Source organism: Platichthys flesus, chromosome 22 (assembly GCF_949316205.1).
Source record: "Platichthys flesus chromosome 22, fPlaFle2.1, whole genome shotgun sequence".
NCBI classification, from domain to species: Eukaryota; Metazoa; Chordata; class Actinopteri; order Pleuronectiformes; family Pleuronectidae; genus Platichthys; species Platichthys flesus.
The window spans coordinates 8,993,159-9,051,549 of NC_084966.1; the positions used below are offsets into that span (position 1 = coordinate 8,993,159).

The 58,391-nt window shown below is 42.2% G+C and overlaps 2 protein-coding genes and 1 long non-coding RNA gene across 3 annotated transcripts; all 3 read right to left on the reverse strand.

The window, feature by feature from the left end:
* Positions 1-4,903: 4,903 nt before the first annotated feature.
* anos1a (anosmin 1a) lies at positions 4,904-27,187 on the reverse strand. The gene is made up of 14 exons (XM_062380902.1): positions 26,960-27,187; positions 22,310-22,357; positions 13,550-13,615; positions 12,741-12,963; positions 11,954-12,138; positions 11,210-11,339; positions 9,695-9,900; positions 8,498-8,624; positions 7,452-7,559; positions 6,784-6,872; positions 6,419-6,590; positions 6,088-6,314; positions 5,283-5,424; positions 4,904-5,044 (listed from the first exon to the last, which is right to left on the reverse strand). The coding sequence occupies exons 1-14, from the start codon at positions 27,137-27,139 to the stop codon at positions 4,992-4,994; spliced, it is 1,956 nt and encodes a 651-aa protein (XP_062236886.1). The 5' UTR covers positions 27,140-27,187; the 3' UTR covers positions 4,904-4,991.
* A 15,614-nt stretch (positions 27,188-42,801) lies between these two features.
* LOC133933794 (uncharacterized) lies at positions 42,802-45,691 on the reverse strand. The gene is made up of 4 exons (XR_009912100.1): positions 45,601-45,691; positions 45,081-45,137; positions 43,666-43,788; positions 42,802-43,154 (listed from the first exon to the last, which is right to left on the reverse strand). It is a non-coding gene; the product is annotated as an uncharacterized LOC133933794 (long non-coding RNA).
* A 3,798-nt stretch (positions 45,692-49,489) lies between these two features.
* LOC133933207 (protein downstream neighbor of son homolog) lies at positions 49,490-55,539 on the reverse strand. The gene is made up of 12 exons (XM_062380150.1): positions 55,012-55,539; positions 54,246-54,320; positions 53,917-54,117; positions 53,602-53,780; positions 52,810-52,885; positions 52,607-52,709; positions 51,674-51,761; positions 51,211-51,363; positions 50,895-51,093; positions 50,729-50,798; positions 50,440-50,567; positions 49,490-50,208 (listed from the first exon to the last, which is right to left on the reverse strand). Exons 1-12 carry the CDS (start codon positions 55,435-55,437, stop codon positions 50,068-50,070), a joined length of 1,839 nt encoding a protein of 612 aa, XP_062236134.1. The 5' UTR covers positions 55,438-55,539; the 3' UTR covers positions 49,490-50,067.
* Positions 55,540-58,391: the final 2,852 nt, after the last annotated feature.

Sequence of the window (58,391 nt, forward strand, 5' to 3'; positions counted from 1 at the left end):
GGCTCCAAGAGTCTGAGACTTTCCCATGGGAAAGTGTCAGACTGTGTGTTCAATAATTTAGTATGGCCTGTGAAGGATGTCATAAAAACTGAAATGGTCCTTGACAGGGAAAAAGGTTTCCCACCCCTTGTTTCGGCAACACTAATGGCCCTATGTGCGTGTGTGAAGCTTTCAACTAAATGCTAATATCTGCATGCTAACTTGTCACGTTAACGTATTTTAAGAGCGAGACGGCATCATGATACCCAGGCCTCACAGTTGGTAGTTATAAAAAAATTAAACTATTGCGGATGATGTTTTGATATTTTCTGACTGCATTTCATGTCTAAATAATGATCTGTTGTCATTTGACTGGGCTGAAAATAACGAGTGAAGTAGACGATACAGCTTGGCAGCTTTTGAAGATATCAGTAAGCAGAGATTTGGGCCAAGTGTGGAGCTGGCCCACGTTTCCACTGGTGAGAGCGTGGTCAAAGAGTCCCCGTCCCCCCCAGCACAGCGGGTGAAAAACATAAACCTTGTAACTGATCAAAGCTGTGGCACGACGTTTCCCAAATCCAAGGGGTTCAGTTGTCATTTGCAGAAATAAAAAGGGTTGTCTTAGTTTGCTACGACTCTCTCTCTCGATGCCAGTTATTGTATCAATCGGAAATATTCCAGAAACTAAAAAGGTTCAATATTTTTGAAAATATAAGTCATTTGAAGGTATGTACATTTCAGAAAAAAGGCTAGTAACTCTGTGGTGTTACGTTGAGAGTGTTGTGTCCAGATGGATTAAGAAACAGATTTAACAGGACGGCAGAGGACGTCGTGGGGGCAGGGCGCATTGTTAAATTGGAAGTTCCATTTCCATTTCAAGGTCTTCTTGTTCATTAGGTGCCAAGAAGTTCCATGAAAACCTCTCCGTCCAGGTTTTGTCCTTGTAAACTGTTCTCACCACTAGAAAATAAGCACATTAGACATTAGCACCGAGGCAGAGGCCTGCATGTCTTATAATCAATAAAATCCTAACAAGCAGATTGAAAAAAAAATTAGTTCAGAACATTACAAGAGCTGAAGCACCGTTTTGGACATTGTTATCATTAATTGTGCTTGTCCACATGATCACAGAATACTAAATGGAAGGAGGCGTGCGGTTTGAGTGTCTCCAGCAGATGTGAGTGATCAGATTAAAGTTCGGTCATAATCAAAAGAATGCACTTCTAGCAAACATATAGACATAAAACATTTCTCAATCGCCCCCCCCCCCCCCCCCCCCCCCCCCACAGCGGGGCGCAGACTCATTCCAACTCCTTCAAATGCACGTTTCACACGGGCCATTTCAAGGAGAAAATAACACGCTGGCTTTGATGTTTAACACATCAAGGGTGCAATTTTTTTTTTCTTTTTCCTTCCCGAACAAGCCCTCTCGTCCGAGGCCAACTTCTCTGAGTGGAAGGGGGGGCACTTTTGAACACGCTGAGCTCACGCCATGCAGGAGTTGTGCAACGTTTGAAAGCCCCGGTGGGATCTTCACCCTCTCTGGTGCACAATCATTTAAGGAGGCAGAAAAATCAAATGCACATTTTCTTGATAAGTGACCCGGAAAGTTACCACAGACAATGTGACACACCCGCGAGTGTCAGAGCACCAGAATTGTTTGCCGATTCATATCTGGTGGCCACATACTGAAATCTGCAAACTGCTATTACTCTTTAAGAAGGGATTTGAAGAGGGAGTAGTAACGCTATCTATATTTAGGTTATGGATTGTATTGGATGGAGTATGTGCTGCACCTGTACATTCAAATATACATCATTTACTGATTCAAAATAAGAAAAAGAGGCTGCTTAGCTCAGTGTGCAGCCTTCAACAAGGCAAACTTCACCATCAAAATGATTTGCATGAATTATTTGTAAATGTTTCATGTCAGGAACTGTCGGAATAAAATTATTAGCAGAGGTGTGGGCGTCCAAATTCCCTCTGACTCATAGGTTCAGCCTTCCCTTGTGAGATTAACAAGTAAAAACAAATCAGCTGGCTACACTAAAATACTTCCTCATCACGAGGCTGTTCGTGTGCACTGCGGCTCATAAATGTGTGTTCTGCAGATGTCAACAATCCTGTCTCTATATCAGTGGTTGGTTTTTCCCACGCAACCATTGTCAACTAGTGCCTAATAGGACCAGCATGTCAGTTTGAGGAGAAAACATAGTAAACTGGAGCATTGTCATTATTTAAAGGTCCAGTGTGCAGGATTGAGGGGAATCTATCATCGGAAATGGTGTGGGATATTGATTATGAGGTTTTCATTTTCGTACAAACACTTGAAATAGGGATAATTGTGTTAGAATATAACTTGTTTTAAATCTACATTAGGAGTAGATCCTGTTCCACCATATTTGCACTGACGTGTTTCTACAGCAGCCCAGGATCTGGAGAAGGCCTTCAACGTTTGTAACACCTGAAGGTCACTCTGGGTATTTGCTTGGTACATGTAACTAAAATACATACAGAACAATTTTCTGTGTAGTGACGCTCCAGCGCTTCTTCATTAGTGAGTCTTCCTCGAACAGTTCAACGACACACTGTCCCCTTTTTCATTGTTTTCATGCTGGATGTTGTGTGCTGAGCTTTTTACAGTATAAACCGTTCATGGTGCAGAGTGACGTTAAAAGACTTTGTACCTGGTTTATCTGCAATTAAGATCAAATTCAATGTTTTTCCTAAAATTGAACTGAATTTGCTTTATTGCTTTTCACGTGTGGGGTTTAAATACAACTTTGCTGAACTGCTGTGAATACAAAACTGCCGCACCTTCAGACCCAAGTTCACAACTGTTCAACATAAAGCTCTGCTCAATGTAACACTATATTTTGAATACTATCTTAAGGATATTATTTAATAAACATCGTTGCAATGATGGAAATCCGCACCAGCTACCCCCGTGAATGTTTGTGTCAGTCTGATATGGTGAAATCAAATCAGTCCCATTTTTATAATGATGTGGTGGCATTGATGTAACTGCGGCTGTTGGCAGTTGCAGACTGCTGCTCTAGTTTATGGGACATAATATAAAAGTAGACATGTTCAACTCTGTCCACAAACTGTTAACAGGCCGCCCCACCTCCCCACAGACCGCTATTTAATACACGTCAAGTGTAAAGCAGATAAGTTGAACGGCTCACGGGATATGTGTTCATTAAATAGGCCGACAGACGTTTATGGAATTAGTAGCTATAGAAATAAAGCTTCACGTATGTTTTTTATTGTATAAATTGAATTTAGCTGAAAACAGTTAATGTATTTATCATTTGTTGATATCAATCTCATTCAAAAAAGAAACTTATATTAGCATTATTTGTTTACGTGATCCAGCTCACCTTCATCTTCTCATTTGACCCTCCGTCCTTGAAACTCCAGCCCACGACAGTTATACATTGTGGATCTCAGGCCCAAGCCGAGATTACTTTACTGTATCAAACTACGTATTCCGCTCAGTAGTTCTCCTCCCTCAGTCACTGTCTGCTTTGTGGTAAACATATTCAGGCCGGCCGGGGGGGGAAAAACTTGAAATGGTTGTAAATCCTCGGTAAACATGTTTACGAGGCTGCAGGCTGAGCCATTCCTTATCCAAATGGACTACCAGCGGAAACCTCCAGCCTCGGCCATGTAGTGCAGTCAGTCATCTGCGCTAGAGGATACTCCATCACGGAGACACACTTCATCTGAGCTCCATTAACACACACACACACACACACACAGGAGGAGAACAACAAGCTTTGTGACTCTGTGAATTTAGTCTGTGCTGCTCAGAATTACTCAAAAACCTCCAATTAAACGTGATACACACACACATACACACATACAAAAAAAGAACATCTAAGTGTGGATATTCACAGGAATGTGGCATGATGCAATCATTGCTGAGCCTTTAGTTTTTCTCACTTGTGTGTGCGTGTAGAGGAGCCCTCGTCCGGATTTCCACATACGGTTAAATCCCTCCATGGGGGGGGTTACAAACCTTCTGTCTGCACACAAACTCAAGAATAATGGAGGAAGAACGAGAGTGCAGAGCTTTGTTTCCTCATGACTTTGCTCCCCAAAGGAATACGGCCAGGTTACACCATCATTATTCATTTTCTCCGAGGACAGAGTTCACGACTGGATACCGAACAGAATTTGCTGATGTGGGAGACGGGGGGGGGGAAAAGGATAGAATAATGCGATATTAAAAAAGGCAAGAGCTCATGTTGACGAGGAATTTATCTTCAGTTTAAAAAAAACATCTTTGTACAGGGTCTCTAGAGGTTTACAAAAGGCTGAGCACACATAAAGTACAGACGCGTTGTGTTTACAGGCGACACTCATCCAGACACAAACACACCACAACTAATAAATACAGACAAACAGTATATACAGCATTTACAGAGCACAAGGGCTGAAACGGGGAATCAGCTGCAGGAAATGTTTTAAGGGGGTTTTTTTTAAAGGAAGGAACCACTCGGTGACACTGACGAGACAATACACATTGTGTTGGCATGCAATTCCATCTACAGGACAGCAGGGGATTGTACCAGACGTTAGGAAAATGGTCGAACCATACCCAGTCCTACAGTGGATAGAAATCTATGGCTATTGAATCAACATGCTATAATGATGTTCATAATAAAATCACTTCAATTTCACATGCTGAGATTCATCTCTCAGACGGGAGGCAATGGGAAATACAGCTTCTCCAACAAGTGGCACGAAATGCTACGGCTGATTCCGGGTGATGCAGTGGGTGAACTGGATTTATCAATCAGGATATCACACTATCTGGGATACCTCTGTAATAAGACCATGGGCGGGGACTGGGAAAGGATTTGAGACTGGTCCAGTCCACTGTAAGACACTGAGGGGAGGGATTCAAACTGCTGCACTTGTCTTCGGTGATCGCCGCTCTGTGGATTTCTAACCATCCTGACGTTGGGAGACTCGGTTCATGCAGGCTGATTGGCTGTCTGGACTCAGTGCCTCTCTATGATTGGCAGTTGGTGGGGATGCTTCCTCAGCCTGGATCCTGAATGATGGCAGACAAGAGACATGAGGTTAGTTGTCAGTTTCTCTTCAAAAATGAAAGTAAGAGACTTTGATGGTGGCATTTAAATCCTTATCCTTGTGTCTTGCCTTTTAAAACACCAACAGGTGCTATCTCGAAGGTCAGAGCAATCAATCTATCTATATGAATGGTCCAAGTGACCAGAGGATGTTGAAGATTCAATTCACTGGCAGGGTTTGTTGCTTTCGTGTTTCCTTACTGTGCTTCGTCGGGTTCTGGTACCCAGGAGTCTGAAAGGTCCGGTTGGTTGCAGGACCTTCACCCTCTCCTGTGATGGCGCGCACCTCCAGCCTGTACAGACTGGCAGGGTGTAGGTCTGACACCACCAGAACGTTACCGTCCTGAACGTGAGGAGAAAAGACGCCCGCAGTGAGTGGAGGAGGAAGAGGAGGAGGAGGAGGAGGAAGAAGACACAGTATCGAATGCTCAAGGTGTGTCGGATCGTAAGGAAGCTGAAGATTAAACAGGATTTCCTTTTTCCAGCCCAGTGGAGACTGAGATTTGTCAACAGGGAAAATACAAATCTGAACCTGCATTATAAATCAAAGAATTAAATAAAGAGAGGAAATTAAAAGAAGTCTCTTTTAGTTCCATGCTCGTCATTAAGTCATGCTTGAATGGAAAGAGACAAACACAAATGAAACTACACAATAACAAACAGATGTCATTAGAAGACAATTCTGAAATGGATGTGAAATTGAAAAACCTGAAAGGTACTGAGATCATTTTCAGTTTCGGTGTAGCTGTTTCGATTAATTTAGTTTTTTTCATTTTCCGTTTGCTATTAAATGAATTTCATGTGACATTAAATTAAATGTTGTCACTTTAAAAGGGCTATTGCATTTTGCCCCAGTGGTCATTTGTGTTTATATTCATATTTGCAATGTTTTTCCAGTTGAAATCATTTTGCATAATAGTGAAAATCACACATCATTTTTTAAACAAGCCAAAAAAAGCCAAAAAATCCAAAAAAATCCAAATATACAGTTTACAGCGGTACTGACCGGGGGTAGGATCTGGGACTGGGAGATGAGGCTGTGAGGCAGCTTGTTGTGGCTGTGGTGGTTAGTGGGGATGAGCTCTGTCCAGGTCACCTGGTAACCAGTCAGCTGCTGGTGGGACAGGACCCTTAACAAATCCCAGCTGAAGATGGCTGTCACGTTGCCTGCCCGGACCTCAAAGGATGCTGTCAGGTTGGCTGCCTTCAGCAGGACCTTCTGAGGGGACGCTGCTGGAGGGGAAACAAAGCACAGCCCCGGGGGTTAAATGGTGAGCAAGGTAAAACCCAAACATCATGTACAGTATCTTCAAAACCAAAATGTCCAATTGTCTCACGTGTTTCTCCGGGGCAGGAGATGGGACTCGGACTCTTGGCCTGAACGGTGGCGCAGGAAGGAGTGAAGAAGCTGATGCTTTCTGCCAGAGGGCGACTCTTCTTGCTGACCGGCTGCAGGAGGACTTTATACTTGCAGGCGAAGAGCAAACCCTGCAGGCTGACAAAGTTGTCCTGGAGAAGACAAAGACAGAACATCTTCATGGCTTGTCCCCAAACTGCCAGAATAACATTACTTATTTAAAAATGTGATCTGCTCTGTCCAGGAAGTCTGTCAGTGCCTTGCAAGTGTATTTCAGACACTTTGCATCATATGCTCGTCATTTTCTAGACCTTCATGTGCACGGTGACAATCTTTCTATGTTACCTGTGAGCTGGTCTTCTCCATGGGTCTGGTCTGGTTGTGTCCACAATACTCTGGTGCCCACTGGATCCTGTAGAACTCAACTGAAGGATCTAGTCACAGAAGAACAAACCGTCCTGTGACAAAAGGTCTAAGGCAAGGAATGGATGTAAAGGAGGAGCATCCAATTTTAACCAGAGTCAGAAAACAAGTCAACAACAATTGACTAATTTCCATACAACCTCAAGCTTATACTAGAAAACGAGTATATCATTAAGTAATATACTGTTATTTTGGTAAAGTATTCGGTTGCACAGTTGCCTCTATTGTACTTCCGTCCATCCTGGGACATGTTGCTCATATAGTTTAGTTATTTAGGCAAAAAAAGACAAATTGTGATGCCTGAATATGGCCGATACAAATAAACTTGATTGCAAATTGACCATTGGTTTTAATGGTTGTGCGTCTCTGTATGCTGACACACTGACGACCAGTCCAATCCCCCTCTCGTCGTTTTATAGTTAAACCACCCAAAAACATTTTCCCCTCACCTCTTGGTCAAATTAGGGAATCTGTGGTGCTACTGCCCTGATCATAACCTAACATTGTCATAGCCATGTCAGAGCTACAATTTGGTTTTCCTGTCAATCCATGTTTTCCATGCATTACTGCCATACTGTGCACACACATACCAGTGCTGCTCTGCCAGTAAACGTGAACCCGGAGTTGTCCGTCCTGGTAGAACGGCGTCCCCACATCCAGAATGTCTCCTGTGGGTTTGCTCGGGGCCGAAGTGGTGGCTACAAAAAAGACAAAATGTATTGTGAGGTTGTGTCCAGATTATTACGACATACTGTGTTAATCCAGATGTGTGTGTCTGTGTGTGTGTGTGTGTGTGTGTGAGGGAGAGAGAGGTATTTTGTACTATACCCTGGTAATGTTAATCAAACACCAAGTCCATATATGCTCTGATTCAGTTATCAGGTCACCCCTCCCAAACCAACTCTGCTTTTTAACTGACAAAATTGTATGTACAGGTTACTACAACTGAGTATTAGAGCCATGTTGACGGAAGCCTTTTAGATTTTTAGGATACAATCTAAATATTACCAGTTAAAAGTTTTATTCTTCTTTTATTCAACAAGGCCTGAATGCTCCCCATTAGTTTTCAATATATGACCTTGCATTGTAACTCTTTATCTTCAGCAGGGCTAAGCAAGACTTCTACTAATTAAAAAGTGGGCACTAACAAATCATTTCCGCCGTTTTACAATGATGCATCAGCCGGAACATTCATGTCTACAGTTGATAAAAACATGTCTTTTCTTTTTTTCTTCTTCTTCATAATGTCAGCCTGTCATTTTGAAAGGCACCATGACATTTTGAATTAAAGCTAAAAGATTATTACGCTCCATCCGCTCTGATAAGTTGAAAGGGCTGAATGACGAGCATGTGTCTATGTAGCGAAGCTCTGAAATATGAAGGATCAAAGAAGTAAACTTTAAAGTCAGAAGAATCAGTCCTTAACCCCCAAAGGTGTTTTTTCTTAAAACTATTCCCATATACGTGTGAGAAAAAAATCAAGAGATCATAGAAATGCATTTAAGAGGAAACATTTGGAGCAGGAGTGCTGCTTTGATTTTAAGGAACTATTTGAACCAAGCGTTCTTGCAAGAGATAGGAAGACATTTTCTTTTCTTTTCAAGCTTGTACAATCAAAACTCGAAAGTCGCCTCACTGCGCTGCGTGCTGAAGTTCAGGACGGCTCGGGGTCCTTTGAGTTGAGTCTGTCCCCAGTAGGACACAGCCTGGACCTCCACCCTGTAGCTCCTGTTAGAGCGCATGCTGTCCAGCTCCACTTGGCTCTGCTCACACACACACACACACACACACACACACACACACACACACACACGGCCATAAGTTCAATTACATTTTATATCTCTTGGAGGTTTTCCACACGCAGAATTTCAGCCACGGTTCTTGACGTCACTTCAAACGTTACATCCTCAGAGGTGAAGCCTCCTGCGCTTCTCGGTCCCATTCTGCTTCTTGTTTAAGGCTTTCTCAACTTCCTGCGATGCGTCCAAACTATGCATAAAAGTGTTTTCACGCATGAAACAAACCGAACCGTGGACGGACTCAGTTTTGATTCACGGCTCATTTCACACCAGTGATTTTGGTTTCGGACTAAAACTGAATCGTCTGAAGGTCCAGATCAAACAAGGATCTTCTCCTTTCTCCTTCCAGTGATTCATGGGAAACACACTGTTGTGGACATACCCCGCAAAGTTTCTCTGCTCAGTCTTGTGGCTTTGACTTGTTTTTGTTATTTTCCACCACGGGTGGGTTGGTACATTACCAGGAGACTGATTTAAGTTGGCTCTGTTTATTAAGTCATTCGTATTGTTAGAAGCGAACTCAAACTCGAATGAACAGAAAGTATTAAGTAAAAAAGGTTAGAAGAGCCAACATTAATTTGCTTTTAAGTCTACTACTTTTCATCAATAGCATTTCAACCAAATTTAGACAAATATATATGAATATAATGCCTTCGCACAGTGAAGATAATAATTTTATCTACTTTTATCTACTACTTTTATCATAGTTTTTGTCATTATCTCTCAGCAAAAATCTGTCTTTACACTGAAAAAAATCACAATAAAGTGGCATTTATTCAGATTTTGTATCTATATATAATATTTATATTTAACAACCTAAGTGCTTTGCGATGATACATATTATTGTGTGGCACTGTACAAATAAAATTGAATTGAATATTGCCACACCCTTGTGAGTAGTTCCACAGTAGATTTTTAGCAGCAGGTCATGTGTAGCTTAATCTATAGGACCTGTCCTTCACACGCTGTTAAAAGACAAAGCAGTAACAAGCATCCTCGGTACATTTCCAAAGCACAGCTCTGTCTGTCCTCACCCCTCTGACTGTCTTCCTCCTCTTGGTTGGGGATGAAGCGGGGGACTGTCCCACTGCAGTCCAGCTCCAGCTGACCTTGTAGTGGTGCACGGGGACGTCCAGGTCGGCAGGCGTGCTCCATTGGAGCCTGGCCGACACCGCCCTGCCGGGGCCGAAGCTCATGTTGGCCACTCTCAGCTCGGTAGGAGCCGGAGGACTGGGGGGGTCTGAGGGGGTCACAGGATATTGCTTACAGATGCTCAGAGTCATGGTGTATGACAAACATGCACGACCCTGAACACATTGCAAAACTGTATAAATACATTTTAATTGATTCATCTTTCTAAAACTCTGATTTCACTTCTCCCCAAAAATGTTTTCAAGGAGTTAGTTCTCCCTCTAGACCAGTCCTTCATTTCACATGAGTTGTATTGTGCTTGTACTTTACATGACAATAATGTGTATTATAAGTTTAATCCTCCTCTAACCTTTTGTACAATATCCTGTCACTTTGAATTGTTTGTGTGCTTGACGTTGTGAGTTTTTTATATACAGTCTTTTTTATTCATCCTACCTGGTTTATTGTACTGAAAAGGTTTTCACAAAACAAAACTAAATTTGCTTTATTACTGTTCACCTCGTTGGCTTATATATAATTTAAATATATTATATATATATATATATATACATATATATATTTAAAAGATTAAGTTAACTGGTGCTATTTTTTCATACATTGCATGTCGGCCATCTCAGAGGTCTGCCCATCCTCAGACCAATGTTAAAAAACTAAAGTTGTTGTGTTGTGTTGTGTTTTTACTTTTAATTCCTAAGCAGGAAGTTAAAATATAAATAAACAGTACGTATATGAAGATATGTTCAACTATGGGCACAGAGTTGCTGTTAAGCCCTGCCCCCATAGCTGCAAGGCACTGTTTGTCTCTTTATTCATATTATATTACTATTGAACTGCATCAAATAGACCCAGTTCAATGTTACCCAGTTCAAAAAAGTCCTCAAAGTCCAGATAAACAGTTTCAGTTTTTCTGATCACTGGTCCCTAATGGTTTACTCCTACACCGAGGGAATTCTTCCAGCTCCATCACCCCTCTCCCTGCCAGATAGTTCTCAGATGCCCTCTCCTCGTCTCTCATTAAAGCTACCCCCTGCTGCTCTGGGCACAGAGGAGCTGCATGGTTACAGTATTCAATTACACTATCGCCAATATTACTGACTTGATTTTCCCTTTACGTAGTTAGAAAAGCAAAAATCAAGGCTCAGCAGTAGTTTAAATGTATAACTCTTGGGGTTAGGGTGGAAGGCAGTAGAGTGGAGTGTAAATGTAAAAAGCTTAAATATCTCTTAACACCACCAGTCTAAAACCACTAAACATTCCTGATTCATATCTTTTAAAATCCGTTCGAAGACCCGTCTCTTTGATTTAGTATTTCTCTTATTCATGTCTGCTTTTGTTTTTTAATGTAATCTTTAATCAAATAACACACACACACACACACACACACACACATGTCTGACCTCTGCTGGAGTGGATGTGCCTGCTGGGTGTGGTGAAACCTCTGGTCCCGTGGGTGTTGACGGCGGCCACTCTGAACTGGTACCAGCGTCCAGGCCTGGTGTCGGTTAGCCTCGCCCCCTGCTCTGTGGTCTATGGGGGAATCAGAAGGAGGTGGTTGAAAGAAAAGATGCAGCAACATAAGACATAGCATTTTATTTTTATTACAAACAAAAAAGCTTTTCTAAATCAAATACAGTTTGTTGCTGAGTTTCAGAAGATGAAAAAGAATAGCCAGGGATGAGAAGTTAAACACCTGTGAGGTTTAAAAAAACAGTGTTTTTATGGTGTTCCTGATAAAGTGCTTGGTGAGTCAAGCACTTTAAGATCAAAATCTTCACGTTCCAAGGTACAAAAGGTATTCCAGTGCTGGGTAATGAGACTGGTGGGACAGGGAGGCCTAGAGAGGACATTACGGGTTTGATGTTGTGTGTGATTCCGTTCACAGGCGAGTGAGATCACCACGCTTCATCAGTGCAGCATCATTACCTTTTACCCTCAATCAAAACTCTCCTTTACAGCAAAAGCTTTAGGGGCTCAGTGCCATCAAACCTAAAAGCACAATTACATGGTAGAGTGCCGCCAGCAGAGAGCATCCAAGGTACCAACATATAGGACCAAAACGTCTTCAACAACAAAACCTGGTGGTCATATGTCAGGACTTACACATCTGATAAAATACCGTATATTGGGCTGAGTGAACTCACCTGGGCAGCCCCCTGCCACGGGGTGGCAGTGTCCTCGCTGGGCTGGATGCCAAAGTTCCACCTCCGCTGCAAGATGTAGACCACCGGCTCCGCTGAGATGTTGAAACGGGACGACCAGCGCACCACCATCTGACCGTCGGAGAGTTCCTCGAAGCCCAGCTCTTTCCTTGGCTTCAGGGGAGCACCTGAGGAACAAACCACACACAATGGGAGCTTGGGATGATGTGTAGGATTGAAGGGTCGAAGGTCAACATGGTCGATACACTCCAGGATCAGGTTAATGTTTGGTAAATGGCCGAAATCAACCTGCTGAGTAAGCAAACCGATATATTATATGTATTTATATCCACAAGTCTTTTCCTGCAGCCATCTCCACGGATTTACAGTTTTCCACAGTGCCACAGTGTGAAAAGGCAAACCCAGCTCTCCCAGCATCTTTCTCCCTGCCTGTCATGTGTCACCATCGGCGAGGCGCGAACTCGCATTGTCTGTTTAGCCTCGGCTCTCTTCGAATCCCTCTTCCGACAATGGGAGTTACTCGCACTGTTTGTTAGCAAGCAAAATGGGAATTACATCATTGATCTGGGTACAGGCCCTCAGGGGAACTTGGGATGACATCTTATTAGGGTTGACAAGAAGTTTCTGACAGTTCAAATTTCACGGTATAGTTATGCAGATTCATCAAAAAATGTAAAACCGTCACTGGCTTTTGTCACTCACCTACCACTGAGCAAAAACAAGATTCGGCTCACTAGATCGATGGCCTTCTGAATAAATAACTGCTAACCTTTGTAGAGGTCTTTGGGGGACTGGCAGGTGTGGCCGCAATCGTTGGAGCAGCATTTCTTCTGAGCCGGGCACTCCTGGTCGCGATCACAGCTCTCCACGCAGGCCGCCGCAAAGCCACTGGCTCTCTCCGGAGGTGGACAGCTGCCCTGCTTTGACGCCAGCACCGACTGGAGGAACTCACAGCTGGTCACGCACTCCCAGTGCTTCTTGGGAAACACCCGCTAGACGTATCGGAGGGAGATGGGTTAGCACCATTGGCTGGGTAACGTACTTAACGTTACAGTAGTATTACCCTGTTGGGCCTTGAACTGTTTCTAATGTTAATTTGCTTCTTGGTTTATGCATTCATATGTATTCAATGAGAAGGATTGAGGAGAAGAAACAATAATAAGTTTTTTCTTACTGACATAATAAAAAAGAACATTTCTGATGGTTTGAATGTTTAAAAAGTCCAGGTCAGAGTAAGTCTATCATATAACATTCATGCATGAGTTGAAATAATATGAAAAATATGTAAATCTGATTGAAATAATATTTTTAAAGATTTCTGATTAAGTATAAAAGATTATTTAATGACAACATCATTCGACAAGACAGACACACAAACATTCTGAGTTCAAACTGGATCCAATAATTGAGGTGTTTGCATAAGACCCCTATCGACTGTAGCCTTCTGTTTACTTTGCCCAAAACAAGCTCAGGCTTAATACATTTTATATGAAATCAATATTTCCACATAATGGCCCCAGGCTGTTTTTCGGTCCATGAACACAGCAGCATAGTGTGTGACTGTGTGTTGCATTGTACCTCGCACAGCTCCCTGCAATTGCTCTTCCTCTTCATCTCCCAGGTATCTTTGCAGGGCTCCAGGCACTGAGGGAGTGACAAGTGACAAGTGTTAATAATGAGCTACAATCGCATTTGAATAAGGAGATTTGGAGGTGAATATGACTTTCTAGTTGATCAAAGGCAAAACAATTCCCTGGCAGCCAGCTTCTCTTCCCTTTGAATGAACTGCGTTGAAAGAGAATTTAATCCAGCTAACATCTTTATTTCAGGTAACAAGAACTCCTCCGACATGCTAGAAGGAATCACTCAGACTGAGAGTTTTGTTTTTAAAGCGTGAAGCACTGACCAGAGCAGGTCCGACCGAAAAAAAGCTTAACCTCTCCCTGCCATCTTCAGATGAAAGCTTGCTTTTGAGATGTATTTTTAAATCAACAACAATAAATATAGATGCAGGAGGAATAGAGCTCGTTTGATCATTTCTGAGCAAATGTTTTTCTTGGTCTGTTGAATTCCTTCCACCTTTCCTTCCGTCCTTATAGTTCCTTATTTGACTTCCTTTTTCCTCCCTTTCCTTCCCTATTTCCTTCCTTCCTTCCCTAATTTTGTTCCCTATTTCATTCCTTGCTTGTTTCTTTATGTCCTTCCCTCCATTCTTTTTTCCCTGTTTGCTTCCTTTCTCATACCTCTGTTCTTCTTCTATTCATTCCTTTCTTTCTTTCCTCTCATGTTCTTTCGTGTTTCCTTATTTCCATCCTTCCTTATTTCCTTTTTTCCTTTCCAACCTTCCTTCCTTCCTTCCCTCCTTCCTTCCTTCCTCCTTCATTCAATATAAGAGGTGTCCTGTTTCCAGCTGTTGTGTATGTGGCTTGAATGTATGTTCTTTTAAGTAAATCATCAAAATCTTGGAAACACTGCCAAGGATGTGACCTTGTCCTCAAAGTAAGCTAAGGCCTAACATGAACTCAGAACTAAGAATTAGGCTTATCCTAAAAGAAAATCACTGACAGTATTCCGGGTTATAAAAAAACATGTATTAGCAACGGTAGGATTTATCAATTCATATTTTGCATTGAATAATTTAGCCTTTAATCTGGTGAATATGATAACAAATGCAATCTGAGCTGGTGTCACAGTTTAAGCATAGACACTTAAACCTAAGGAACGACTGGAAAACGTTGTCCTGCATTCTCAGGCTGTTCTCGAGCCAGCCGACAGTTGACAGCATTGCCCTCTATACCGTAAGCAGAGGCAGCAGAGGGGAACGAGTGTACACTGATTGTAATTTCATGCTGTGGTGAGAAACAGTGGGGGGGGGGGGGAGGGATGTACAGCAGCATCGCAAGGACATGCCAAAATGTCTGAAAGTTAGAGATGCACCCCAAACTCTGATCAAACTTTTGTTTACCGAGGTCTGTGGGGAAGAGGTCGCCGTTTATAGAAGAAAATAGGTCTCGACTTGGGTCAACTATGATCTCGTAATCCTCAGTGTATGCTCATTATGTTAACTTGGAAATATATAATTTGTATTCCCATCATAAAAAAGCCAAACTTCTAGAAACCAAAGCAACACAAGTGTCTGGTTCTTGGTGATCCGTGGGAGTTGTGTTTTCAGAGATCTGTCTGTTAGGGCCTCCCCAGGTAAAGTGGTCCCATGGAGTGGGGCTGCGTAGCAAGCAGACGGAGTCGGCATGGAGTCGGTTGGATAGCTCCTTTCCGGTTCAGGGCAGGTTTCTGCCTCGTGTGCAGGAGTTTAAATATCTTGGGGTCTTTTATGTTTTGTGTCAGGCTGACAGGCAGTTTGCTGCAGTGTCGGCTCGTGCGGACATCGCACTGGACTGTTGTGGTGAAGCGGGAAACGAGGCAGAGAACAAAGCTTTCCATTTACCAGTTGAACTGCATTACAATGCTCACCTGTGGCCGTCAGCGTCGAGCATTGAATTGAAATTGAAAGAATGAGAACACGAATACAAGCAGGCCAAAAATGGATTTGCCCCCTAAAGTGGATGGGCTCAATTTTATATTGTAAGGAGAGAGCAAGGAATAGAGCCTCTGCTCCTTTCAAATTGAAAGGATCCAGTCGGGGCATTTTCTGGGCAGCATCTCTCTGGAGGTTTTCCAGCCACATCTTACAAGTTGGATTCGACCTATAATACGCTGGATAGACTATATTCTGTGTCTTAGGACAGGATACTGGACCCAAACTCTCCGTGCCTGACGGCTGTGCAGTGTTTTATGTGTGTGTGTGTGTGTGTGGTAGATATAACTGTTGACGGAAACTATGAATAAACTGGTAGGAAAAAAGGCCGTCCTTGTAAATATGGCTGCTGTTACACACAAGCTACAGAAGATCCCTAATGAGTTAGCCTCAGGCCGCTAACGTTGCCAGTTTGAGAGCTCTGCATCTCCCTCCTTCATAGACCGACCCCCCCCTCCCCCCAGTCCTTCATGAGCCCAATCAGTCGAGCATTAAAGCATTCATATGGAAAATCCCAAATGTAGGTTCAATTGTCGTAAAACAATGTGACAAGACTCCATCAACTCTGTAAGCCTGCGCCATTATTATTTTGCATTAATTGATATAATAAAAATGAATTAGGCTGATAGTAATAATATTTTATTTAATAGCTCGCTGCGATTATCGTTTAATTAAAATCATGATTCAGTCACACTCAACCGACTCTGACATGAGGAATATAACATGGCACTGAAGCATAACAAATATATTTATATCTTCTTTTTATATTACATTTCTTCCCACATCTGTAGTTTCCTATTTAGTCAGCTATAGCACGGACATTTACTAACATGGGAACATTGGAGCTGTAATCATGTCAATGTGCATCATTCCTGTATTAGATATAGAAACAGATCCAGTGTTGTTTGTCAGTTGTTCTGTGGATGGCAGCTTCTGCCGGATAAATACATCTAATGCGAAATAATCACTATAATATCATGGTAATGTTACATGTTACATAAGTCAATGTGCACTTATGACTCAAAACTGCACAGGAGCAATGGAAATCGGCCAACGGTAAAAGCAGACAATTGTTTCTTATAATGATTATGTAACTCAACCAAATTTCAGGTCATGATGTTGAATCCCCTTCAAAATAAGTGTTAGACGGTCTGTGTTTATATAGAGTCTTTCTAGTTCTGATGTCCACTCAAAGCTTTACACTACAGGGTTTTACCACACACCAATTCACACACACATTCATACAGTGCATCTATGAGCGGCACGGTGATATGTAGCTAAGCTAGTTATTGGGATAAAGTGTGTGAATAAATAAATACAATACATTGGCTATTTATGGGGAAATTATGGCTGTGACTGATCTCAGAATAAAGCAACTCCGCCGAAAGGTATCTACCAGGTGAGAAACGGGAAACATTGTTCAAAGTCACTTCATTAACACGATCTGAGTTAGTGCTTCAAAATAAAAGCACTAATGCTTCTGCTTTGATTCATTTCATTGTAACTTTACTTTACCTGACCTCTTAAAACAGATTTTTGTTTCTCTTTTTCTGTAGAAAGAGCCATGGCAATGCATTATGAATCTAAAATCCCCAAAAATTATAGTGATTAGAAACCTCTTCCCAGTTCTGGATGGTGTTCTAGAATCCAAATACCATTGGTTACAGTAGCTCTATAGTTATCACAAGCTACTGGGGGTACCCGAGGAAACATGTGTGTAGCACATACCTGGGGAAGGGTGTAGTTTCTGCATATTTATCCAACTCACTTTGACTAACAATATATTAATACATACAGTATGTGCAATTTCTATTATAATTAGTAATTATTATTTTCCTGGGTTTTAGTGTTTTTCCTGCACTTGCCTTTTCTAGTTACTACAGAGCCTCAGTCCAATGGTTTGCTCAGTACCACTACAAGGTAAGTGCGAAGAGGGGGAAAACAAAAGTTGCTGCCAAATTGACACAATGCAGTACAGCTATTGCTGCTTTGCAATGAAGAATGTACTGAAGCATGTCTGATATCCCTGTGCCAGGCCTGCCATCTCCCATCTCCCCTCCTCTGTCTCCAGCGGAGGACTTGTCAACTAATCCGAACTGACGCTCCCACTCCAGTGCCATTCCCGTTGGACCTCTTTTACGCCCCATTTCAAGCTTAAATCAAGCGTTCTCTTCCACTATACCACAAATACAGCTGACTGCAGCGAACTTTGTGATGTGGTCGAGAGATCTGAGAAAAAGCTCCTCAGTTCCTCTTTACAGGAAGACAAGAGATGTTATTTTGTCTTCAAATTGAAATTGGTTTCGGGGATCCAAGCTGATCTTTTAGGTCACAGAACATGACTGATGTTTATTTGGCGGCCGCGCGAAGCTCTCCCTTTGTACGCGTGTGTATGTGCGCGCCTGATTTGTTTGTGTGTGCGTTTTGGCAGCAGTCGTGCACCACTCCTCCATGACCAACCAGTGATAATGGGACGAACAACTTCTCTGCTGACCGTGCAAAATGCTGTTCTTGTGGCGCTCTGTTTGATTCACTGCCCAGACAAACCCCTCGGAGAGGAAATAGGCCCCATGTTTGTCTCTTGCTTCCTGTTTCAACAACTTGCATTGTCTTTGAAAGTGCTCCAGACTTTTAAACATCCACAGGCAAGGCCAAGGAAGGAACCACGAGCAAATTATTTTGCAAGTTTTCGGTTTGAAAGTGTGAGTTGGAGGCGAGGAGGAGTGGAAGAAAAGGATGTCTGGCTCTGAGTCAAACATCACAACAAAGCCGCAGGGACTATTGAAGTCCACTAATGACGGCTGAGTGCTACTGAAAGAAGGTCTTCACACCACAGTCAATGCCAACTGTCTAGGTTGTGAGCTACAAGGCCCATGTCAGTGCAAACACACATTTTCAATTCACGGCCCTGATTCTACAGTAGTTCCATCTTGAGTCCCTTTCAAGGGCTCAATTGAAGTGCACTGTGTGGGAGTGTGTTGCTAATCAACACTGGCACTTGCAAATGGCCGTCTGCCTGGAGGAGATAGTGACAGAAGGATTAACAAGCACTCATTACCACCAGGGTCCATGAGGAAGACACAGGGCCAAGCGGTCATGAGCCAAAGTGATGGGATGTCTCACAGCAACAAGCCTCAGCACGCTTCTGATCAGGCCTCTCTGAGCTGTGGAGCTGGAGAGGGACGTATCAACACTGGGACTGCCACATTAGCAATTATCTAGTTCGAACAAAGGGCCCAGGAATATTTCTAAAGATACATTTTGATCTATCGATCTATTCCGTACTTACCGGACTTTATATCGTACATTAATGTCCGTACAACTGTGACCAAAATCCTAAATTTGAACCTCAGGAAAAGTCTCCCTGAATTTCTTTGTGCATATTAGCAAAAAAATAACCATTACGATATAGATGCCTGAAGGCATGCAGTGAACTTTGGTTAATCTCCTGAAATTATCTGGACGTTTCTCCTGCCAACCCTCAAGTGAAAGCTCTCCATAATGTCCGAGTGAGCCCATGGGAGAACACAGGATACCCCGCAAGAGAGTCGGATCATTGATGACATTTCTAACACGCGAAAGATTAAAAACTTGTAGAAGATGCTGACAAAGATGTCAACTTCGAAGGACAACGAGATTCAAGAGCATGAACATAAAAAACTAAAACATACGCCTCCATTGATCCTCCTAATTCCTGCTGCTTGATCCAACACTTCGTTGGTGCTATAGGTTTGTCATGAATGACACATACACCCTAAACAAACCCCAATATGCTGCCTGAAACATTAGCTTTTCGTTACTTAACTGAACTTGTGTTGCTAACCCTGACCCAAAACATCATCCGCAAACCCCTTCAAATTAAAGGTAGGCCAAATTAAGCATGCAAATAACAGTGATTGAGGTGAAGGGACCGTTCATATAAGCACAGTGGTTTTTTTAACTTCCGCAGCATCCAGACGATCATCAGAATCCAAACCCCAATGATCACGTCTCTGAAGAACCACTCAAAACAAACAATGCCTCCGAACAAAGCGAACAGCACGGCTGACGTAGTCGAGCTGCAACTTCCACAAAACGACCTTTGATCAGGACGTCGCGAGCTGAGTCGCAATACTTAAGAGAGCACCTGTCAGCCCCGACACATTTTTCCCACATCTACATTATAAGCTCTGTTGTAGCTTGATGAAAGCGTAAGTGCACAGAGGCCCACGTTGCTCTGCAGTAAATTCATTTAAGTGGAGAAAATTGACTTCACATCACAACGTAAGAGCCTGTCATTTCACAATTAGCCATGGTTAAACAGGGGTGAAATTTGAAGGGGCACGCGTCAAACCCAAAGCTGCTAAAAAGTGCAGTTAGAAATCAGAAAGTGAGTTTAAGGATGCTTCTATCTATATATCTATCTATCTATCCATCCATTCGTCTATTTTATCAGTTCCATCAAATACACATATGATCTGTTCCTTTTACTTAACTTGTTCAGAGCCCTAAAACAAAAACCTGCCTGTTTGAAATGTGGCTGTTTACTTGATCAGTGGTAATGCTACTTGAGAATGATCCCTTATTATTAAAGAGGAGAACAATTCTGTCACTTTTTATTGTTTGTATGTTGGACATTACAGAGCTGTTTATAAAGAGTCTATGGTGAAGAGTGAAGTATGAAAAACTGTGTGTCCAGCCTACCTGGTTTATCTACAATGAGGTTTCTTTTTTTGTAAATTGTTTTTTTACTGAATTGGCTGTTGTTACGTGGCGTGTTTTCTCTCTCTCTCTCTCTCTCTCTCTCTCATTCATCTCCTCCAGGTGGGTGGCACAGCTGAGGCCACTCTGGCATCAGGGTGTGGCCAATTAAGACCCTGAGCAGAGCGTTAGTGTTAGTGTTCCAGTGGGGAGTAGTGTGCAGTGTTAGGTGTTTTTTAATAAATGCTTGTTTCATTTAAAAAACACATCCTAGGCTTCCTGTTTTTTGGCCCGGTTTATTTCCTAATTCTTTGTCCCTCATACCCTAGACATCTTAGGGACGTAACAGCTGTATTACTATTCATGAGTGTAGTTTATAAAAACGTTAGAATGATTTACTTCTGTGGTGTAATTTACAACCTTTCCTCGGTAATTCAGCTCGATGTGAAGCATCGCAGCAACAAAATGTACACTGTGCTTTTATTTTGAAGACAACCTGCTACTGAGGAAGTGACCAAAAGCTCCTGTGGACTCACTGGTGTAGCGAGTAAGACGATGATGAGATGAACGTGTTTCAAGATATACATTCCACAATGAGACAGAAGGACAGACAGCCTTTTGTGGTATGAGTAGATAAACACAACTACTCTGATCTTGTTTGTTTTAACTATGTAAGCACATGAACCACTAGTATGATGTAATATTTCCCTCTGCCTTATTTGTTTTTCACTGATAAGGACACTGCTGTCCTTAGCATGTGATAGGATGAAGCGGCTCCTGGTACCATGAACTAATTCACGCTGCCATGCAAAGGATCTCCTCCCTGTGATCGCTCATTAGCGGGCCAGCGTATTTCCCTTTTGCAAGCTCTTAATAATGCAGCTGGAGAGACGTCTAATGCCCTGGCATGTCACCACAATTACCCATCAGTGGGATCGCATGGTTCCCAAAGTGAGAGGCTGCTAAGGCGTGTTAATATCTGCGTTGCTCGACAAGAAGACCATATTCCTCGTGGGGGCTGTTCAATATAAAAAAAAAAACTCCAGGGGTAAGTAGTCGCACAGCCAGAGTGGAATGGGGACGGGAACTTTATGATATAAACATTATATCGTGCTTTCCAGGCATGTATCCCATCCATTATTGACTGCCTCTTTCGTGAGTGTTGGTGTATTGGCTGGGAGAGGGGCGATGATGTATGGCACGTCCGAGAGTAAAGGGGCCAAGTCTGGCGATGAATGATGGAGCCCGAGAAATGGGTAATAACTACTACAGTGCACCAGCGTGTATCGGTACATACAGGTCTGTACGTGCGCACACACACACACACTAGGCACACTGTCACTGGTTTGCATGTGGGGTGATTTATTGCGGCAAAAGGCACACACAAACACACACACACACACACACACACATAATCTGCCTGCACATAGAGGTAGAGTGATTTATTACACTGGAAATCACCGGTCCAACACAACTTTCAGTCTTTACACTGATCAGCCAAATGAAACATATATAAATGCACAGATGATACGACAGCTATGTAAAAGTGAACACACAATGTCGTGTATAGTGCTACAAAAATGAGAGCTATGGGTAGCCTGGGGTGCCTGAAGTTTTTTTTGTTGCATTTACAACCTCCACCGAGGAAGTTGTGTTGCGCCCCCCTTGTTTGTTGGTCAGCAGGTTTGGATGAGACATGATTCAAGAAAGAACCCGAAATCAGGCGTATTGACAAGACTGACATCAGGCATTCTCGTCAGGCATTAACATGGCGGCAGTGATGCTTTTTAAAAACCGTGTGGATTTAGTGAGATCAGAGGATGCTAACATAAATATATTCCTATCTGAGTAAAAACCAAATCCATCACATTTACCATCTTTAAAGTCGGCTACAGGAAACGACCTCGTCCATCGACTACTGATAGGAAACAGGAAAGAGCGGCCCCCTGCTTTTAAGCCTGATGTTTGGTTGACCCCTCCATCCCCCCCGACCTTGTCCCTCGGTGGACTTCCCACTTATTCCCCCCACCCTCACATGACTTGATCTTTTGCGTCCAATCAACACGAGTCATTGCGTGCTACGGCTGCTGGACAGAAGTGATGCTGCAGTTCAAGTGACCTACCTTCGCACACTGCTTATGATTTTGACACCAGCCCAAGGATCCGTTATTCTAAAGAGATAAATGAAAAGGAGGGAGACAAAAGACAGAAGCACAAATAAATACATTGTCGTAGTTTGATCAAGTGCAGAGAAAATACATTAGTCCTTAATTATAGGTTACCAATGTCAGGGCCCAGAGACCGGCAACATAATTACAGTTCACTCAGGGAACAGCACAGAGCTACAGGGTTCACAGAGGTGCTCTTCCTCTGTATAAAGACAAATGAGTGTTTTTCCTGCACAGTTTGTGAGACTCTGTGTCCTTCATGGCTCCCCCGCTGCGAGCCTGAGGGCACTCCTTGGAAAAAAATAGTGAGCCCAGAACCTGGATCATTAATCGAGTCACATGAGACGGTGGCACAATAGATTTCATTTATTTTGTTTCATTATTTACAGCATGACTAAACTGGCGTCTCATCAGCACTGCTGATTTCTAATCATTTGGATTGTTTGTGTGTGAAATGGACACTCACCAGTGTATTCCTGAAAATATTATCTATTTGTTTTCGCACATAACTGCCATTATTCTATATTATTCAATGTCATAAAATCCCACACACAACCATCACCAACAATTTGTCCAGTTCTTAATACTTGCTGGAAGTGGCTCATATTTCTAGGCCTGTTGGTTCCGGCTGTTGATAAAGAAATGTGACATTGTGTTCGGGTGCAGCAGGATCATGGATGTCGAATTAAATCAGTCAAAATAAACAGCAGAATGTTTGTGTGTGTGTGTGTGTGTGTGCGTGGGGTAATAAAAGAGCATATCATCCGGTGCCACGACTCACTGCTTTGTTTTAATGAAAGCTGAAAGAAAAGGGGAAGGACAAAAAGAACCAAAAAACACCGTAGATCATATTCCGTGAAAACAACTCTCTCTTTACAACACCGACACAAGGCCTGTGTTGAAATCTAAAACATTAACTATAAACAGTATACCTAACCCAAACATACACGTCTGAATATATGCAAAAATCCAATAATAAACAAATCCTTCAATTACTACAATGTTTTAACACTAAAGTTTCAGTGATTTCAGCATTAAAGTAGTTCCTCAGGCACTGGGCTAAATAAGTTGCATTTAAGGTTGAATTATTGATGCTCCTTTTTCTTTTCTGGGATTGATGACAACAAGAACAACTCATCAAGATTAAAGAAACTATCTTCAAATGGGCAGAACCATCCTCCATCATGTACTTACACTGGGGCTGGCATTATTCACCGCTGCGGGTGCTGGTGATTGGACACGAGAGCATGTGGCCTTTCAGACACTGACATTTGCGCCGTCAATAAATAAATAGAGCGTGATGGATGGAGAGCTGAGTTAAATTGTCTCCTCTGGGGCCGGGGATTAGTGGAGGGAAGGTCTCCTCCTCTCGCTCAACTTCCTCAAGTCTGACCGAGCCGCACTCCGGCAAATCACCGCGCGATGCTCCAGTGGAGCCGCTCACACAGAGTTGACCAGGCAGCTCTCTGCAGTGATAACAATTATATCGGGACACTGTGACTGCTCGGGTGCCAATTGGTGTGGGCTCATATTCCTTATTGTAAAAATCCCCAAACACACCACATGGACCTCATTAGGTGAAGACTACCAGTGGATATCACCCTGAAAGGCACTGTGTAATCTAAAGAGCCAAGACTGGTTGACAACCAATTAAATGGGCAACTCCCTCTGTGGCCAAGAAGACTTCATTATACCCCCAGTGCCCTGTGTGGCAGTTGGTGTGTGGCAATCTGATTGCAGACTCATTTGCTAATGATGATGCAAATTATAGGGGAAATAAATCATAATAATTCCACTGATGTCACATTAAGATTTGAACTTTCACGAAAACAAACGAATTTGTGTATCCACGTCTGGAGACCAGTGTTCAGTGTGTGGAGACCAGCAGGGCTATGTGACGGTGGTATACAAATGTGGATAATGGTGCACGCTTTTTTATGATCTCTCCTGAAATACTTGGAGTAGAATCACAGCACTCATGTTAAAAAAAAGTCGATAGTGAATTCGGCTTATCATTTTGTGAAATAGGTGAAAATTACCAGTGGTCGGTTTTGGAACAACGGAAAGAACGATCTGATACTGGAAAGGTGAGCAGGGAGACACTTTACAATGTCATTTAAAAACCAGTACACTTTTGATTAAGGATAGTCACAAATCAGGAGTGGGTAGTGCTCCATTGGAACCAAATGGATTCCTAATTCCAACAACCACAACAAATTACTACACGATGTATTAAAGTGGCCACAGTGTGTATATTGGACTTCATTAATTGGAAGTGGAAACAGTCCGGCCAATAAGAAGTGACTTTAACAAGGTCTTTTATAGCCGAGCTTACTAGAAATGTCGAAGAAAAGGAACCAATTGCTGATTGGCATCACAACAATTATCTGAGAGTTTGGGATTGGGATGAATACAACAGTAAAAATGTGAAATTGTGTGGACCGAAAAACAGCATGTGCTTTTAAACTGAAAGTGCAGAATAGATGGGAACTCTGGCGCCTTTGGAAATGTGGGGTTTCTCCACACTGCTCTGTTACACAATAAATAGTCATAAACCGTGGTCTGTTTCAGGGCCTTTTCCAGCACTGGGTCCCCCGGAATCTGGAAAACACTCACAAAGACAGTCCCAACTTTTTTCTGAGTGGACCAAAGCATAAAAATACAGCCGCAAAGGCCCACAACCAACCTGTCCTGTTGTTTCAGCGGACAGAGAGGGGACAATTGGACATCTACACTGACCCTGCCTCACCCAACACTCAGAGGGTTGGAGGGATGATTCCAGTTATGGTCTGACCCAGACATCCTCCAACCCGACACATCCACATCCATGAGGTCAATGTGAGAGTGGTTCACACTCCAGCAGCCATCGATTTGGCATCTGGCCCCGAACAAAACTCTCTCTGACTCACTTCTCCTGAATGCCGGGCACGGTTAGGCAAAGAATGCAAAGAATGAAGAGCGATATATCAGATGCTCTTGGATCAGAGGTGTAGATTGGGGGTTGAGCCAGTGGTACACCTGTAAAGGGTTAAAAGCATGCAGCTATAATGCAACAGAAAATCCCAGAGGGGTTCATGATTTAGCCGGATTTCTCCTATTTTTCAGGACTGGACCATCATTCTGCGTTGTTATCATTGGTCTAAGTGTGTGCAGGGATGCTGTCACCATCACTCTGAAGCCGGGAGAAAAGAAGCGATGTGTGTGTGTGTCTGTGTGTGTGTTTGCGTGTGCGAAGAGACTGTTACTAGATGATCTGTATGACTAAGATAATCAAGATGACAAGTCGTATTTATAAACATGTAAGGCTTTCTGTCAACTCCTCCAATTTGAAAAAGGACTTTTGCAGCAGCAGTGCAATTTACTCATTATGAATTGAGCTATATATTACATATTCCAATGTTGCATTTTTAAAATATTTTCTTAAAGGTATTTTTAGATTCTGCCTGATAAATTAAAATCTAATTTGAGTCCCTGGCTCTGTAAAGCAGTGACTCACCACATAAATACTATTAGCATCTTGTTAAGTTTGCCAGGACCAAGGATGCAGATCTCAGAAATGAGAAGTTTTGATTCAAGTAATTAGACTCTGTTTATTTTAATTATAGGACTTTTCGTCTTAGTTTTCTAACACTCCAAAGAGTGTAATGACAGTGCACAAATTAAGCAACTAATTCAAAGTTATTCTCAGAATAGTATCTTTTTTTTAAACAGGCTTTCCTTTTGATTAACACTTGTATCACTGTGCTGTGCATTTCTTCCTTCAATGCGCTGCATGGTTTCCACGTTCCACTATAGTGAGCTAATAAAGAAAGATCTTAAAAGGAAAAATCTTCAATTGCCTTAAAAAATTAACAGGATTTTGGGAAGATAACAAGAGGATATAAAGATAGTCGATATATATTTGTTGCTCTACAGTCTACAGTAATACCTTACCATAGCCGTTATTGGCCATCTACATTATTATGTCTTGTCTGAGTCTCTAGTCATTTATTGGATACTCAAATAACTATAAATATGTTTTCATACTGCATAAAACACATTCTTAAGGAAAATTGTCTGCACTTTTACTTGAGTTACGCAAACATGAAGTCACCTGCTTGGTGTCATACCTGTTTGCTAATCTAGTGGCTAAATGGACCCGGATCCTCTTGCACCTCGTTAGTCCTATGAGGCAAATTGTGAGCTGTGAATATAGGCTATACACATACAATGTGATGATTGATGACAATGAAAGTGGACAGAATTACCATTTAAGTGTAACACAATACTACAAGTACCTATGCTGGTCACTTCCTGCCTCAAAGGTCATACTTTTGACCCATATGAACAAAAACAAATATTTGCTGTGCACAAAAGGAAAAGGTACATATCAACATCCAAAACACAAAATATCACTGAAACTGTCTTTATTAAAGATTTGTAGTTAATTAAATCTAAAAAATAAAAATGCTATAGTGAGAGATTTCTTATGTGGCCCTTGTGTTCCTATTGAATGAGTTTCAAGACAATACATATTGGCTAAATTCCTGTCACCCTGCTGCGCGTCATTTCTGAGCGCACGGCAGCTCCAAGCCCCGCGCGCTCCGGTGCCATCCGCGTCCTTACCTGGAGCGATGGAGAGAGCGCGGCGACGCTGTGCAGGCTGAGGCACCGCGACGCACACCTCGCCCTGGACATGCTCTCCGGCCAGGACTCCTCATCCTCCGCCTCGGCGCGCTGCCTTGCGCACACGCCGGAGCCCAGGAGCAAAATAATCCACAGAGACGCGCTGCTGGTGGCCGGCATCCCTCTTCTTCGTGTCCAGGCTGCAGTAAGGGGGGCTGTGGAACAAGGGAATGCAGCGGGGAGTCATCTGATGGAAGTCCAGCTTAACTAGACACTATATAGCCAAGGGAGGAGCTATACGATCTAGGCGTACACAGTTAGGGTCAGGATGCTGAGAGGCTTCGGTTTTGCATCCCAGCATGAAGCTCTCAGTTCACTGGAGCCACAGCCTGTGCCATATATGTCAACTGATGCGAAACACCCAGAATTGAACTGCAAAGACAAATAGGATAGAGTAGTTTGCTCAGTTTCATGACCTCTAGGCACAGTTTGTATATCTTTTGGACACTACAGGCAGAACCTCATTAATCAGTTCAAAAGTGAAGCCGAATTCTTTAATTGGTCATTTTCATCTTGATTTTTTAAGCTTTCTCATGATATCGTGAACATGTTTGTATATTTGTTTGTAAGGTCACAACAGTAAAACCTACAGGAACATGAACATGCTCGTATTTGTGGTGAGCAGTGAAATAAACGGATCAGTTTATAACTGCTTAACGTTGTTTTTATTTTACGGCACCAACACCAAAAACATTTGATACTTTTAGAGTTAATATACCACATGAAATCATGCAGTTGTAGTCTAAAACCACAACAATCTATAGCACTACATCTTAACATTATCTGTGCCACCTTTTATTCCCTAATGGGGGAAGCGGAGGTTTTAGTAGGGACTGCCAGTAAATCGAGATTAGCGGCTTTACCAGAGTTTTGGAATAAAACAAAAGCAAAACTCATCGTGACAAAGCATCTGAGGTAAGTCGTTAATTACGTATGTCGCTCTCTGATGTGAACTTTATGTATTGATGTAGTTCGGCTGCTTGTTCAGTGAATGTTGGTTTTAGAAAAAAAAAAAGGGAAACTGTTGGAATCTGCACGTGGAGTCCTGGTTTGTGTTATCAGCAAAGTTTTATGTTTGTGGGTAGAGTGATCTACAAATCTAGAAATGTGCTAGATCAATAAAGTCCATTTACCATTTGTGAAGTTAAAAAAATTTATTTTATGTGACGATAGTTTTGTGTCAAAAAATGTCATTATTTTATATTTTCCTTATTTTAAGTCAAATCTCCTCCATTTCATTGTCTTTTTTGTGAAAAGAACACTAGAACTGGTGTCAGAAAACCTGGAGTCCGATCAATGAAACCTGACTAGACGTGTGTGTTGGAGCTCCTGTGATTTATAAAACCCACAACATGAAGCATCAACGGATGTGAGCCATGCCTCGCGAAGCAGAGATCCCAGAAGACTTACGATGTGGAGCTGTTGATCTGTCGGAGAGTTTAGAAATTCATCAGTCTGCTGTGAGGCGAACTGTCTGTGCACGGAGACGGTTCAGTTCTGTGGCTGTACTCTCCCCGGGCGCGAGCACCCGTCTGAGTCCGAAGGCACAACAAAGAATGTTCAACGAGATCGAAAAAGAAACCCAGTTCAACCACTAAAGGCTTAAAGGGATCAAGCTAGCTAAGGTCTGTGTTTACGAGTCTACCACACGCGAGTTATCGCCCCAAGCAAATGTCGCTTTGCACCAGAAGTTTGTTGGAGAGCAGCTTGATGATTGGTTTGGGAAAAAAAGAAGCACTCTAGCAATAAATTATGCTTTATTAAGCCCAATGTATCAGATCAGCTGTCATTGTCATAGTACAAATACAATCAAATCAGCAGCCTAAGTATAACTTGCCTGAACATCCTATTAATCTACTACAGACCGAGCTCAGACACACATCCTGAGAATATATCTGAGCTCGAGCATGTCCGAAGCAACAGACTGAGGATTGACCTTTTGGAATATCTTTAAGAATATCCAAATTCTATTATTAAGAATATCCAAGAAACGATTTCCCCATCAGCCCTGCAAATGCTTAATAGACAAAAAAAGACACAACATCTCACCATCGTTTGTGTGTTACTAGTTTCAGCAAATCCCATTTGGTCTACATTCGTGACTTGATGAAGATCAGATCACATTTTGTGACCTAATGATGCAGAAAACCAGGTCATCACATTCAGGGCAGGATGATGGTGCAGCGGTTGGCATTAGTGTGGTTCAGTGTCTGGGCTAAATGGGAAATGGTCTGTTTTATATAGAGTCTGCTGAGAACTTAATCAAACAGTGCAGCACTTTCTCTATCACACTGTCAGGGGCAATTAATGGTTCGGTGTCTTGCCCCATGACACTTTGGTATGTAGAATGGGTAGAACTGGGAATCGGTCCGCTGGCAACCTGTCCAGGATGTACACCCCACCTCAAGCTCAACGGCGACTGAGATTGTCTGAACCTTTTGATTTGTTGTTTGCTCAATTTGGTCAAGACAGCGTGCGAGCATCATGAGCCTTTGCTCCCATTTTTGTTGTTTATCCAAACCCAAGTTAAAGTTTCCATTAGGGAATCCGTAAAAACTTGACAATGAAACCAAAAAGATTCATGTGAATGTATTTAAAACAGTGTGCCACGACTTTAGCTACACTTATTATGTTACAATGCTTCGTAAGCTTTATGGGATATTTAGTTTTTATGTAAGGCCAGATGCTGGAGCTATCTCACACCTCTCGCTGTTATTTTAATGCAGCGGAAACACATTACGTTGGAGAATCCGTGATTTTTACACACAGGTGGAACCTTTTCCCGCAGAGTGAGAGTGCTTTCTCCTCAGTGCAACCAAAGGAGGGGGGGGGGGGGGGGGGGGGGCACAGGGAATCCCAGCTGTAATGTTCACTGGTAGCTACAAAACAACAGCACTTTTTATGGCCTCCCCTATTAAAGTAACCACAAACATATCTCTCATAAGCAGGCCGGGCACCGCTGGTTTCCTTGCCCGGGGAAGGAAGCAAACATGACGTTTTGGAAACTCTGAAGAGATCCACCTCGGGGTTGTCGGTTCCCTCATGCCTGGCACAAGGGGGCCCCGCTTGCGCCGCTGGAGAATCCTGCAGTGTTAACAAGATGCCTATAGTTCCCAGGCGCTCTGCATTTACAAACACACTCCCACTGTGGTGCTCTCTCTCTCTCTCTCTCTCTCTCTCTCTCACTGGTTTTATAGAACTGGGTCTTTATGAGCCTAATGGGCCTTTGCAGCTGAGAGTTCTTACCTCTGATTCATAGAGAGTCAGGTTCATTACCCAGCTATGTGTACAATCTCACAGACTCAAAGGCAATGAGGGTTCCCCGGCCACGACTGAATGTCTTGTGTTTGACCCAGTTGACTGAATCCCCCTCAGCACACCCACCGGAGAGGAAAGAAAAAAATGAAAAATGGAGCCAATGACCCAAATCTCTAAAGTGTTTTCGGTTTTGTTTTGCATCCGCAAGGGGGTATTCCTAAAATAGGGCGTTAATGCAGCGATGCTCTCCAGACCTGTGGGGAGCTGATGCTCTGGTGGTCCACCAGCAACAGGAAGGAGAAAAATCCCTCCGAGCTCCCCGCCGAGAGCTCGACTTGCTGTTTCACAAATAAAAACAACGCACTATGACGATGTAATTGACTCATCCTGTGCTCAGCCGTGTGTGCCAATTTGCTGGGGCTAGTACTCATCCCCCCCGCCCCCGAAATGTCAAATACAGTTCAATTACAGAAGACAACATGGAGTTCCATGAAGGCGGAGGCTTTATAAGACAATGACTTTTGACCCTGACCATGTTGTGTGGACAGATCGATAGAAACTGAGCCCTATGAGCAGCGGACCTCAGATCGACTGGTCCCCCTGCAGGAGAGTTCTGGACCCGACGCGTTGACTCCACCTCTGCGCTGCCATTCAGGAAAACACCAACAGAATGGTGTTACGTCACTCCTGCTCCATACAGGTCTGTGGGGTTCCTGAATGAGGGCGATAACAACCGTGATTGGTCAGTGTACTGAACACTGCCGCTGAGGACACTGACCTTGGCCCACTCTCCACTTGACTACTTGCACTAACACAATACTGCCTTGCTTACAGTGTATACGTGGAAGTTTAATAGTTATGAACAGTGCAATACCATGCAAAGATTATGGGGAATTCAAATATTTCTATATTTCTATATTTCTATAATTCTCTTAGTGAATTATCTGATTTCTTGTGTTATGTGTGAATTACGCTAACCATCCACTTTATAGGTCTATCTATCTATCTATCTATCTATCTATCTATCCATCCATTGACCTATCCATCCATCCATCTATCTATCTATCTATCCATCTATCTATCTATCTATCTATCCATCTATCCATCTATCTATCTATCTATCCATCTATCTATCTATCTATCCATCTATCCATCTATCCATATATCCATCTATCCATCTATCCATCCATCTATCCATCTATCTATATATTCATCTATCTCTCTATCTATCCATCTATCTATCTATCTATCTATCCATCTATCTATCTATCCATCTATCTATCCATCTGCCCAACGGTGACCCACATCTTACGAAAACCCTTTTCAAACCGCCTGCTCACCATGACAACCGCCCTCTACACTCCAATATGAGCAAATCCCATGGTTTATACTATATCCCTTTGTATGGAAAAATAAATTAAATAATACATTCCCCCCAGTTACTGTTAGGAATATAATTAAAGTGCGACACGTGCTCTGGGAGTCAACCAGGGAAATCAAAGATCTACACTTCAGGTATATAAATTGGGACTGCTGTTAACCCCCAAAGTAATAAACTGGCTTCAAATCAGTTTGTCCTTTTATTTGTGATGAGTCTGAATATTTTTGCTTTTATTATTATTGTTTTGCCAGACATGACATGTGAAATAAACAAATCACTCAAACTCCCTTTACTCAAAGTCATTAGACGTTTATTAGGGGGAAAATGTACACAGGCTTCATGGCACCTGCATCAGATATATACAGTATATACTTAAATATAGCATTGGGAAAAGTCCCGGAGTAGCTGGCTAATGAGCTCTTCTGTGCAGCAACATAATCCAGTACTAAGCTCTTTGGATTGTCAGCAAACAACACAATACATGTGTCAAAAAACTAAATTCACAAGCCCTCTGATAGGATGTATGACAAGGAACTTTAGGATGGATCAACCAAATACACACACTCTGAGGGCCGGCCTGGTGGGTGGGATTAGAGAGAACCCCGCCTTTATAAGGACAGGTGTAGGCAATTGCTGCCTCTTTGCCTGACGCCTGGTGGAAAGAGTACTGCTGTGTTTGTGCAGGTTCGGGAGACTGGGAGAAAAAGATGGGGTTTTACTTTCCTGTGTGAAAATCGAATGAGGCTCCTTGTACATTCAGTTCTGTGGCTGTGTGTCCCAACCCAGATTGAAGTATTCTCTGCAGCCCCGTGTGTTTGAGAGGTAGACGATGGATACTTTTGTCCCCCCCCCCCCTCTTTGCAGATAAAGTGCCAGACTGCTGCTTTGCCTCTACCTCTATTGTATTGAAAGTTTCTTTATATATTGAATTATTACCCTGGACCAATGATTTTAGGTAGCCGGATGACCTTGGGGGAGTAGTTGTGGGTTGCACACCACTTTGCATGAGGTGTGATAAGCCTGAAGGACGGTGGTCAATTGAACAGTGTGTTGTTAGTCTTTGCAGTGTAGGTTGCAGTGGCTGTGATCACTACCTATACTTGTCCGCGCTATTTATGTTATGGTATGTGTTGTATCGCTGTGGCCTCAGATATTCCATTATTGTAGCTTTTATAAATAAAAGGGAAATAAAAGTTACTGGCTTTACTTAGTCTTATCTTTTTCTTTCGCAGGTCCTTGATTCATGTCCTCCCATTTTTAAATAAACCTTTAACTGTGAACTGAATGCACGTCTCCTGCTCTTCTTGAACCCCCAAAATTTGATTTCTCAGGCTCCCATGACATGACCCCTTCTGGTAGGAAAAAGACTCCCAGTAACCTCAGCTACCAGTGTAGAACGCAACATAGGTAATGGGGCTAGATATGTGGCCCCAAAGAATATCTGAATTTATAGCTATCTAAAAATATAAAAAAAACTCCACAGGAATCCCACTCTGTTCCAGATTTCCCATGAAGTTTTCTTTTCCATTGTTTCTGCCCACGTTTGTTTGTGTGCGTGTCTTCCTCTCTGCATGCGTGCTGGTGGAATCCCAGTTTTCAGTGTGGGGTCCTCCAGGCTTCACGCAGACAGCTGTGTGGTATTTCCACACTGCTCTCGGGCACTTGTTACTGAAGGGAAGCCCTACTCAATGGGGTGCACCTCGTAAAGGAGGAGGTTGGTGATTTTTCCTGTGGTTTTACTGAGTATGTGCTGGGGAGGGGGGAGTCCACCTTCTGGGGTTTCTCTCTATACTCCATGGAAGTTTGTACACAGTGCAATGATGTGGTTTTCTGTTACTAGGGTTGCTCATGACTAAATACATGAGGACAAGTATTACCTTCACCAATGAGGTTATATTTCCATTGGTATTTGTTTGTTTGTTTGTATTTAGCTGGCACAATCACACAAAACTGGTGGAAAGTTTGTATCTGGTTGCAGAAAAATTCAGGGAAGAACCATCTTTTCACCTTCTTTTACTTATTATATTGAATTATTTAAATAATCTCTCAACAAATAACGCAGAGATCTTTATGACAAATGTCGGGAATTTGTCGAGAGATAATATCTACAGAAAATTTGGTGTGGTCCTGATAATGATCCGGATTATCGAACTAGATTTGTAATGGATGATCTTTCAGGTACTGTAAGATAACAGCAAATCCAATTACAGCCATTAGGAGAATATCAGAATTGATATTTTATTATTTAATATTGACATTACTTTTTACATGGATCTCATCTCAACATGCGATATGGTGATAAAGTGGATTGTGGTCTCTGAGTGCCCCTGTAGTTTACCCTGACATGATTGGAAAGTTTAAGGTTGAACAGAGTTGTTCTGGTCAACAACAAACAGCTGTTTCATTCACGCCTTTAAACGCCAAACAGTAAAAACTGCACTTTAAATTTGCGATGCGGTAAAATGCCCAATTTCGGTAAAAAATGCTTCCGGGGTTTTCCACTTATACTTTCACGTCTGTTACCGGTCGCAGGGGCAGCAAACAAAGCAGCACGTTCCAGATGTGCGTCTCCTCCAGCTACTCTCTCCGTCTGCTCCCGGTGGATCGTGAGACATTCGCAGGCCAGATGGGATTTATGTTCTCCCTCCAGATCTGCCCCGGGGTCCCCCCCACCCACCCCCTCTGGACATGCTCGGTGTACCTACACAGAGAGTCCTGATCTCATGCTTGAATGACCGCAACGGGCTCCTATCAATCCAGAGGAGAAACCGGTCTATTCCCGAAATAGGCTCCTTAGTGTGTCCCTCAAGATGAGGCCCGTCAAAGAGGATTCATTGTGGCTACTTGTAGTTGTAATGTTCATATTGTGTCAGTCAGTAACAACGTCCCATGTGGATGGACAGGGTCCCAAGGAAACTCAGCTGGCTTAACAAGCGTGAGCATTCAATGACAGGATTTATAAACTTTATTACCGTTGAGTTCAATTTATTAATATATTTATTTGTATAGCGCGAAGTAATAATATTAATAATCTCTACATGTTAAGGTTTATATTAGCAGAAACAGACTCAATGTTGGCAGCCATCTGCCTCGACCGGCTGGGGCAAGCGGAGAAAAGATGTGGAAAAGATATAATTGTTTTTACTATCATTATTAATTATTGAGTTTAATATTTTTTACAGCCATTATATTCATTCACATATCTGTGTTGACATATTTATGTAAAGTGTGTTGTTGTTTATAGCTGTCAGCAGTAAAGCTCCATTTTAAAGTCATGTATCTGTGGCAAGACAAAGTGATATCAACTATCCACCCCTTTATATATAATTGTAAAAGCGAATAAAGTTTTCTAAAATGATACATTGTTATAAAAATTTGATCTAATTAGGCTGTTTCTTGGTGGTCTAGAACCTGCATGTGTTCAGTTAAACATTTGTGTTTCCATGCACGCCCATGTGTTGACAACTTTAATATGCTTGAATACACAGTAGGATCTGTCTTTGTAAAACATTTAGACAGCATAGAGCATTTCCCTTAATTAACTGTGGCTGACACCAGATCTGGTTTAACACACGATATCCTTACGATGCTAAAGTGATCTTACAAGCGACAAAAAGAAGCATCAGCCGTGCAGGCAGGGAGCTGCAGCCCGCACAAAGGAGAACACATCTCTCTCTGTTCCCGCTGATCTTCGCTTGAGACTGAAATATTGGTTTCTGGTCCACAGAAAATCCACAGGTGAAAATGACTTGGCTTGACTAAATGATAAGCCACCAAACTTGTCACTCAAATTAATTGAGAAGATAAACATACACCAACAAATGTCACTTAGTTTCATTGCTTTGTCTTTTTTAATAATTCACTTAAAAAAAAACACTCCCACACATACACACTGGCAGTGGTGGCCCAAGTGGATGTTCACCCATCTTCACAGCGCTCTACTGCCACCTAGTGTCACAAAGCAGTACAGATCCTCAACAGTTTAAATTTGACCTGACATTGTGGACAAACGGTTTGATAAACAGTAGAAATGGATCCTCCCACATCACCATGGGCCCACGCTGAGGTGAAGGGGCTCAGTTGCAGAGGTCGGTGGTGCAGCAAGTGGCGAACACGCCCGGTGTTTTGATGTAACCCTGACACACTGCCATGTTCATGCACGAGCGGAATGAACTGCCTGGAATGATATCACAAAGGTATTTAAAACCAGATACCATTATGGTTCATATACACTTTCAGCATAATATCTTGAAGGGACGAAATCCAAAGACAAATTACAGAGCAGCAGCATTTTATGGGACTTTGGGGACCCAGCCCCCCCCTGTACATACGCAATGCCGAACCACATCATGAGGATCTTCAAACCATTCTAGTTGAAATAAGTATTACATTTAAGGTGCAAATCCCCACCACAATCCCAGGCTTATCATTGTAGACACATCTTGCCATTGTAGTCTTTCTCTAAACTTCTAAAATGCTTTTGGCAGAAAGTGAGTTGCATGGAAACATGCTAGGGTTTTTTGGGGGGTGAACTATCCCTTAAATTCAGATATATATACAGAGTGATTTTAAATCTATTTAACTTTTGAAAAAAAAAATCCTGCCAGTGGCATACTCACTTATTGGGGCCGTCAATATGACGGCAGCACACGCGTCCATGCTCCATGAACAGGTCTGAGTGCTGGTAGAGGTGCAGAGATTAGTTCCCTTGGAGAAACAGTAGTTACACTTCAGAGCCTCAGCTGGAAACAACAACAACAACAACAACAAACACACACACACACACACGTTTATGAGCATTTGCAAACAAAAAAATAAGCAAATCTTAAGTTAATTTATAAAAACCTGTAGATTTGACTATTTGGAGTAGGTTTCTTTTTCCAATGTATTTAACCATATCTTTAATTCAAGGTTGTTAAAAAGGCTCCATTCAAACTATAAAATCCTGTAGATATTGGAATTTTTGTTACTGTACTCATAAGAAAAATAAGATCCCAGTGACTTTTACTGTGACATGATTGCTGGTTTGAGTATTTCTGAAAGGGATGAAACTAATTACTTTATCCTCAGAATGGAGGCAACATAATTCTCCATGTGACAAAGTACCAGTCTCCAACTGGTTTCATGAACATGACGGTGACCTTCTGCGACCTCGGCAGTCACCAGATGTGAATCCAGAAGCTTCGTGATGTGGTTGCTCGTGTGACGTCATGTCAACATGGAGCTGAACATCAGAGGAAAGTATCTTGAAAGTATAGCTGAACACTTTTTTTATCAGGGTATGGCATGAATTCAATTGCACTTTTTTGATAATAATCTGGTCAGTTAAGTAGCAGAGGGGGTTGTTAATCGGTTTCAGCTGCATTGGTGTTGATGGAATTAACAACAGGTTGCACTTGAGGGGCAACAATGAGACAACCCCCAAAATGGTGGTTTTGCATGTGGAGGCCATTTCAAGTTTCTCCCTCTTGATCACTTCGACTGGTTTTCCAATAGTGTTGGCTTAAGCTAGAGATTTCTTAACCCTACAGAAGTTGCAAAGATTGTCCAACTCCTCCAGGATGGCACATCCATGCGTGCCGCTGCAAGGAGATATGATGTGTCTCCCAGCATAATCTCCAAAACATGGAGGAGATTCCAGGAGACAGGCAGTTACTCTAGGAGAGCTGGACAGGGCCTTAGAAGGTCCTCAACCCATCAGCAGGACGGGATATCTGCTGCTTTGTGCAAGGAGGAACAGGTTGAGCACTGCCCGAGCCCTACTCAATGACCTCCAGCAGGCCACTGGTGTGAATGTCTCTGCCCAAACAGTCAGAAACAGACTTCATGAGGGTGGCCTCAGGGCGCGACGTCCTGTAGTGTGCCCTGTGCTCACTGCCCAGCACCGTGGAGCTCAATTAGCATTTGCTATAGAACCCTGAGCACCTGTGATAGACGTGAAAGGGTCTGGAGAAGCCAAGGAGAACGCTATGCTGCCTGCAACATCGTTCAGCATGACCGGTTTGGTGGTGGGTCAGTGATGGTCTGGGGAGGCATATCCATGGAGGGACGCACAGACCTCTACAGGCTAGAGAATGGCAGTCTTACTGCCATTAGGTATCGGGATGAAATCCTTGAACCCATGGTCAGACCCTACGCTGGTGCAGTAGGTCCTGGGTTCCTCCTGATGCACGATAATGCCTCATGTGGCAAGGGTATGCAGGCAGTACCTGGAGGATAAAGAAATTGATGCAATTGAATGGCCCTCACGATCACCTGACCTAAACCCGATAGGACACCTCTGGGACATTATGTTTTCGGTCCATCAGAAGCCGCCAGGTTGCTCCTCAGACTTTACAGGAGCTCACTGATGCCCTTGGACAGATCTGGGAGGACAATCCTCAAGACACCATCCGTTGTCTCATTAGCAGCACGCCGCAACGATGTCAACATGCATACAAGAACGTGGGGGCCAAACAAGATATTGAGAAGCATTTTGGGTTGCAGAAATTTAATTTTGCCAAAATGGAGAAGCCTGCCACATCACTTTTTCACAATGATTTTCGGGGTGTCTATAAAATTGAGCCCTCTGTAGGCTGAAAACTTTTATTTCCATCAAAGATGTGGCATCCTTTTGTTCCTAGGACATTTAACTGTCCATATCAGTATAAATATCCAACATACTTTTTTTCACAATGAGATCCGATGTGTCCTCAAAGTGTTCCTCAAATTTTTTTGAGCAGTGTATTAGTTACACCTGTTTAGGAAATAATGAACTTGGTTTTTAAGCCAATTTGAAACAATATACAGCAACATACTAGTGTACCTTATAGTTTCTATTTATATGGTTGTTGTGTTTTATGTGTCTTTTATGCAAATGTCTCTTTATGTAACATGTTTCTGTCTTGACGAATAGTCTACACATGAAGGAATAAGAAATACCTTGATAGAGAGTCAGCAAGAGGAGGAACGCACACACGGCAGCTTTCATTTTCAAATCTGAAAGTCAAAGAACAGACAGATGAAGGAAAACGTCTTTGTGATGGTGACAGTTTGAGATCAACACTTTTGACAGACTTGCAGTATCAGGGTCAGTTACTTTACTTGTTTCTATTGTAGTTTTTAAAGGCACTGGTTCTGTGTTTACTCCGGATACGCTTCATCTTTTATTTTTGACTGAATAATATATAATAGTGTACAGAGAATAACACTATTGTATATTGTGTCAGTGTATTATTGGAGCAAGCTGGCACAAAAACTCTTATTTTATTTTATCTCATCTTATCTTAACCCTTTTGGTGTCAGCATTCAACCTGTGAAAACATCTCTACATAAACAGAAAGACGCCTGAAGATTAATATAACTGTAAAAACTACAAAAACAACATTCCCAAGGACAGTTAATAAAACAGCATTACATCACAGAAGCAGTACAGAGATGGGTTGTTACCTTGTTCCTCAGATGCTCAGTCTTTAGTGGTTGGTCCCTGTGTTCTACAGAGGTGTTCTGGTTTTACACCCTCCTCTTCCTTCTCTTAACTCAAGGGGAACCACAAGAACCTCCTGTGATTGGTCAGGACTTGCAGCGAGGGTACCTGATATCACATGACTGAGCCTTTGCCAATCTGAGGAGTAAACAAGCCTGATTTACTCTGTCAAGCTGTGTCTTGTATGTAGTGATAAAAAGGACAGTTTTCACACAGTGTCAATTTGTGGAAGTGAAAGCTGACACACCGCTAATCACAGTCATATCTGCCTGTCAGTCAAATCAACGGCCCAACTGCTGTAACATCTGATGCATGAGATGAAAACTCAAATGTTCAAAACTCAAAATGTGTAAATTACAACGTACGTATATGACCTATATTCTATAGAGTGTTATGAAATAAACTTTGTGCAGACACATCCCTCTCCACCTTAGTCACTCTGTTCTACCTGGCAGCCACCGAATGTTTTTTTTGTTTTCATCTCTCCCTTCAAATGGGTCTTTGTATGACTTGTAGTTGTAAACATCTGGGGTTCTCAAAAGAAGCCAAGAGGACGGTTGTGTCACAGCCATTCTCGTCTCATTGCACTGGTTTTGAAATGTAGTTACAAATTTTCAAATCACTGAATTATACCATATCTCCCAAAGTACCCCTCCTCCTTATCTCCGTTCTGCAAAACCGTTTTTGTTAGTATGTTTATTTTTACCAGATGTTTGTTATTGCTTTATTTGATCCATCGTCACTGCATGCATGTTCCGTTTTTATGTCTGTGATGTTTTTGATTTTTTACCTCCTTTCAAAAATCTTAGAATCTGCTCCTAGATCTCAACAAACTTGATTTCTAGTCAATGTCCTCCTGTCCTCTGAAAGAAAAACAGTTGTTAGGACACTGTCTGTTCCTGTTTTACTGGTGCTGGTTCCTTTTTTCTGCAACGACACTTGCAGCCGGAGTTCCTTTAAGGTGCCGGTTTTCATCAGGTGTTGTAATATGGCTTCAATGTCAATATGCTGCACTCAGAACTACAGAGAGAAATCTGCACTGTTATTTCATTGTCATCACTCTCAAAGCCAGCTGTTGATTTTGCCTTTTATCGGGGAGCAACTCGGGAAATCAGCGTAAATGTTGGGACACGAGTTGCCGACATCATACCTTACTAACCTATAAACATAATTTATAACCAGTTACTTAAGATGATGTTTCTTTGTCGGGCAACGCTGCCACCCGAGCTCTGTACATATATTGAAATTTTGCCATTGTGTTAAGCCCAGATACATAATATGATAAGTGATTTTTGAGAGTTATCGGTCAGGACTGGTTGAAACATCACTGGCTTTCCTGCAGTGAAGCAAGAAAGGAATGTCCCAGTTTACGTGTCGCCGTGTGTTTGCTCATTGTAAGAACTGTTTGTGTTGCTTTATATATATAATTATGCAAAGTGCCTTGAGCTAGTGCATGTTAGGATTTGTTGCTGCACGTAAAAAGCAAATCTGCCATGTGATAAATTACTCTATGAAGAAGTCCCACTGAAGTCAGGGCATTAAAATCATGCATATTTAAAAAATCCGTTTTATCAGGTATTTGACGTAGAGCTGATATAGATTAAAAAAAAACATCAGGGACATAATCAACATTTTATTCAGGGTAACCAATCGCGTCATTGAGAATTATGAAATGTCATCATTACAGAACATATAATGATGGCATAACATCAAATATAGATAGTATTGATGAGGATTTACAACTACGAGTACAGTCTGTATCTGATTTCTTTGTACTTGCACCATAACTGCAAACAAATCCATGTTATCTGTAATCCATGAGTCTTTCTACTGATGGTGCACTAACAAAATGCATGCACAAAAAACAAATTTCTACTTGCAGGTGGGAAACCCCGGGTGAAGTGAGGTGTGAGGGAGGCTCAGCTTTGCCCTGAGCACATTTATTCCTGCCCTGCTTCAGTTGACAGGCGGTCCCTTGTCACGACCGGTTGCAACATCACAGACTTTCTGTCGGGGGGGAATCCAAAGAGGAATTCACCTGTTTACCAATGTGTAACCGTCTGTCTGCCTTCAACAACGAGGACTGTTGTCTGTCATAGGAAAATAAAAAAGAAGAATGTAAGATGGCATTGGTCATGTGGCACTGTTGCAGAGCCACACGGGTTTTAGGAAGGTGGCTGGAGAGGATGGATTCACCTATTGCACTGCTGCAGTTAAATGCAAAAGGTGGAAATAGCATTCATAATGAAAAGGGAAAAACTGTCATTATTCTTCTGATATGCTTTGTCCCCACATGCCCACTAGGGCAGGGGTATACAACTAAAATTTAAAGAGGTCCAGTTTGAGAACATTTCTTGAAGCAAAGGTCCGGAAGATCATAATTTCTAAATATTTAGTGTGGTATATATTTAAGTAGCCTAGTAGTTGTATCAGCAACTGCATGTACTCAATAGCTGACTGTCAAAGCAAATGAGTTCAGCACGCTTCAAAAACTTAAAAAGTAACATAGAACTGAACATATATGTATGATTGCAGATATGTATAATGTTCTCTCATTAATTTAATAAAAGCAGGACTGCATTTCAAAATAAGACAAAACAAATAAAATGTGCAAATCAAGTGCTTAACTTCAGAAAAACAAAATAAAGGAAGTAAAAGCTTGAATTTCCCTTTTTCTGTTACACAACTTGACTTAACCGTCTCAACCAATTTCACAGGTAACAGTTTTAGAATGACTTTCTTCCCCACTTATATCCCACTCCCCCACTTTTATGCTCAGTGAGAGAATTGAGCTCCAGCTTGTCCTGCCAGGATTTTAAATCTGGGCCGGAATGGAGTCAGGGTTATTCTCATACACAGGTGGAGGTGCTGATTAGTGAGCCTTGAACGATGTTTTGGTTTTGATGATGTTCCTTGTGGAGAAAGCTGCCTCGCAGTTGCATGTTGAGCCAAACATGGTCAAGATGTACAGGGGCTACTTTCCTCAGAGCTGAGAAAGCTGTCTCAGAGACCATTTGGAGCCAGAAAGTGGAAGGGTCACTGGGGGGGGGGGGGGGGGGGGGGGGGCGCTGTGAGAGCGCCCTCACCTGCACCACAGAGGATCAATCAGCGCAGGTGAGAGCCGTTAACTGATTGGTCCTCACACTTTTGGATTTGACACTCAGGTTACCAAACCAACAGATTGCAGAAAAGATTAGAGAAAAGGTGTCAGACTCGATTTAGGATTGATAGAAAGGACTCATGAGTCTCATCGACATTAACAATCGGTCTCTGTGTGACTTGTCGCTCCCTCCCCGTCCCACTGAAGCCCTTGCACTTCCTGCTTTGCCAAACCACCTTTTACGCCTGAGCCACATCAGCACATCAGGCCGAACATATCCTCATCAACTTGACTCAATTTAACCCAATTGTGAAATATGAATTTGATGAAATTCCCGAGAACAAAGTGTCTCAGACTCCCATTTGCAAGCGGAGCACTGGTGACCTTTGAACCTGCTGCACATTGCTAAACATCCATTGGATTGTTATTCCCAAATGTATAATTTGTACGCAGGCAATTCACAAAATATGAATCCATGAATCCATCCGGCCTCCCCCCAGTTGCCTCACTGATAAGCCACAACACTTGTCACTCAAATTCATTGTGAAGATAAAAATGCACCAAAAAATGACACTTCGTTTAACTTCTTTGTCTTTTTAATAATTCACATAAAAAAACACTCTGACACATACACACTGGCAGTGGCGGCCCAAGTGGATGCTCACCAATCTTCCCAGCGCTCTACTGCCACCTAGTGTCGTAAAGCAGTACAGGTCCTACACGGTTTAAATTTGAGCTGACATTGTGGACAAACCCCTGCTTTTTGGTGTCATAAACAGTAGAAATGGATCCTCCAACATCACCATGGGCCCACGCCGAGGTGAAGGGGCTCAGTTGCAGAGGTCTGTGGTGCAGCATTTATAGTCCACGGCCGTTAATTCCTTGTACGAGTCACACACTTTCTTGGTCGCACACCAGCGGAATGAACCGCCTGGAATGATATAACAAAGTTTTGTTGGGTCCATACTGTATCAATGTTATTTAAATGTTCCATCAGGTGTTTAAAACGAGATACCATTATGGTTCGTACACACTTTAAGTGTAATATCTTGAAGGGATGAAATCAAGAGACAAAGTCCTGAGCAGAGCAGCAGCATTTCATGGGACTTTGGGGACCCCTGAAAAAAGAGACGGACCTGGGGAAGCCCCCCGTCCCCCGTAGGGAACGCTATGCCGAACCACATCATTAAGATTTTCAGACAATTCTTTTTGTAATTAGGCATTAAATTGAAAGTGCAAATCCCCACCACAATCCCAGGTTAATCATTAAAGACAAATTAGCCTTTCTAGCCTTTCTCCAAACTTCTAAAATGCTTCTTCTGGCAGAAAGTGAGTGGCACAGTGTCATGTTTTGGGTTTTTTTTCCGTGGGGGGTAAACTATCCGTTAAATTCAGATATTGATCAAAATTAATAAATAAAATCTATCCAGTGGCATACTCACCACGCTTAGTGTATAAGGTGCGAATACACATTGGTGCAAGCCTTGAACAGGTCTTACTGTAGTTCCAGTCGCAGAGTTCATCTCCATAGTCGGAGAAACAATATTTACACCTCAGGGCCTCAGCTGGAAACAACACACACACACACACACACACACACACACACACACACACACACACACACACACACACACACACACACACACACACACACACACACACACACACACACACACACACACACACACACAAATATTCATGAACATTTGCAAATGTGACAAATAATTAAAAAAAAGCAAAGCTAATCATCAAGAGTTAATTTATAAGAACCAGTAGCTTAGATGATTTAAAGTAGGTTTCTTTGTTCAATGTAGTTTATCATGTATTCAATTCAAGTTTGTAAAACAACTCCTGGATCATTCGTCTTCACTCTTCACAAGTCAAACACTAAAATCCTGCAGATACAGGAATTTACGTTAATGGTCTCATAAGAAAAATAGGATCCCAGTGACTTGTACTGTGACATGATGCTGGTTTGAATATTTCTGAAAGGGCGGATCCTGTTTACTTTCTACTTAGAATGGAGGCAAAAACCAAAACATCCAGTGAGCAGCAGTTGTGTGTTGATGAAAGTGGTCAGAGGTGGATCCTCTACAACAGCAGAGACCACATCAGGCTCCTCTCCTGTCAGAGAGAGCAGAGACCTGAGGCCACAGAGACACGGACTCACCAACACTTGACAGCTGAAGACTAAAGAACTTAGCCTGGACTCTGGATTTCTGCCGAGGCTGCAGGTGGCAGAGTCCGATTCTGTCAACAGCATGAATCCATGACGCCAAACTGCCCTTATGTCAACAGTCCAGTCTGCTGGTCATGTTGTTATCGTGTCGGCTCACCACTGTCTAACGGCTACTCCCAGCATGATAATTCTCCATATCACAAAGTACAAGTCTCCCACTGGTTTCAATGAACATGACGGTGACCTTCGGTGACCTCCGCAGTCACCAGATGTGAATCCAGAAGCTTCTTGATGTGGTTGCTCATGTGACGTCATGTCAACATGGAGCTGGTCCTCAGAGGAAAGTATCTCTCAGTTGATACATCAGCTATACTATACTTTTAGCTAAACCTGTTGAGGAAATAATAAACTTGGTTTTTAAGCTCATTTAAAACAATCAATGCTTCACACTATAAATTGGGATTCTTGCCTGATCACCCCAGTCGTGTTACTTCCCTTATTTCCTCCATATCTGGCTTGTAATAACAATATACAGCAACATACTTGGATATTTTATAGGCTCTATTAATATGGTTGGTGGGTTATATGTGTATTTTATTCAAATGTTTCTTTATGTAACATGTTTCTGCCTTGACAAAGAAGTATTTTCTCTTCTATATAAGAAAGAATAAGAAATACCTTGATATAGAGTCAGCAAGAGGAGGACGGCACACACGGCAGCTTTCATTTTGAAAACTGAAAGTGAAACAAAGCAGAGATGTACAATGACAGAAGGTTTCTTTGTGCAGTTGATAGTTTGAGATCAACACTTTTGACAGACTTTTTATTTCTATTGTGGTTTTCGAAGGCACTGGTTCGTTGTTTACTCCATATAAACTTAATTCTTTTATTTTTGCCGATATATTTTTGATTGAATAATATTGTGCTATTCTCTGTACTCTATTATATATTGTCAGTGTATTCTTGGAGCAAGCTGGCACAAGAACTTCATTTGGGATTAAAGTCTGTTATTTTATTTTATCTCATCTTATCTTAACCCTTTTGGTGCCAGCTTTCAACCTGTGAAAACATCTCTACACAAACAGAAAGAAGCATGAAGATGAACATAACTGTGAGAACTACAAAAACAACATTCACAAGGAAAGTTAATAAACATTAACATCAAAGAAGCAGAACTGATACAGAGATGGGTTGTTACCTTGTTCCTCAGATGCTCAGTCTTTAGTGGTTGGTCCCTGTGTTCTGGTTTTACACCCTCCTCTTCCTTCTTTTAACTCGAGCGGAACCACAAGAACCTGCTCCTGTGATTGGTCAAGGGGAACCACAAGAACCTGCTCCTGTGATTGGTCAAGGGGAACCACAAGAACCTGCTCCTGTGATTGGTCAGGACTGGCAGCGAGGGAACCTGATATCACATGACTGAGCCTTTGCCAATCTGAGGAGTAAACAAGCCTGATTTACTGTGTCAAGCTGTGTCTTGTATGTAGTGATAAAAAAGACAGTTTTCACAGAGTGTCAACTTGTGGAACTGAAAGCTGACACACCGCTAATCACAGTCATACCTGCCTGTCAGTCAAACCAACGGCCCAACTGCTGTAACATCTGATGCATGAGATGAAAACTCAAATGTGTGAATTATAACTTTCGTATATGACCTTTGTTCAATAGAGTGTTGTGAAATAAACTTTGTGCAGACACATAGACCCGTCTTAGTCACTCTGCTCTACCTGACAGCCACTGAATGTTATTTTTTAATTTTTAGCTCTCCCTTCAAATGGGTCTTTGTATGACTTGTAGTTGTAAACATCTGGGGTTCTCACAAGAAGCCGAGAGGACGGTCGTGTCACGGCCATTCTCGTCTCATTGCACTGGTTCTGAAATTGAATTACATATTTGTAAAATCACTGAATGGCATTGTACCATGTCTCCCTCCTAATCTCCGTTCTGCAAACCCATTTTTGCTGGTATATTTCTTTTTAACAGATGTTTGTTTTGTCTTTATTTGATCCGTTGTCTTGTGCTTTAACTTGTTTGAACATGTAATTGCACTGCATGCATGTTCTGTTTTTATGTCTGTGATATGTTTTGTTTTTTACCCCCTCTCAAAAATCTTAGGATCTGCTCTTAGATCCCAACGGACTTGATTTCTAGTCACTGTCCTCCTGTCCTCTGAAAGAAGAAGTTGTTTGGACGCTGTCTGTTCCTGTTTTACTGCTGCTGGAATATAGAAAGTATTGATGCAGATTTACAACTACGAGTACAGTCTGTATCTGATTTCTTTGTACTTGTCCCATAACTGCAAACAAATCCATGTAATCTGTATCCATGAGTCTTTCTACTGATGGTGCACTAACAAAATGCATGCACAAAAACACGTTGCTACTTGCAGGTGGGAAACCCCGGGTGAAGTGAGGTGTGAGGGAGGCTCAGCTTTGCCCTGAGCACATTTATCCAAGCCCTGCTTCAGTTGACAGGCGGACCCTTGTCACGACCGGTTGCAACATCACAGACTTTCTGTCGGGGGGGAATCCAAAGAGGAATTCACCTGTTGACCATTGTGTAACCGTCATGTTCAGAAACTCAGGTTGAAACCAAGCATTTCTCACAATGAGCGGCACTTTGTGAACTCCCTCAATAACCGGAAGAAACCTGGAGCAGAAGCAGACTGGGTGTGGGCGGCCGTCTGCCTCCAACAACGAGGACTGTTGCCTGTCATAGGAAAATAAAAGAAGAATGTAAGATGGCATTGGTCATGTGGCACTGTTGCAGAGCCACACAGGTTTTAGGAAGGTGGCTGGAGAGGATGGATTCACCTATTGTACTGCTGCAGTTAAATGCAAAAGGTGGAAATAGCAAAATGAAAAGGTCATTATTCTTCTGATATGCTTTGTCCCCACATGCCCACTAGGGCAGGGGTATAGAACTAAAATTTAAAGAGGTCCAGTTTGAGAACATTTCTTGAAGCAAAGGTCCGGAAGATCATACTTTCTAACTATTTAGTGTGATATATATTTAAGTAGCCTGGTAGTTGTATCAGCAACTGCATGTACTCAATACCTGATACCTGAAGCAAATGAATTCAGTACGCTTCAATAAATTTTGTGCTGATTAGTGAGCCTTGAACGATGTTCGGTTTTGATAATGTTCATTGTGGAGAAAGCGGCCTCGCAGTTGCATGTTGAGCCAAACATGATCAAGATGTACAGGGGCTACTTTCCTCAGAGCTGAGAAAGCTGTCTCAGAGACCATTTGGAGCCAGAAAGGGGATGGGGGGGGGAGGGGGGGGGGGGGGGCTGGGAGAGCGCCCTCACCTGCACCACGGAGGATCAATCAGCGCAGGTGAGAGCTGTTAGCTGATTGGTCACACTCCTCACACTTAAGTGGCTCAGGGCGACTCAGAGACTGGAGACCTGAGAGGAGCCGGACAAAACTGAAAAGCTAGTCACTTTGTGTGTGATTTAAGTATTTGTGTGTACACGTGATTTAATTATTTGTGTGTGTTGGAGTGCCCCGTGGCAAGCACGACTGCCACAGTCAGTTCTTGCAAACTGCTCTTACTATTATATATATTATATATATATATATATTCACCTATTCTACTGCTGCAGTTAGATGCAAAAGGTGGAGATAACATTCATATTGAAAAAGGAAAAACTGTCATTATTCTTCTGATGTGCTTTATGCCCACTAGGGGGTTTATGTTTCATCTGCAGCAGCTCAGTTTTCTTCCTAGCTTATCTTCTTTAGAACGGGAAACAACGGACCATCCTTTAGAAAGGATATTATTTTGACTTTCCGACTGCAGCCCTTGTGTATGCTTCAACCACATTCAACCCAAACCTCACAGGACTCAACTTAAATTGTCTCGAAGGGCAACCGGTTTTGCAGCAAGACATTGACAATAAAAACCAGGCACAACTTCAAAAACACAAAAGGGTAAAGGACGTAGAGGCACATTGTGTTGCAGATTCGGGAGAACAAGAGTGGTCTCTGGTTGACCTTAATATAGTTTATAAAAGTATTGCTAAAAATATTGTATAAAATATATAAATATCATTAAAAAAGCTCCTGGCCAGAGAATAGAGAGGACAGGTCAATGGGAATCGCTTGCATTTTAGGATTGATAGAAAGGACTCATGAGTAGGGTTGCAGAATTCCGGGAATATTCAAAGCTGGAAACTTTCCATGGGAATATAAGGGAACTAACGGGAATTAACAGGAATAAACTGGAAATTGTGTGGGTAATTTATACTAACTGTATTTACATTGTCATATACAGACATAACTATAAACATTTTGTTTTGTCATAGGCTGATTTGAGCCCTGAGGAAACTTTGGGCACTTGACTATATGCTTCTGCATCTTTGTGTCATTCTTAACATAGGTTTTGCACAGTATTTACAAATGCACACAGCCTTTCCTTCTACATTGGCTGGGGTGAATGTCTAAAAAATCTTGTAAAAAAACACTAAAGCAATGCTAGAGATATAAATAGTTGGCCAATTGGAATCGTCTTTACAAATATTTTACAATTGATGGATAAATGAATAGACAGAGGCTAGATGAACAGATGAACAGATCCTCAATCAGCATGCTAATATATTTCCCCCAGTAATATCATTGAAACTTACCTGACTAGTCCTCCACACTACAGCAGGCCTCAATAGCCCTGCTGTAGTGTGCAGGATGCTGAGAATTATCTGTGCATGTGATGGAGAAATGCACAGTGGAGGGTTGAAATTCAACGTGCAGCATGTGCAGCATCCCAAACATCTCTAAAATAGTTTCAAATTAGTGCTCAGCGTTTAATTTGTGTATTTTTTTTTTCTTCAAAATTTCCCCAAATTCCCAAGCTGGGAAATTTACCAGGAATTTTCCGGCCCTTTGCAACCCTACTCATGAGTCTCATCGACATTAAACTTTGCCAAACTTTGTCACTTTCATTCCATCCTTCACCCCTTCCATTTGATGAAATTATGTCACAATCTGTTTATTCTTCCAAATGCAATTTCATGGCACAAACGCTTCTCAATCTGTAGTTCCTCATTAGAAGCTCTAAAGAAATCATTGACAAAGTTTGGTGAGGAGTTAAATTATTTATTTTCTCTTGATGAAAAATAGTTCAACAACATTCTGTCATATATGCTTTCATTTCATGAAGAATAAAACGGAGGAAACGAGCCAGGCATCAGCCGGTAACTGATTCTTTCAAACTTTAAATGGTGTTTCTACAAGCTTTCCAGAAAGTTTGAATCTTACACAACTGAGGCATAAACCGCATACACATCTCTTAGGGTTGTTTTCAGAATAAAAAGCTAAAAAATGATTCCAGAGCATTCAATTTATTCCCTGAGCAATCCAGTCCCAAACACCTGACAACATGTCACAATGCAACAATAGATTTTCATTCATAAAAGCCAAACTGAACAATCAATTTCCTCTCAAATAAAAAAAATAATAATCGAAAACAAATAAAAATTGATTTAAAATAAGCTGCCACAACAATACATTTAAGTGTGTTAAAATAAACTCAGAACTATTCACTCAATATAAGGACACAACTTTAAAAGAACGTAATGAAATAAAATCTGTTTGAAAAGACATTTAGAGATAAAAGGTGCACTTAAGATCAGATCAGAAATCAGTTCTCTCCCTGAGCAACCCTTCAGTTTTTCCAGGTGTAGCTGTAGTTGTTCAAGTTGATGTGTGTCAGAGCGGTCTTGCCCAGGCTCGAGGGCTGCTGCAGCTGCTGGAGGGAGGCGGGGTGGAGGCCACACCCGGACAGGTCCACGGAGCAGGGGGTGCACTGCGAACGCACAGACAGCTGGAGTGAGTGGATGTTTAGTCAGTGACCCCTGGGAGGTGGAATGCAGACACATAGCGCCACTCAACGGGCTTTACTTGTACAGTTTATTGCCTTTCAACCATTTACACGTTCGGGGTTCAGTGTTTTGCCCAAGAACATTTCATGTAGATGGGGAGCACTGGAATCAAACCGCCGGCGTTGTTCATTTAATTCTTCTATACAGAGTCTTACCTCTTGCTTGGCGTGCACGTTCATGACAGCAGTAGGTGCGTGCGTGTAGAGAGTAGCGGAGTAGTTTCCTTTCTGTGAGGGCCGAAGAAGGTTTGTGATGGTGTGGAGAGACGAGGGGAGGATGGGTCCTGCAGGAGTCAGAAAAAATCAATAAAATCAATGAAAGAAAAAATATTTGATCACTTATAATAATAATAATAATAAGACCATTTTCTTTGTGATCTGGAGTCTTGCAGTTGTCACACAATTCATTTTCGATAAATGGATCTTATATACTGCTGCTGTGTACCTGTGATCTCCAGACTGCTGATATTCTGGAAGCTGGAACCAACCTGGCACTTCACGTTCACACTGCGAGCCTGTAAAAACAACACACAAACACACACTTGTTGACATGCAATCATCTGTTTGAGTGTGTGTGTGTGTGTGTGTGTGTGCGTGTGTAGTGCCCAAACCTTCAGCGTTTGCATTGTAGCTCCTCTGAAAGCGCCGGGGGCCAGCAGGGTCGGGGGCAACCCAGCCTGGGAACCCGCTGAGGCCACCAAACCCTTGCAGTTGATGAGGAAGTTGATGAGGGTGAAAGTGTGAGATCCCTCCACACACACCACCGACTCGGGTTTGTGGTCCAGAGCCACAGTGTGACTCTCCTTACGACTGGAACCAGTGGTCAAGGAGCTTTAACCCGTTTTTGCTATAAATAAAACATGACGTGCAACGCTGAGGGTTGTTAGTCACGCAACACAAGTGAGCGTGGGGAAACTAGGAGGATACAGTTGTATGCTGATGCTGTCGGGCTTCTTGATTTTGTCCTGGATTCCCATCTCCTTCAGCCAGGAGAAGCTGCTGTCCTCGTCGTCGTTGTATCCTTCTTCTCCTCCCTCGTCCCCCTCCTGACACTCGACACCTTCTTTCAGCTCAGAGCACCTGCAATCAATCATTCAGCTCCTGCATTTAGTGTTTTCCTTTAACAACTATTGTGAGTATTGGTGTTATGGTGTAATGGCGTACACCCTATTTTTATATCCCATCTGCCAACATGGAGGTGACTGGCTGTATGACCTTTTACTACAGTCAGCACCAGGGGGCAATGCAGATGTTTTTTGGTTTACTTATGGCACTATCATGTCATTCTTCTTTGTGTAGTCCAGATCAAAACAGTGTTTTTCCTGTTCCCTAGAGCTGAATTTGTGTTGAGTTAAGACGAGATAAAGAAGATACAGGAAATCCGACTCACTCCTCCGATTTCTCATCCTGCCCATCCAGGTTCTGCGGGTCCTTGCTCTTCCTCCTGTCCTCCACTAGAGGGAGACTGAACTCTATACCTGAACAGATGAAAAAAGGGACAAATTGAAGTCAAAAGCGAACAAATAAGAAAACATGACTACTCATAACAATACATTTTGCTTGTACTTTTTCCATTATATTTGTGTTTGTATTTGATTAGATGAAAAAAGATGACGACGTTTAGTTGTACTGTTTCATCTTAAATAACCATAATAACAGAGGGGATTTGGTTGGTACTGTAACAGCATGGGTTTCCAAAGTATTGGCCATTGTTAAACGCATGCAATCTGCTAGCAATGAATGCTAACAACTGCTAACCATGGCCAATACTTTGTCAGACATTTGAAGTTGACGTCTTCACTGAACGTCAGGAGCGGGCGACTTTCTGTCCTCTGGTCTGACTCTGCTTGTTTTGTGTTATTTTATGGCATCAACACCTGACATTGTGTTCATATAATTGTTTAGTTATGACATTTTGTATCGTGTTTATATGCACATTTGACTAATTAGGACATTTTTATTGTTGAATAAAAAGCTTCTTTAGAAGGCTAAATAATTATTCTATTGAAAAATAATTGTTATTTAGAGATGATTATATTATATCTAAAATAATAAACTTGGTGAAATTACTGTATGTTGAGCAACAGCCCCTTTTGAGCATTTTCAGTGTATTTGAACATTACCTCGATAATACATTTTTTTAGGGTGTTAATGCAAAACATGGGTTCCTAACTTCAAAAAGGTAGAAAAACACAAAATACATTCATTGTGAATTCAAGATTTAAGCCCTTTTATATAGGATACGAACACTTCTAACTTATATCTAACTGGCAACTCCTAGTTAATGTATCCAAGCATTAATGTGCGTAGAGAAGCGACTCACCTTCAGCCTTCATTGCCTCTCTGAGACCTCGAGTTGTGGGAGAGATCAGGGCCGTGATGGGACTGGAACCACCGAGGCCTGCTGCCCTGAACAACACTGTAAACTGACCCCCACAGAAAAGAACACAGTAATAAATCTCATGTTCTGCTGTGACCCTTCGTAGCAACAGCATTTTGATTTATACGGAAAACTGAAGGAGCTACCTGATAGGAGCAGAGGTAGAAGTAAGGACACTGTCTGGCCTTCAGTAGACTGTAGAGGGATGACAGACTGACTGACCTGTGGAGGAGAGAGGAACAGAGAGAAAACACTAGGTGTCTAGGTCAATCACAGAGAAGCCGTTGGAAGAGAAAAACAGTTTTTGTTGGAAACCCGTTTCACAGAGTTGAGGAAAGTAGAAAACAGTTTTGTAATTTCGCACTTTAGAGTCTTTATAGGGGCAACCAAAGGTTAAGTTCCTGAATTACATTTTCTCGGCAGTACAAGATGCCAGTGTGGCTTGGGGACATCCTCCACAGGTGCTGGTGGACCACAGACTGGTTTTGGCCACCTGATGTTTTGTTTGTGTTTCCACCGTATGCATTATCATGACATGGCGACAAAGCCTACATAATAGAATTACTAGATACCTGACCAGAGCCCACCAAGGCTTGGGCTTGATCCAAAAAATTGTTAGTTGGGATCTCTACAGTTTGAATCTCTATTTACACAGCAAATGCCTGTTACTAAGGAAAACAAGCAATAACCATGTGTGACGGACAGGGTGACACAAATTCAGTGCAGCTTATATTTGCTGCATCAGGCTCGAGACGGGTTCAGATGGAATAAATAGAACGCCTGTCATATTCTGATGTGCCTTGGTTAGTTTGGTCTCTGGCTTGGATGGGTTCAGAAAGAAAAGCATAATCCAACCTGCTCTATGTTGTATAAAAGGTCCAACAATGCGGTAGAGTAGTGTTATGGATGTAGGTTAAAACCACTATCCCCAGCCTCACCATTCACTCATGAGACTCTGCTGCAGGGATGGATTTTGTGCCCAGGGGGTGCTCTTCCCTGTGAAGCGCCTCTCGGCATTGATCCTGGGGAACAGAGAGAGCCAGGGCAGGGAGGGATGCTGCCAGTACACCAGACTCTGCTGGAAGGCACACCGAAGCTCCGGGCAGGACCTGGGATCCTGCGGGGGGACAGAGGGGACACGATGAGTGACGGATTCTCTCTAAAATTAAACACCAGAGGCTGAGAATCATCATCTGGAAGAGACAAGGTTACTCACTGCAACATCAAGTGTAATAATGAGACAAAAAGGCTACCTGGAGAGTGTGAGGCAGGGTGGTGTACTGAGCTCTACAATGCTGGCTGAGCCCGAGAGCCTCCTCCTGGGCTTTGGGCTGCTCGGCCCACGACAGGGTGAGCGGGGAGGTGAAGAGGAGCCGAGTCTTCAGGCTCCAGTCGGCTGGATACTCTGTGCAGACGGGGGGAGCTATGGAGGCCGGAGCAATGGCCTGAGGACTCTGGGAAGAGAGCGTGGAGAGAACAGGTTGGACAATTAAACGGACACGTCAAAGTGAGGAAGAGACACACGTTTCGTATAAATGTAATACAAATAACAATGTGAAAAGTGCAGGATAAAATATACAACCTTCAGCAGTGGACTTTTAACCTCTTCTTCCTCTTCTTCAAACAGAGAGTCATCCTCAGAGACAGTGAGACACTTCTAGAGTAGGGGACAGACGAGTGAAAAGGGGAAATATGACAAAGTATGAAAATAAAGAAAACAAATGACCCGTTTCTATAATCAGAGTGAAGACACATCTGTCTTGTGAATACATTAAGGACATTCAAAATTAAAATGTGAACTTTGACAACTGTTTCCCCAATATGGTTTTAGCTGAGACTTCTGTGGTGTGTCAATAGTCAACAGTCAAACCAGTGAGTCACCTTTTTATATGATGTTTTGAATCAGAGGCGGGGCCAGAGGTGCAACAATCTGATTGGCCACTGTAGTGTCAATGTCCTGTCTTAGTCAGTTGCTCTTCCTTGTTTGTTTCAAATAAACAAATAGTAATTTATAAACAATACTTACACTAAAATGACACATTTTTTTTAAATAATTATTTATTTACATTTTTGGGGGAAATTCTAGATCAACCACCGATTTGAATATAGAGTTTGTTTGGATAGAAACTACTACTTTATTGATCCCCAGCCAGGGTTAATAAATAATAAAGACAATGTAAATTTAATAAAAATACAGACAATGTGTTTATGATGTACAACTTTGTAGAGAGATGCACTTGAGTAAAGTTTATGTATATGTATAGATGTAACATGTATAGACAGGTGTGTGTGTGTGTGTGTGTGTGTGTGTTCTTCACATGCATTATAAGTGTAGTATAACAGCACACCTTAAAGGGAACATCCCGGTGCTCGTGTCTCTCTGCCTCGGTCAGGATTGCGCTGAAGGATGAAACTCCTCGACACTCTCTCTTTGTTGACATGTCCTCGTCCTGCTGATCGTCTGCAGCGTCGCTTTTCACGTCGTCGTTGAAGATGTGTATTTTCTTTTTGGGGCTGTACGTGTTTTCGATACTCGAGAACGGGTTCCTGCGTTTGGTTCCAGCTCCGGAGCGGCTCTGGTTGCTGAACAGCGGTCCGGGGGAGAACGGCCGGACACACGCCGGGGACGAGCCGCTTTGTCCCGGGCTGCCCGTGGACTCCTGCCCGCTCGGGCTGGACAGGACACCGGCGTCACTTCGGGATCTCCTCCACCTCTTCCGCATAATGTCCGCGGGTCGTTTGAAGTTGGGGGAATATCCTGCCTGCTGAGACATACTGCCGAGGGACTGTTTAGCAAGGTAGCTCAAACTGAAAGGCTGATCTGGAAGAAGACGGGAGCCGCTGCCGTTCTGTTATTGCGCCTTCCGCACTTAAACAAATTTGGCGCGTAGCGTGCTGACGTAAGGAGCCGCGCGTGATGCGGATTGGCTCGTACGAAAACGGAACTTCCGGTTTAAAACGTCAGGCCATCAAATAAAATGCCATAATTTAAAGGTTATAATAAATATTTTTTTACCTCGACGTAACCACCCCTCAAAAATCTAAAATATAAATAAATATGGTGTGTTACATCTCAATTATATTATTTATAAGATACTTCTCTTATCTACTGTTGACAATTACTGAACAAATTAACAATAATTTTATTTTGATAAAATGTTTGAGAATATTGTATTGTATCATATTATAACTTGTGTAAAACAACACGATAAATTATTTTAAAATGTAAGTTAATACTTCTTCTATCTTCTTATCTGTAGGCCATGGTTTATGTGTGTGATTTATGCTGTTGTTCTACCTCCTTGCCTAAGGGTGGTGCTGTTCACCGTGTCCTGTGTTTTCGCCTGTGTGTTGAGAGCTCTCCCTGATACCGATTTGACCTGATTCATAAAAAATATGAATTTGATAGGACTGCAATCTACTGGGGCACTGGTCATCCTTGAGAGAGGAGAAAAAGGGGAGTCAATTTATTGTCAAGCTCAGGTTTACCCTAGGCCGGGCTTAACAGGGTCATTTAACTTATGTTCGGCTACTTAAAAATATTTTTATACTTCTTATACTCACATATGGATATATACACATTCCCAGTGTTATTGATTGTGTAATCATATGTTAATTACACTAAGCAGATGAGTTATAGGGAATTAGCTTCATCAATTGGGGGCGACTTTTCGTGATAGTTAGGACAAAGGATTCAATTTAACAATTTAGTCTGCTGAATACAAATAAAAAGCGAAGTTATTGCAATGAATTATTATTATTATTATTATTATTATTAGTATTAAAGGTTCAGTGTGTAAGATTTAGGTGAAAGGGATCTATTTGCAGAAATTGAATATCAAATAATCCTAGTGATGTTTTCACTAGAGTCTAATCATCTAAATTGTACTAATTGCGGTTTCTATACGGATACAATGGGCCCTTTATATTGAAACACTTCATATTTACATCGTGAGCGGGTCTTCTCTACAGAGGTCGCAAAGTTTTTTACAGTAGCCCAAACTAAACAACTTCAGAGTTTGGATAGGGATGGTGAGGTGATGGGTATTCAGCTGCAACTTGCAACTTCATCACTAGATGTCACTAGATTCTACACACTGAACCTTAAAAAGTTTGGAATACAGCTGAACTTGCCATACCATTGCAGACTCCAGGGACACCCTGATTCACGACTGCACACAAAGGTCTCCGGTTAAACCATCGCCCACATATGAATAAATCATTTTTGAACAACTGGCCTGGTGTGTTGCTGCCCCCCCTTTACTTGCCATCACCACCTCTGTCCTGCTGTCACATTGATTAATAGGATATTATGTAAATTCTTGCTCCCTGTTAATTTCTTCCACATTTGTCAATAAGCTGGGTCATCAATCACATCTGAAGCTCAGCCAGGCACCAAACGATGGCTGCTGTTGGGAAATCAATTGCTGTCTCCGTTGGTCGGCCGGAGGCAGGAAACTAGCGCCTTAAGCATCAAAACGGTGATCGGTTTGATTGCTGATGAGTTTGAATGAAAGTATTTTGACCCCCACATGGACCTGCATCATAGCCCATGAACCGTCAATTAATAAGACTCAGTCGGAGGAATGCAAATTCATTTTCCTTAACCGCTGGTTTGCCCAGATTTGTCAGAATGGGAATACAAAAACTAATTCATGAGAAAAATGAGACCACACATTGAATTAGAGATCTGTGTAAACTCACAGCTTTACCTTTTTATCTAGAATAGATTTAAAGGTATTCGAAGCTGAATCACATTCCAGGACCAAACACTGGGATGTCAAAATGCAGTTTGACCTCTAGATGTCAGCGTAATATAAGGCAATATGGCTATTCTGTTCCATTCTCCTCTCCAAAACAAACATGCACTGAAATGTCAAGAAGATTTTTTTTTTACTTTTAAAGCAGTTTTCAGTTTGTTTTGACAGCAAAAATTGAAATGAATGTCAGCAGCTGTCACCTTAAGGACAAAGTTAAATGACTGATTACGATAATCCCCCCTAATTTCCAGACATTTTCATATTTTTTTTCATTTTACAGTTATTTATTTCGTCTTTCTCATTAGCTACACGTTCTGTCAAGGTTAAAATAATGAGATTCTCATAATCTTGAGTACTTTTCTACTCTGTTTGAGAGATTGATAAAACTCCAGCTTGCCCGTGGGTTTTTTTTATCCCATTAACAGTCACCAATGTATCAACACACTGGGTCACTGGTAGCTGGGCATGCCAAAGTGTCCTTGTGCAAGGCGTTGAATCATCACTGCCCCGGATGGCTGTTCTGACAGGGTGTCAATGATGTGAGGAAAAACTTAACATTTATCAGTCCTATGGGTAGATGATTTGATTTTTGGTAATATTTTTCTTATTTAGGAAAGTTATTTTACTTATTTATCCTCATTTGTCCTGTGGCGGCACAAGGACACAGACACCATGGTCCCCCTGTCAGTAGCTGGTCAGAGGAGTCCATGCCAGGGGCCATAACACTGAGCCACCTCTTTGTTATTTTAGTGAAAATACGAACTGACATCTGTGTAGGAGCCATTTTGGTTTTGGGAGCCTCCCACCATTTGAGGGGATGGGTGCTGATTTGAAGAATTAGTTGTTTTATATTTGTAAAATGTACCCATTACAGGAGTTGACTGTACTTCGGTTTGTCTGACTTAAGTAAATATATTTTCTTTTGTTTATCATTGTTGCACACGTCAAAACAAAGCCACCAGTGAGCG

Excerpts from the sequence above, each read along its gene's own strand:
- anos1a (XM_062380902.1), bottom strand. The coding sequence starts at position 27,139 with ATGCCGGCCACCAGCAGCGCGTCTCTGTGGATTATTTTGCTCCTGGGC. Across the intron at positions 9,901-11,209 it reads GCACATCCACTCCAGCAGAG|ACCCCCCCAGTCCTCCGGCT; the intron begins GTCAGACATGTG and ends TGACCCCCTCAG. Across the intron at positions 7,560-8,497 it reads GAACTTCAGCACGCAGCGCA|CCACCACTTCGGCCCCGAGC; the intron begins GTGAGGCGACTT and ends TCTTTTTTGTAG.
- LOC133933207 (XM_062380150.1), bottom strand. The coding sequence starts at position 55,437 with ATGTCTCAGCAGGCAGGATATTCCCCCAACTTCAAACGACCCGCGGAC. Across the intron at positions 51,762-52,606 it reads AGAGGCAATGAAGGCTGAAG|GTATAGAGTTCAGTCTCCCT; the intron begins GTGAGTCGCTTC and ends TCATCTGTTCAG. Across the intron at positions 50,799-50,894 it reads CTACAATGCAAACGCTGAAG|GCTCGCAGTGTGAACGTGAA; the intron begins GTTTGGGCACTA and ends TTGTTTTTACAG.